General features: G+C 31.0%; 3 protein-coding genes across 4 annotated transcripts; 1 reads left to right on the top strand and 2 right to left on the bottom strand.

The window, feature by feature from the left end:
• The first annotated feature begins 1,186 nt into the window (after window positions 1-1,186).
• LOC114179033 (protein RMD5 homolog) lies at window positions 1,187-4,392 on the top strand. Of its 2 annotated transcripts, none has more exons than XM_028065222.1 (2): window positions 1,187-1,271; window positions 3,027-4,392. In XM_028065222.1, the coding sequence occupies exon 2, from the start codon at window positions 3,080-3,082 to the stop codon at window positions 4,238-4,240; it is 1,161 nt and encodes a 386-aa protein (XP_027921023.1). In that variant the 5' UTR covers window positions 1,187-1,271; window positions 3,027-3,079; the 3' UTR covers window positions 4,241-4,392. The 2 variants fall into 2 exon arrangements, with proteins under 2 accessions (XP_027921023.1, XP_027921026.1); XM_028065225.1 differs by having other exon boundaries at window positions 1,206-1,271; window positions 2,867-4,392.
• Window positions 4,393-19,730: 15,338 nt separating this feature from the next.
• On the bottom strand, window positions 19,731-22,066 carry LOC114174923 (E3 ubiquitin-protein ligase WAVH1-like). Its single transcript, XM_028059655.1, has 2 exons — window positions 21,581-22,066; window positions 19,731-21,495 (listed from the first exon to the last, which is right to left on the bottom strand). The coding sequence occupies exons 1-2, from the start codon at window positions 21,890-21,892 to the stop codon at window positions 19,852-19,854; spliced, it is 1,956 nt and encodes a 651-aa protein (XP_027915456.1). The 5' UTR covers window positions 21,893-22,066; the 3' UTR covers window positions 19,731-19,851.
• A 14,065-nt stretch (window positions 22,067-36,131) lies between these two features.
• Window positions 36,132-40,832, bottom strand: LOC114179370 (auxin-responsive protein IAA8-like). Its single transcript, XM_028065695.1, has 7 exons — window positions 40,653-40,832; window positions 38,712-39,135; window positions 38,452-38,624; window positions 38,101-38,327; window positions 37,804-37,945; window positions 36,840-36,901; window positions 36,132-36,475 (listed from the first exon to the last, which is right to left on the bottom strand). The coding sequence occupies exons 2-7, from the start codon at window positions 39,114-39,116 to the stop codon at window positions 36,438-36,440; spliced, it is 1,047 nt and encodes a 348-aa protein (XP_027921496.1). The 5' UTR covers window positions 39,117-39,135; window positions 40,653-40,832; the 3' UTR covers window positions 36,132-36,437.
• Between the last annotated feature and the right edge of the window lie 20,116 nt (window positions 40,833-60,948).

Here is a 60,948-nt window from a genome sequence, read left to right on the forward strand (position 1 = left end):
CTATAGCTCATAAGTTAGTTGCAACAATGGACACCCATCTCCACATGAATGACGATCCCATGGAATGAAGTTCAATGGGTAACAACAAAGTTGTTTGTGACTAAAGTACACCAAATAATTTGATTAAATTTTATATCTCATTCATATGACGAGGTGTACTATAAATTGTGGCAATAATAAGGTTGATGTATGTACATTGTTATGCTTATTTTTTAAAATACCTTTTAATAAATCCAATGTTGAGGTATGTGCATTATTATGATTATTTTATAAAATACCTCTTAATAAATCCAATGACAATTATTGTAGGGGTGTGAGTCACAAATCACCCTTTGAGGATTTACCTAGTTAGTGTGATGGTGGGACCGTCATTGTGAGACATGGGCAAGTCTCTAAGTGAAAGTCATGAAATAAGATACATGCGCAAGACCGTAACTTGCACCCACTTATTAGAACCTATAATGAACAACACGGTCACAAGGGATGTAACTCAAGACAATCAAGTCCCTGCATTCTTTCGGGTGAAAGTTTATAAGCACTAGGTGTAAAGCTCAAAACCAGAAGGTTCCTTACACTGAACTACAATATTTTATTTTATTTTATTTTTTAAATTATGTGGGAGATTGTTGAAAATATTTTAATATAATTTAAAAAATAAATAATAAAAATAAAAATTCTACTTTACTCCTTTTTATGTACCTTTTAATGTTATGGATTAATATTATTTTATGTACCTAGGTGCATGGAAAAAGACACAATAAATACTAGAATTTTTTCATAAGTGTTGATATTTTCTTCTCTGTACATGAGGTTTGAAAATGACTTCATGCACCATATAATTTTTCTTCCTGCACCCTTAAACTTCTGGAATTGATTTTCGTAATACAGAAACAGTTTCGGATTATTTTTTTCTGGATAGCAATCAGCACTCCCTATTACGGTCCGATAATTGTTTTGATGGGGTGGATGAAGAAATTTGTATAAGTGCAGGAAGCAACACCCAGATCGGAAAGGGCAAGAAAGGGTAAAAACGGAACTTTATTTATATAGAATGCAGGCGGAAATTTTTGGAGGTCCAGATAGAAACTACAATCTAAAATTGGGCTTTGTAGGTAAAGTGGGCTGCACAGTGACTCGGTGGATGAACCAACGACACGTAAGTAACCCCTTCCCTCTTACACTTTCCATCCTAATGCACAAAACTCATCTTTCTCTTTCTTCTCTACGCTTTGCCCTAACCAACCTCCACAGATCTGTTACCTACATTTTCAGTAAGCTTCTCTTTTTCCCCTGTTCCACCAATTACTGTGAAACTCTTCACCCTAATCTTCTCTCTCACCTTTTTTATTTTAATTTATTCATCATAAATGATAAATACTGTTTAACAATTTCGGCTTCGTATGATATGCCACACGGTTCACTCTTTTAATGATAAACGGTTTGCTAATCAAGCTGTCTTTTTTCTTTTCTGTTCACGATCTTTTCTTCTTCTTCGTTAAATCTCATAGTTTGGATTTTTATCTTTCTGGATTTTTCGTGGGTCTTGCTCGAGCTGAAGTGGCATGTTTGAATTCTGGACCTTAAATTGTAAGTAATGGTCACTGGTCGTTTTGTTGAGCTGAACGTAGATTTCAAATTAGGCAATTTCGATTGGACGTAGGGAGGTTGGTATCGTTCATCTTCTTCCCTTGGGGTGGTCCTGTGACGGCGAAGAATCGAATTCAACTCTATTTTGTCAGGGATTTGATACTCCTTGTGGTTGTTTCTTGATTCAGCTTCTTGTGAATCTTTAACATATTCTTTTCAATTTATAGTGGACCTGTATTCTGATATGTTGGATATTAGTGGAACTTACTTAATGGCCTATAGGTTCTGTTATTTTCCTGTTGTTGTTGTTTTCGTCCTAGACCGTTTGGTTGGCGTTGTGAATAAGACAGTAAAAGTTATTGTGAAACATATGATGCAGACTCTGGAATATCACTTTTCCAAGATAGGGGCATATGCTTGAAGAAAATGCTAAGATACAACCTCCTCCGGAATTCTAATTGTTTGTTTGACTAATATAATGGGTTTATAATAATTTAATCTTTGGGAACTTATTCTTTCTGAAGCCTTGTTAGAGTTCTGACCAAATCAAAATAATATGTAAGTGGATTGTTTAGTTTAGTTCTAATTTTATTCTATACGTAAGTTGTTGTTGTTGTCCATTACTTGTCTGCACCAAAATTTATGTTCTCCAATGTGGGTGGATTCTCTTTCATTGTGTTTTTTTGCTGATATATTATTCGTTTAGTGGAAAAGATAAGTCTCAATTAGTATGATTGTGTAAAGATTATTAATATGACTAGTTTTTATTTGCTGCTTGAAGTTGCTTCTCACTCTGTAGCTATGCAAACTGACCCAGAATGCATTAAAAGGCATTTAATATTGCCAAGATTGTCCTGGAAGAAGATAGTTGTTTGTCTTGAGGTTTGCGTCTAGTATCATATAATATAAGTTTTAGAAACCATTTATAAACTTCTCAACTGGTAGATGGCTGTGTTTTCCGGGTATTGTTTGTATGGATACTTTGGGGGATGTCCAGGCAGGGTTACCTATTCTGATTATGGATTCTTTGGCAACGATTTGGATTGACTTAACAATTTTCTAATAACATGCTTTTTAGTATTATTCATTCTTCTCATACCAGAAAGAAAAAAAAAAAAACAGATGCACATGTGGCTAACTTTCTCTAACCTTTTTCCATAGTTCGTATTCTGACAGCATTTCATTTTTAATTCCTATTGAGTTACCAAAAATGCGAGTACATTTCACTCTTGTCTTTTTCTAAAGTGTGTATTTTTCTTTTACTTTTCCTTTATTGCAGTGAAATTCTGTTTTGGGAGGATTCCAAGTTCTCTTGCATTTCATTCTCTGTCTCTCCCTATCCACAACGTTTTTTTTTTGGAATAAAAGCATAACAAATTGTGGTACAGTAGTTTCCGTGGTTGTTCCATGAAGTTTTTTCTAACACTGAACTTTTGCAGGTGCCTCGCATTTTTTAAGGCATTACAAGTTGTAGATACAGTTACTACGCAATATGGAGCTGAGTACTATAAAAGATGCTTTTGACCGTGTTACTAAGAAGCAAAAGTTATCTTGTTCCAAGACTCAAGAAGCGATTGATCAGATCAGACAGGAAATTGAGAGTGTTTTAGATACAATTCAGTCAGTGAATAACGCTGACCATGAACTTGATTATAAAACCGTCATGAATGAGCTCAAGGCCAGTTTACTTAAAGCTGCTCCACTTTCTCAAATGGAAGGTACACAAAAAGAACTAAATGTAGCACTCAACAAGTATGGAAAACTTCTTGAAAAATATTTCAATCCTGATATATCCAAGGCTTACAGAAATATCGACATTGATATTCATACATTAAACCAAATAATTGCCAACCATTTTTACCGGCAGGGCCTTTTTGAGATAGGGGACAATTTCATGAATGTGGTTGGAGAGCCTGAATCTGCTGCCATTATGAAATCCCCATTCCTGGAAATGTATCAAATACTTGAAGCCATGCAGAATCAGAACCTAGAGCCAGCCCTCAACTGGGCTGTCACTAATAGTGACAAGCTTGATCTAAGTGGATCTGATATTGTGTTGAAACTTCACACAATGCAATTTGTGAAAGTGGTTCAAAATGGAAGTAGAGAGGAAGCCCTTAGTTATGCTCGAACACACCTTTCCCCTTTTGCTTCTCGTTACATGACTGAGATTCAGAAGCTTATGGGTTGTCTTCTATGGACTGGAAAGCTTGATCGATCTCCTTACCATGCGCTACTATCGCCATCTAACTGGGATAAGTTGGCTGAGGAACTTAAAAGGCAGTTCTGCAATCTTCTGGGACAGTCCTACAATAGTCCGTTGAGTGTGACTGTAGCAGCAGGCATCCAGGTTTTGCCATCTCTCCTCAAATTTATGAACGTCATGGCAGGGAAGAAGCATGAATGGCAGTCCATGAACCAGTTACCAGTGCCAGTTGAATTGGACAGCGAGTTCCAGTTTCATTCTATTTTTGTTTGTCCCGTCTCAAAAGAACAAGCAACTGGGGATAACCCTCCGATGTTAATGGCCTGTGGCCATGTCCTCTGTAAGCAGTCTATCTTGAAGATATCAAAGAACTGCACAAAAGTGTTCAAGTGCCCATATTGCCCCTTTGATATTGATGCAGGACAATGCAGGCAGCTATATTTCTGATATCGATGGATTTGTATGAAACTCTTGTATAAACTGAATCATGTGTTAGCATAGGTGTAACCGTATATGTCGCATGCAAAAAGCCAATTCCTTGTTGTGATGTCTGTATTTTAAAAATTTGTTGTAAATAGAAATTCTTTTTAATTTGGATATGTGCAGCAAGTCCTTCTTCTATGATTAATAATCACCAGCAATCATTTGAATAAGCTCTGATACACTCTAGTTAGATTTTGTCTCCTAATTGTTTGAAGCAGTAAAGGAAAGTAATGTCGAACATCTCAACAAACAAAAGAAAATAGCAGAAGAAAATCTACAGATTCAAGAGATCGAACATGCTACCTCATAAACAATTTTTCTAATTACTCTGATTGTTTAATTTACCAGACAGCACTATACATTATAATTAGTTTATATCCTTTGAGTTGATTCTGTTTTAAAAAACTGGTATAGTTGACGAAATATGCAGAAACTTAATGAACAAACAATACTCGTGGTTCAGTAATCTTGCATATAAGATTATTGTTGTATTGAAGAGAGATAGAAAATACTAGCAACTAAGAGTAATGAGCAGGTTTTTTCGTGGTAGAAAAGATCCGACATAACTTACATTGTAAGGGAATTACTATAAAAAGATTGTATCTTTTCTATTATATGTAAAAACAATTGTCATTTTCCCTTCTTTCCTCTTTTAAGGTTCCGAATGAACTATTTTCGCTACCTTCTCTTAGATTAGTGATTCTGCTATTGTGTCTACTGGAATATTTCCGAATTAGTACTCCACGGATCAATTCTTCTTTTATATCATCTTTAACTAATTCAAGTTAGTTTAGCTATCGGTAGAGTAGCAATAAAACAATGGATATTTATTACCCTAGTTGAAATTTAGTTTACATAATGTAATCATATAATTAAGAGATTACGTGTGTTGTCATTCTAACAAAATTGTCTAGAAAAAAATCTTAGGACATCAATACTATTTTATTAAAATATTTTTAAAGAATTTACACAAGACCTGTACTTCTTTATAATTTGAACCTCTTAGATCATGTTAGTACCTTATATCACTTGCAAATATCTAAAATCTGTGAATAAAATTTCTTTTGAACTTATTATCTCCTTTAGACCAATGTGGAAACATTCATTTTTCATATCATGCTTTGAAAGTTATTTCAGAAAAATATTATTTTAATTCCCGAAAATGTAAAATACAATCACTTTTTTTTGGCTAAGGAAATTCAAAATAAGTTTCTAGAGTGGCAAATAAGTATATAAATAATTAATCATAGCCTCTTTAGCTATTAAATATATGTTAATATAAATTTTTGGTTAAAGTGATTGATATAATGGCTTTAAGAATTCTTTTACATTTTCTTCATTTAAAAAGAACTAAGAATTCATTTGGGGGTTATGATAAGATTTGGTATCTTGTTGGAATAGTAAGTTTTTAATACAAATATTATCTTACCATCCATTGAAAAAATAAACAATATAGAACTAAAAAGCAAATAGATTAAAGAAGAATAATTTATGATGATAACTGCTATTGGAGTAGTTTATTTGAAGTGATTTAAAGTTTCTTTCCAAATATGAATGTACACTTACAACAAGAAAATCATTAAATGAAAAAAATAATTAGTTACTATACAAACTAATTTAGATATAAATTTATAAATTAAAAATTGTTAGCATTAAATATTTGATAGAGAGATAACAGATCTCTTCTTCTGTTACTGTTACCATTTTCTGTTTTTCCATTCTCCTTGTATATATACATTGTACCTTCCGCTGCTGCAATACACTCTGTATTCTTCTCTATTCAATAATAATGAGAAGCTTTCTCTTGAGCATTATTACAAACACTGTCATGGTATCAAATTGATATCCTTTGTTTCTCTCATGGCCGCTACTTCTTCTCTCTCCGATCACCTTTCTAACCCTACCCATCCTTTATTTCTCCATCCTGGAGAAAATCCAGCCCTGATTCTTGTTACTCCCCCTCTTTCGGACACCAATTATCAGCAATGAAAGCATGACATGCTTGTGGCCCTTGAAACCAAGAACAAAGAAAGATTTGTTCTTGGTACACTCTCGTGCCCTCCTTCTGACGATGCTCTTCATGAACTTTGGAAGAGATGCAACAAAATGGTGATTTCATGGCTGACATGTTCTATGTTTCTACCCATCAAACAATCGGTCATGTGGATGGATTCTGCGTATGAAATTTGGCACGATCTTCTGCAACGTTTTTCTCACGGAGACAAGTTTCGTATTGCTGATCTTCAAGAAGATCTTCATTCTTGCAAGCAAGGTGAATCTTCCGTTTCTCAGTATTATACCCGTTTACAAATTGTCTGGAAAGAATTATCTCTGTATAGAACTGTTCTTCTCTGTACTTGTTCTTCTCCATGTAATTGTGGTTTACTGATCAAGATCCAACAAGAAAGGAATGATGATTGTGTTATCAAGTTCCTTCGAGGCTTAAGCAATGAATTCTCCCAAGTTCGTTCTCAGATCATGCTCATGGAGCCCATGCCCCCTCTTCCCAAAACTTTTTCTTTAGTCCTTCAACAAGAACGTGAATTCCATAGTTCTTCATCTCAAACTTCACAAGATTCGATGGCCAATCTTAATTTTCAAGAACATTCGAATAAGAATTTCAATTTTTCTCGTGGAGGCTCCTCTGCTGCTCGTGGACGAGGACGTGCTAACAAGTTTGGTGGCCGCTCTAAATACTGTGATCATTGTCAGAGAACGAACCACACTTCTGAAAACTGTTGGGTTAAATACGGCATTCCTCAAGGCTACAAATCAAGTACCAAACAAAGCTCTGCTCAATCCAACCTTTCTGCTAACATGACTAATCCTGCACCCACTACCTCCAATGACTTCTCTGCCACACAACCTGATAAACCACATGTTCAATGTAGTTTTTCTCAAGAACAATATGAGGCAATTCTTGGTTTGTTGAAGCAATCTCAAACTGCTACACCTCCTATAGCAAGCGTCAACCAATGTTCTCCACAAATTCCAGGTCCTTCTATTATCTCTAACTATTATTCTTGGATTATAGACAGTGGGGCTACTGATCATATATGTTCCTCCAAGTTTCTTTTTCATTCTTTAAAGCCCATTTCTCCCATTTCTATACGCTTGCCAAATCATAATTTTGTTACTGCCAAATTTTTAGGAACTATTAAATTAGGAAATCTAGTTTTGCATAACACTCTATTTGTTCCTGATTTCTTTATTCACTTAGTTTCTATTTCCAAACTTTTGTCTTCCAATAATTGTTTCGTCATTTTTCATCAAAACAATTGTCTCATTGTGCAGATGAATACTTACCAGACGATTGGAGTAGCTAAAAAGTACCAAGGGCTCTTTTATCTCCATAGCAGTAGTAATAACAATGCTTCAGATTCAGAATCAAATCATTTACCTTCTGTTTTTAATAACACTAGTGATTCTTGTAATTTGTGGCACATGAAACTTGGCCATCCTTCAAATAAAGTTTTTCAAACATTGGCCTCTCAATATCATGATATTTCTTTTCAATCTGTTGATGCTTGTGATGCTTGTGCCTTTGCTAAACCAAAACGTCTTCAATTTTCTGCTAGCAAAACTAAATCATCTTGTTTCTTTCATCTCATTCACGTTGATATTTGGGGCCCAATTTCTACTACTTCTATTGATGGATATAAATATTATTTAACCATTGTAGATGACTATAGCCGTTTCACATGGGTCCTTCTTTTGAAACACAAAACTGATGTCAAAACCTCACTTCAAAATTTTATCATTTTAACAGAAAATCAGTTTTCTTGTACACTTAAGATATTAAGGTCTGATAAAGGAAAATAGTTTTCTCTTAATGAATTTTACGCTACTAAAGGTATTTTTCATGAGACTACTTGTGTTGCTACTCCCCAACAAAATGGCATTGTTGAGAGGAAGCATCAACACATTCTTAATGTTTGTCGTTCTCTTCTCTTTCAATCAAAAGTTCTAAATGTTTTTTGGTCTTACTCCATAAAGCTTGTTGTTCATATTATTAATAGACTCCCAACCCCTTTTTTGCAAAATATATCTCCTTATGAAAAGATTCATTCCATAAAACCTGATTTTGCCAACCTAAAAGTTTTTGGATGCCTATCATACTCTAGTTCTCCTACTGCATGACGCACAAAGCTTGATTCCAGGGGTATTAAATGCATTTTTCTTGGGTACTGTAAGACCCAGGAAAAATTAAATAATTAATTAAGTAATTAAGTGGATAAGTGTGGGTAAGGGGAACCTTTAAAGTAATAAATGCGGAATGTATGATGTGGAAAAGTGCTAGCTCAAATGGTTGAGAGTACTTGGTTTGTGTGAGAGGACTTGGGTTCGAGTCCTATGTATGCTATTTTTTTGTGTGTTATTAAATTTGTATTATTTTGTGTATATTAGAACGTGTTGTGGGTTTTATGATTATTGAATTGTATTGGTTAGTATGAAAAATAAATTGGTTGCATTGGTTAGGCATTGAGTTGGCTTGTGCATGGATGTGGGTTCAAACCTTGGGAGACCCAAAGGAAACTTCATTTTTGTCATTTTTGGTCTGCATTTGAAGTTGAAAAGTTAAGGAAAAGCCTAGCAGAAGTATCAGTTAGGGGAAACTGGAAAGCAAGCCAATTAGTGAGCTTGAATGGTCATTTTTCCCCTCTTAATGTAGTTTTCGTTTAAGGTTTTAACTCACCATTAAAACACCACTAGAGAGCCTAATTGTGAGGGAAAAGAAAGTTTTCTGCAGAGGGTATTGTGAGGTAGACACAGAGTGCGAAATTCAATGAGGAACTAAGGGTGTGGGTGAATCAGTGGGGGCTGAAGTGAGAGAAGGCAAGGGAGATCAATTGGAGTTCAAGGAAAGAAGTAGAAGAATATCGGGGAAAGCTTTAATCCAGGTTAGGGGAGCTTTTACATGTGTTTTGACAATAATCGTATGTTTTCATGCTTTATTGGATGGTTGTAATGTGTATTCTGAGTTTGTGTCGAATTCTGTTGAATTTCTGGAAATTTCCAGAAACCGCCTGGCGGGGTTGAAGGACCGCCAGGCTGCTCATGCCACGAGCGCTTGTTTTTTTGAGTTTTGATATGCACCGCCTAGCGGCTAAGGGTAGCCCGCCAGGCGACACGAACTGGGTTGCCCAGTTTCCTCTGATTTTTGGGTATTTTCACGGTGTGAGAGGCTTGGGAGAGGTTCTTGTAATACGAATGTCATTGGTATGGTAGATTGTTATCAGAAAATTAGTAATTGGTGGATTACGCATGAAATTTAATTGAAGTGGGGATTTAGGGTTCATGAATGATTAGAATGGGAAAATGGGGATGATCGTTGTGATTAGTCATATTGATGGAAAAATGGGAGTGAAAAGGAATTAGGGTATGAAATCTGAGTACTGGGTGATGTGTAATCATGTTAGACTTAATGCAAACTGAATTGGGGGTGATTACGAATACTGTGAGTGCTGGAAAATGGGACAGATCACAAAACCTGGTATGAACCGCCTGGCGGCTCTTGGGTGCCGCCAGGCGACACATCAGAGGCGAGGGTACTCTGGTGGCGTGCTAAAAAAAATGCGTTGTGGAAGGTTTCGGGGGAAAATTCTGGGGGATTCGGGGTAATAGTCAGTAAATTTCTTTCTTTGGAATTGAGTGAATAAACCAACATGTGAGGGCTAAGGATTAAGTTGCGGAATGACTTGGGAGTAACTGAAATCTGAAGAGATCAATGTACGATATACCTTATATTGGGATAAGTGGTTGACATACAAATTTATACCAGAGGGCTTGTTCTTATATTGATTTATGCAATATATTGTAATGTGGTGATTAAGACTTGGGTTTAGACAATTGTGCATATTTCATTTTTGGTTTGATGCATGTATTGTAATGCTCTGAATGTATGTGTCCTGAAACATTGTGTAAATGGGAGTCTATTAAGACCTGTACAAAAAAAGGGACCAAAAACCAGTAACATTGCGATACTGGTATAGCGCCTGGCGGTGCGGGGTGTATCGCCTGGCGGTAGAGGGAAAACCAGTGGCAGTGGTCACTGTTAGCGCTAGGCGCCTGGCGACAAGGTGGTCTCCGCCAGGCGGTGACGGAGAATTACGGGTCCTGTCTGGGCCGTATCGCCTGGCGGTGGGGATGTGACCGCCGGGCGGTTTCCAATCAGTATCCGCCTAGCGGTGTCTAGGCGATACCAGGCGATTTGCATGGCTGTATAATTGTCTTCTTTTGCTTGATTAGTGGACTTGAAGGACTAAGTTCGCTTCTTTGTGCTTGGGCTTGATGGCTAAGTCCAATAGGGGTCTGGGATGTGCTTGAACGATTGAATGCATGATGGGCATGGAACTAGTTGAGTTCCCGTCGGCTACTATTGGGCGAGGAGTCCTTAGTATGGTGATTGCATGCGTTGGGCGCACGATGGGCAAGGAACTGTGATGTTCCCGTCGGCTACTATTGGGCGAGGAGTCCATAGTATGGTGATTGCGTGCGCGCCAGGGTCCAAGTTATGTAAGCTTGGATGTGTTACTACAGGCGAGGAGTCTGTAGGGTTGGACTATGAGCAGGATTGGCTCGTAGGGTTGGACCACGAAAGGGATAGTTTCGTGGAAGCACAATGAAAGTCCCAGGACCTATTTTCATGCATGGGACTCAGGAAGGAATCTGAGATCAGGGTGGATAACTTGTAATTAACATGTATCTGTAAATTTTTATTGGGATGGGTATCATATTTAAATTGTTTAATATGCATAGCTCACCCTATCTGTGTGTGCATGGCGATGATCGGATGATTCGTTATCCGGGAGCAGATGATTTGACAGGTGAGCCAGGAGATGCTTGAGACCAGAGAGCGGGATGATATGGGCTTTTTGAAGATTTAAAGTTTTTTGGATGTATTTATGTTTTGGAACATTAGCCGTTTTGGCTTTTATGAGTTGTAATGTTTTGATTGAGAACAGTTGCAATGTTTTGATATTACAACTTTAAATTTCCCGCGTTTTGGAAATCTGCATAAATAAATGAGGAAAATTTTTATATTATCGTATTTAGTCTCATTTATTTAATTATTTGTGATATTTTCAAAGTAATATTCCTTTGGGATGTTACAGGTACAAATCCGGAACCAAAGGTTATGTGCTGTATGATTTGCATTCACACTCTATTCTTGTATCACGTAATGTCATTTTTCATGAAAACATTTTTCCTTTTCATACTTCTTTGACCCCCCTTTCCCCTCCTACAAATGATGATTTTTCTGATGTTACCATTTTTGACTTTCCAAATATGGCACCTGTTTCCACTGCTACGAATTACACACCAGATAATGCTCCTAACATTGATTCTGATAGCACTATTGTTTCTACTGCTGGACAAAGAGTCTCTCTCAGGACTAAAAGTAGACCTCGATACTTAGACCAATTCTATTGTGGTGCTACTTCAAGCATTCCATCATCTTCCACCACTCCGTATCCCATACATTTGTTTCTTTCATATCAAAAATGCTCTCCTAACCATGTTTCTTTTTGTCACAATATCTCTGCACAAGTTGAACCTTCATCCTTTAAGGAGGCTAGCAAATTTGAGTGCTGACAACAAGCCATGAATGCCGAACTAGATGCTCTTGAAAGGAACAAAACTTGGACGATGGTTAATCTCCCTGTCGGCAAGAAGACCATTAGTTGTTGTTGGGTTTACAGGATTAAGCACAAAGCAGATGGTTCTATTGACAGATATAAAGCCCGTTTGGTGGCAAGAGGTTTTACTCAAACTGAAGGTCTTGATTACTATGAAACTTTTTCTCCAGTTGTTAAAATCACTATTGTGCGTCTCGTTCTTGCCATTGCTGCTGCCAATCAATGGTTTCTTCATCAGCTAGACGTCGATAATGCTTTCCTTCACGATGATTTAACTGAAGAAATCTACATGAAGCTTCCTCCTGGTCTGAGTCCGTCTAATCCCAATCTTGTTTAAAAGCTTCAAAAATCTCTTTACGGATTAAAACAGGCCAGCAGGAATTGGAACCATAAGCTAACATCTGAGTTACTATCTCTCGGGTATATACAAAGTTCAGCAGATCATTCGTTGTTTATCAAGCATTCTCTTTCTTCTATCACCATTATTTTGGTTCATGTTGATGATATCTTGTTATCTGGAAATAATTTCTCTGAAATCACCACTGTTAAGAACCATCTTCACAGTAAATTTCGCATTAAAAACCTTGGAGATCTCAAATATTTTCTGGGTTTTGAAATTGCTAGATCTAAAGTTGGGATCTGTATAAATCAGAGAAAATATTGTCTTGACTTAATTTCTGAAGCTGGTATGCTAGGGTGTAAACCAGCCACAACACCCTCTGACCCATCTGTAAAATTGCATGTTGATGAAGGAACTCTCCTCACAGATCCTTCTTCTTACCGTCGTTTGATTGGGAGGTTAATATACCTTACTAATACAAGGCCTGACATTGCTTTTTCTGTCCAACAACTTAGCCAATTTGTGTCTACTCCACGCCAACCCCATATGCAACAAGCCATGAGAATTGTTAGATACTTGAAGAATGCTCCTGGTTCTGGTCTGTTATATGTTGTTGATAATTCTTTTAGAGTTCATGCTTACTCTGACTCTGACTGGGCTACTTGTGCTACCACTAGAAGATTTGTATCTGGTTTCTGTATTTTCCTTGGATCTGCCCTCATATCTTGGAAATCAAAGAAACAAACTACCGTTTCTAAGTCCTCATCTGAAGCTGAATACAGGTCTTTAGCTTCTCTGACCTGTGAACTCCAGTGGTTGCACTACCTTTTCAAGGATTTACATATTCCTTGTTCTACTCCTTACTCAGTCTACTGTGACAATAATTCTGCCATCCATATTGCCAAGAATCCAACCTTTCACGAAAGAACCAAACATATAGACATAGATTGCCATGTTATCAGACAAAAAGATTCAAGATGGTCTCATTAAACTCCTTCATGTGTCGTCTGCCAATCAAGTTGCTGATGTTTTTACAAAGTCCATCTATCCTTCTTCTTTTAATTCTGGTGTATCCAAGCTCAACATGCATAATATTCATGTTCACCTTGAGGGAGGGTGATAGAGAGATAACAGATCTCTTCTTCTGTTACTGTTCAGTTAGGTTTGTTACCATTTTCTGTTTTTCCATTCTCCTTGTATATATACATTGTACCTTCCGCTGCTGCAATACACTCTGTATTCTTCTCTATTCAATAATAATGAGAAGCTTTCTATTGAGCATTATTACAAACACTGTCAATACTTTTTATTATGAATAAAAAATTATAATTAGTTTGTGAATTAAAGTCTAAATTAATCTCTAATATTAGCTACTAAAATTTAGCTATCAAGGAATTAATGTCTAAATTAATTCTAACTTTAATTTTATGGGTTGTCTGTGCAATCCCTTTTGTTTAAATACCCACACTTTAGTAAAGAGAAAATTAGTCTCCCTTTTCTCTCCCAAACCCTTCCTTCCATTGTCTCCCATTTTCCCTTTATGCCTTTCCCTAACTATCAGACCACTAATCTTCTAGTTCTCGTCTACAGCTTCCATCCTTTTTGTAATAGAGACTGGATTGGAGACCACTACGGAGTCCTCCTCTTTCTGACCGAACGTCTTTCCTCTCTGAAATTCTGAAATCCTTGGGTTGAGTTTTGGGTTTCTCATGCCCTCTTCAGTTTAGGGTTTTCCTTTCTCAGAGTTGGTAGTCGTTTAAAGGTAAGGGAAGTTAGAACTCCTTCTTTTTCTTTGAAATGGATTGTACTTATTATTGTTTTGGAATGTGCCGAGTATGTTTGATTGATGATTGCATTGAATGGGGATGAATTTCACATTTGGGTTTCTATAGGTTAGACAAATTTAGGGATTTTGTTGAATGCATGTGATTTAAGATAGATTTGATAGAAATTGAGACTGTAACGTGAAATTGAAAATGTTTTTGACTTACATGGGGCTTAAAATGAGTTTTAGGTTCATTTGACGCTGTCAAATTGCAGGATTTGCGTTTCTACATTATGTAGACTCGTTGAGGGAACCCAATATATAGCTGGGCGAGCCAAATATCTCGTTGGGCAAATTGAGTTTTCCAACTCTGACTTATTTCGCGAAATTTTGAATTCCCGCTTCGTTAACCGTCGTATTAAGCTAAAATGTTTACAATAGGTCCTAGACATATGATGCTTTGTTTTGACCGTTGTGATCTCTGTTTGGAAGTCTATAGTGAGAGCGGTTTTATTTTTGAAAGGTTCCCTTAGATTAGGTTGTTGGCAGCTTTGACCTTTGTCACTTGTTTAGTGCATAACTTTTTCTATAGGTACCCAATCAGCTTGATTCTTTTTCCATCGAGTTCTTGATTCAATCATCTTTAATTTGAATGTAAATACAAAATTTTTGGAGCTTTACACAAGCTGCGGTTTTTTTTCTAAATCCCAAATTGTTTGCATAATGTGTTGTTTAGTTGGATTGGATAAAAATGATAAGAATTAATTATTTTCCAAAAGAGACATATGTTGTATGGTTTCTAATATGTGTTTTCAAATTCTTGTGTGAGAATATAGGAGATTCCATGGAGGAAATCCTATTTGATTTAATTAGTAGTGTGTTCATTGATGTAAGGAGTCAATACTAGAGGTTTATTCTGATACTTTAATGGTCATTCAAGACTCATGTAGAGTAGAATGAGTCATGTAGTGAGAGGGGCATGAGGTCCTGTCTTTAAGAACAACCCCAAAATTTTTATGACGGTTAAAGTGACTAACCTTGTGTAGTAGGATGAAATTCATTGACAATGACTTTGCAGGTAGCAAAGGCCACTACAAGTGCAAAAACCATCAAGAATCATACATCAAATGTCTAGATCCGGATAATTGAGTCTAGAGTGTCATATGTGATGGGTTAGTTGATATTGCTTAGCTTGGTGTAATTGGTGCATTGTTCTACAAGTCTTTTTAGTGTTATATATATATATATATATATATATATATATATATATATATATATATATATATATATATATGTGTGTGTGTGTGTGTGTGTGTGTGTGTGTGTATGTATTTCTTTTTATTTTTGCAATGATCACCAGATTTTGGTGTGAGCAGATGTGGAAATTCTTAGAAATCGTTTCGATGGTGGAGATGTCGCTATTTAGATTAGGTGGTAGTTATTGCTCTTTGAAGAACTCTTTTGAAGAACAATTCTAATTGTAATTCTTTGCTCTGTTGAGCAATTCTTTTGCCAAACTATTTCATGTTTAAATTCTGTTTATGGCATTGTTCTGTGCCTATGGTACTCCTGCTTTGGTATATTTTGGATAAGTGTAGAAGGTTGATTGTCATATACTTTTGTCGTGTGCTCTACTTTATATTATAATATGAAATGTCTTATTTTAATAGTTTTATACTACTAAAATGAGATGTTACATTGTATAAGTACAAGAAAATTCACATTTGATTATGTATTTATTTTAGGTGGACTAGCAATATTTTGAAAAAAATGGAAGGCATTTGATTGTTGCATCTACATGGAAGTTGAATTTATAGCATAATGTCATTATTAAGGCTGATTGACCATGAAACTTTATTTGAAGTTTTGGAATTGTCAACAACGTTGTTTGACTATTAAAAATATACTATTAATTTTGCACCGTTGCTTTTCTCTAAAAATGACATGTATTCTAAAGATGTTAAGTATATGGAAGGGAAGTACTTCACAATAAAAGAGGAAGTTTGGACACAAAAAATATCAATAGAACATATTTGAACAAATATATGATAAATAATCCCTTAATAAAGAGATTTCTTTCCAAAATATTTATTGAACATGTTGAAAATATAAGATTTATTATTAAGAATGATCGTTTAGTATTATATTTATTTTGTATTATGTTATTGATATTTTTATCTCAATTATGATATGGTTTTTATTACCTAATCTTTATGATTGCATACACAATTGTATCATAGTAATGCAAACAAGTAGGGTCTTAAATAAAGTAAAATTTTGTTGGATGAATTATGTGTGTCTAATTATCTTCATATTAAAGAGAAACTAAATTTGTGTCACATGAAAGGACTATGTCAATTAAGTGACATATAATCACCATGACTTGAATTAGTTCATGTTCTTAATTATGAAATTATGATATACCTAGTGACATGTCTTAGATGATAATTTTAACTAAACATAATTTTAATGGTTAAGTCACCATAGTTAATTTCTCCGCGTATTATAAGGTAATGTGGATGAGCTCCTTTTCCTCTCACATGTGTATTGCACCACTCTCATTTTACATGTGAAGAGATGATATAAAACAATTTGACCCTCCTAAATCACTAATAAAATTGTCCTTGTCTTTATTCTCAAAAGAAAAAGTTGTCAAAAAGGATGATTTTGACAACAAGATTGGGGTCAAGATAATCCCCCACCCTTGTTAAAATATACCATTAGATGTACCAATGTAAAAATAATAATTTAATCACATTATATCCGTAGTATTTTTATTTATTCATTCATAAAGTATACAGTTTTACGTCAGTCAAATTAAATAATATCATATTTTTATGTCTTATATGAGTCACTCAACTTGTTAAAAGATTGATAAATAAATAATAAATGACTAAATGATAAATAAATCAAAAAATAATCTTTTATAATAAAAAATTTAAAATGGTTAATACTCACATACTTTAAACAAGATTATATATATATATATATATATATATATATATATATATATATATATATATATATATATATATATGCTCTTTCTAAATTTTATCTATAAAAATAAGAATGAAAAATAAAGAGTTAGTTCATCTTATTCAATTATTTAAAAACAGAGTTGCCAAAATGGGTTGTCCGACCCGGCCCAACCCGGCCCACTACAGATTGGTCATTTAGTGGACCAACCCAACCCGACTCACTTATTAGTGAGTCAAAAAAATTTGAATCCGACCCGACTCACCACGGGTTAATGGGTTAAATGGGTTGACTCATTAGTCCACTTAATTAAAAAAAATATATTTTATTTCTTAAGTCTAAAATTATATTTCGGATTAAAATTTAAATAAACTTGAATACAATCTCAATATAATCCAAAATGATGTTAAACTCCAATACAAACCAAAATAATAAATAAAAATACAAATTACTATCTAAGATCAAAACATTCTTGTGACTTACCCAATCTTTTATTGAATGCAATACTTTTTTCAGCAAACTAATTATATTTTTCTCAATAATTATACTTTTATTAGTTGAAGTTAGGTTTTCAATTGCCAACCCACCAATGTGTTTGATTAAAAAAAAGCCAAACATTGCAAAGTTCAACATAATGTGTGTCACCATGCGGGTTGGTGGGCCAACCCGATCCACCACGGGTTCAACTCGGATGAGCCGAGTTCTTGGTGGGTCGGGTCAAAAATTGACCCGTACTAAAATTTGTAAAAAAATTTCAATCCAACCTGACCTGAACATGTAGTGGACCAGGTTGGTCCACGGTTCTTACCTACTTTGACGACTCTATCATGAACTACCATGAGTATCATTATGTAAAGAAAATGTACAAATACCCTTCTTCTGACGTATGTGAGAATTACTAATTTTCAGGACCTGATTTTGATATTTAATTTTATTTATCAGAGAAGTATTATAATTTTACAGTTTCACCAAAAATATTTACTTGGTAAGCATTTATGCTTAGGAGTAAGGACGGAAATAAAGTAGCTTTATGGGAAATTTCATATTATATAATTAATAGGTCCTTTGAGATGCACAATCCAAAAGTAAGAAGTAAAGTTGTCGAATTGTGAAGGGCACTTTAGTTGAGTAAATTAAGGAAATCCTTAGTGTACTCCCAAAAGTGATGGGGGAAACGGCTCCAAAGGGACCAACCAAAACATAAACTTTAGTCTTAACCTTCATTCTCATTCCCTTTTCTCTCTTTCACATCACATATGGATCTACCCTTTCTCTCTCTTCTCCCATCTTTCTACACTCACTTCTCATCACAACAATTTCAGCAAATCCTTCACATTCACATTATGGCATCAATAAACTACACCGCAAGATTTTGGGTTGAGAGAAACAAACAGGCATATTGGTGCGGAAATGCAAAATTTGTACCTTGATCATACTTGAAGATAAAGCTTAAAAAGTAGCATATGCTGGAATATAATGATTGCTATTTCATATTAAGAATCCGAGGGACCAATTATGGAGCGCATTAAAGCAGCTTTTAGCCAAACCACATGGGGTTCAGCTCTGAGACTAAATCGTAAGGTGACTAGAATTGGAGTTGAAATTAAAGAAGATTTTTGACTAATCTGTTGGCGTTATTAATTTTGAGAATTGAGTGGGGTGTGTTGGATCTGGGTCGTAAGTTAGCTGGGATCCCAAAATTTACAGCATCGACATGATTTCGTTGGTGACAGAAAACAAAGCGAATGCGAAAATGGCATCGATGATTTGACGCACCATCTTAAGATTTGTTTGTATTACACACACCACACACTTTTTCTTCATAAAGAGCTGACACGTGACACTAGGGAACTCCATAACCAGATAAGCATTTCCAATAAAAGTTAGGGTACAATTACATGAATCTGATTATACAAGTACGCAACTTTGAAACAAGACTTTATCATAAAAAAATGTGCATAATGAAAAGAAGGCAAGAGAACATGCACGCACCTCATTCCCCAATTGCCTTGTCCTTTTAATTTCCTTCTCGTTGGTGTCATACTCTCTCTCATCATAATTTTAGTTGCTTGCCATAACTTGGCATTTTTGAAGTTATTGTTTGGCACCATGGAAGCAAAACCCCACTGCGTAGTAGTGCGCCACGCATGAGTGACACCAAGCAAAATATACAACAAGATAAGATCTTCAAGATGAGGTGTCACAAAAATCTCACTTCCACTGCTTTCAGATAGCTCCAATTCTTACATTCTTAAAAGAATTTGAAAGTTCAGAGGGCAATGTGCATGTAATGCCAAAAAATTCCAAAGTACTTCACATCGTCCTTTGTCTAAGTCTGAAATGAGACCCACAAAGCTAATAACAGCACATGCAAACATACAAAACAAAAGCCATTGGTGGTGTCACCAGTTTTGCACATTTTTTCTTGATTAGACCCAATAATGACACCTTCAATTAAGAATCGGGTACATTTGAAAACAAAAAGGAGAAAAAGCTACAAACAAACCCAATAAAATTCATTTCTTATTTCCAATTTCAATCTCATTTGATTTGCCTTTCACAATCCCTTCCTTTTCTGTGAAGGAAAGGCCCTGACCGTCAAGTACCGCTTGTCCCTATTAGGCCACTCTAGTACAATTTCCCATCTATAATAATGGCAGCGTAAAAATTTAGAATAGTATGAAAATTTATAAATAATTAATTATGAGTAAAAATAAGAGGTGGAAAGATGAATGCTTTATAACTTTCTTAACCATACATAATAAACAGGAAAACGGTATTTTTATTATTAACACTTTATTTATATTTTGCCTCTACAAACTACAAAAAAAATAGATACATTAAAAAAATAGACTTAAAATCTGGCATCCTCGAAGCCATGTAAGTCACTAACTCTGTTCATGGACTTTCTCATAATAGCCACTTTAGCCAGTTTCTCGGCTACTCTCCAAGCCGACATCGGCGTGAGCGGCTCTCCTTTTTCCTCGAGCAAACTGCTATCGATTCTTAACTTTTGGCTCCTCAAATCGGCTTGTTCGGCTTCAAGCCAGCTCAAACACTCATCGTCTTGTTTGCGGCTCAGAGAGGCTCGAGCTGATGATATCAAATGAAGCGCGCCTGACACATCATTGCGAGCCAACAACCGTCTCGACTCGGCTACTGCACGAGCGCTGAGGTGGCAACGCCTCAACCGCTCGATCCTGGGATCGCACGATCGAACAGTGTGGGGTCGCGGAACGATTAGCTCACGCTCCTTGGAATTAACAAGCTCTTGAGTGAAGGGGTCAAGGTGGGAGCACCGTACGGATATAAAACGGTGGTGGGACCCACGAGAAGCTGTGCCAGCTGGCACTTTTAACTCCACCAGCAGTTCTCTCTCTTCCGCCGCGTATAGATCGCCGAGGGCGACTGAATCCGGCGAGAAAGCATCGGTGCAACCCTTGGCCACAGAGTATACGGCAGCGATCTCCGCCGGGGCCGAGCGAGGAGCTAGTTTTAATTCAAGTTTGAAGTCCTCTGCCACCACGCTCAACAAATTCCCCACGCGTGTAGCGAAATCGGAGTCATGCTGCGAGTCGTCACACGCGCCATCGTGAGAGTATTTGAGGGAACGCACCGCGAAGCGCGTGGTGGATAACCGCTGATCCTCGTGGCCGTTTGTGAGGAGAATAATTTTGGCAACGGTGTTCTTCTGGCGTCGATCTTCCAGAACCTTCGCCGCTTTCTTCAGCGCGTCGTTTCTAGCCGGTGTTCCGTCGCGCTGGAGCTCGACGGCTGCAAGCGCATCGACGACTCGCCGCGCCGCCGTCTGACCGCGGCCTGTCATCCTCCGCAGCGGAAACAGCCTTTTCGAGGCACCAGAGAATGCGACGATGGAGAGACGGTCGGCAGAGCCAAGCGAGGAGATCACAACTTCCATCGAACGTTTCAGCATCCGAAGCTCTTTACCGGAGACAGTGTTTCCGACGTCGAGCACAGTGACAAGGTCCACAGGCGGTCGACTAGCCGCCGCTTTGCGCGGCGTGGCCATCACCTTGAACAGCGCAACATATGTCTCGGAGCTCCGATTGGATGCCACAATCGCAGCCTCTGGAGCGAAGCTGGCGTCGATGTTTCTGGTTTTGAGCGATGAGGAGACATGAAAGCTTTCTGGTTCATGGTTTTGTTCTTCCTCCTCCTCCTCTTCTTCTTCTTCTTCGTTCTCGTTGGATTCAGGTATGGGCTTGAAACGCGAGAGCGAAGTTGGCGACATGAGTGGCTCGTCGTCGCTGTAGTTGTTTATCTTAAACGACTTAGTCGTTTTGGTGTGGTGTGGTTTGTTTTCATCTGCGGTTTGAAGTTGGTTCCAGTTAGCGTTGCAGACGGGGCAGGTGTGGATTCGGTGTTTTTTGACGTGAGCTGCTATGCATGGGAAGTGAAAGACGTGAGAGCACTCTGCAGTGAAAATTGCCTTTCCTTGGCCGGTTTTCACGGTCTGCGTGCAGATTCCGCATGAGCTCTGCACAGAGAAATTAGAAGAAAGGGTTAGAAGAAAATTGAGAATGAATAAAGAGCGTAGAGTAAAGTGTGGGTTGATTAATTACTTTGGATAAGCGTAAGGGTCTCGGGGAAGAGGGAGTGAAGAGGTGAAACGGCGTGGGAGAGGGTGTTGTAGCGTTGTTGTTGTTGTTGTTGTTGCATTGGTGCTTGGAGAGTGGTGAATTGGTTCGGCAACGGAGGGTGGGGCGAGACTCTGAGTGTGGAATTGACGAGGGAGTGGAGAAGAGTGAGAAAGTGGAAGTGATTTTGGGAGTTGGATGGGCGTTCTCGTAATCACAACTGTTTTCTGGTAATGGGTTGGTGTTTTCGGGCATTTTGTTGGATGTGCAAAACGTCCTTCTCCATCCAGAAACCATGACTCTCTGGATTTTGATGCTTTTGTTTTATGGAAGGGTTGAAACGGAGAATGGCTTTAGCACTCCAAAGTGGCTGATAGAAAGGTAAGAGAAAAGGAAATGGCAATGGACTAGACACAGGAGGATACCACTCTTTAACCTTCCTCTTGTCTTCCTTTCTTCCCCACCAATCTATTTATAAATAAATATTTCTCTTTTTCTTTACCCTTTTCATGTCAATTTCCACTTTCAAAAATATCATCCATTTCTTTTTAGTTTTCTTTTTTTGCTTATCTATATACCACAATACCTCAATTTATTTAATCATTTCTTTCTGTTGAAAATGTATAATAGAATCTATTTTTTTCTTTTCTTGATCTATTTTTAATTGGGGTTGTTGATGGCAGGTTTTCACATGGATTAATAAATCTGAAAAATACATAAATAAAAAATAGTCTATATTTCAACTCTAAATTTAAATCAGAAGTGGTAGTGATTGAAAAAGAGAACAAACACTAACACTTAATAGTATTTTTGCTAGTTACTTAAGCTTGGTTTGCATTGGCGAGTGGTATTAAGAGAATCATGATTTTTACTAACACAAATTATATAATTCTTGTGCATAAAATTTTAATTGTGAAATCTTAGGTTATAATAATATAAGGACAGAAAACACTTTACTATGTGTATGTTGAAGTGAGTTAGATTCTACTCACACAATCTCATAGTAAGTGCCTTCTAGTTATAATAATAACTATACTTTGAAAGCATGATTTTCTTTCAAGTCCATAAAAATATTTTGCAAAGAGAATTTAAAAACAATAAAATCGCCACCAAAGTATACTAATTATCCACTAAAGTAAGAGGGTTGCTTCAGATTTAACTAATGTGGTAACCAAAAAAGTGAAGTTGGATATATATATATATATATATATATATATATATATATATATATATATATATATATATATATATATATATATATGTTGATTGAAGTCAACACCCCCATCTTGCAATTGTGCATTTTATCCAATTCCATGTTGTGGACACACTGACCCTTATAAAGAACAGTGCATGAGATGAAGAAGGATTCAACAGGTGGCACAAACCTATCTTCTCTGTTTTCTCTGAGAATGCACATGGGTTGCTCTCATTCATCACTTTTCCCTTAATCTCTCTCACTTTTTTTCCCTTTTCAACAAAGCTATAATCCCTCTCACCAATTTCTTTTATTCTTTTTAATTTTCAAACTTTATAAATAATTTGCACCCAAGTTTCAATGGCCTTTATTGTGGTGCAATATTGATTGACGAATCGAGTATCCAACTTTGACATCTGGTATATATGTTCTTAATTTATGCAGTGATCATTCAATTAATGCTTAAAGTTTAGTTATGGTTGCAAAATTTTCAAGCTGAATATATACATTAAAAGTGAATTTAAGGTATAAGATCTCTTTCATACTTTATAACCCTTCTTCCTCAGTGAATTTGGAGCTGAACTCTTCTGAATAATATAGGCTCTTTAACTGGTCAAACTATGTTAGTATTATAAACAGAGATATCTTATACATTTTTGTTTTAATTTTGTCTGCTGTGTTTCTAAGTGGATAGATGAAAATAGTTTTACCAACCAGTGTCTTTAGAAAAAAATAAATATAAATTTTTCTTAAAAAGTTCAGTTAAAGAGCTATTAAAGTTGTCATAAAGTATAATAGTTTTTCTTTTTTGTCTAAACAGTATCCATATATAAAGCACTACGTAAAAGAATGAATGTTCATGAACAAAGTGAAAAAATCTTTTTAAAACTTTAAATTTATGTTAGCTAATTTTTACTTTTGTGATAATTTTTCATCAAAGCGAAAGAAAGAAAAGACAAAAATGAGAAGCCATGAAAAGAGATTGATGCACTTCTGCATCTATTTTTTCTCTCTTCAATGTCTTTTTGTAAAATTAATTCGAATAGTGAAATTGAATTTATAGATCCCCTTACAACTCGATCGCTGGATGGGAGACAACCAACCAGTTTCATCAGACGGTGAGTACCGATCGGTGACATTATAAGAACCGATTAAACTCCTAATTAGCTTAAACAATTCACTAGACGAGTTTAAAGAAAATAATTATAAATATAGGTTAAATATATTATTATTTGTACATTTAATATATATATATATATATATATATATATATATATATATATATATATATATATATATATTTAATATTATTTTGACCAATGTCAGATCTTTACCAAAAATTTTGGAGGGACTAGAATAATATAATTTTTTTATCATTTGATTGGACCATTAGTATAACACTTTAAAAATAATTTTTCTATAAAACAATTGGATCGTTAGATTGGATTATTAGTATAATGCTTTAAATACTTTAAAAGATATGAAGAAATATAATTTAACTTGTTTTCATCTTCACGTGTAGCTTCCCTCTTACTACTCCTACAAAATAAATTCATTATTTTATTCTTCATCGATATGCTTTTTTTTAAATATACTAAAAAATATTTTATCATAATCTAATAAAATATTGAGAGAAATAAGTATTAGAAGAAAAATATGTTATAATCAAGTCACAATTAAAAATCGGTTATAAAAAAACATATAATACATGATTTTTTTTCTTCTATAATCATAAAAAGTAAGTATACAAAAGGCTCATGAGATAAAAAATAATTTAATAACTATTAAAGTAATATTTCATCATCAAGTAAGACAAGAGAAAGTTACATTTTTTTTCTTCGAGAAATGAAGGAAACAGATGAGAAATGAGAGCAAACATAATGAGTATGTGTCTAACTTCATTTTTTCTTAAAAAAAAACATATGATAGAGAGATGAGTACAATTTTGTCAAAATTTTAAAAGCCAGTGACGGAAGAAAATAAAAAATATTTTAATAAATGTTTGATTTAATTACTCTTTTGGTTATTGTTTCCAAAAATATAAGTTGATCTTCCACTTCTTTTACTTTCAATTTAGTGGCAATTTGATATTTTTATACGAAAACAGATATTAGAAGACTAATTAAACCTAAATATTTTTTTATTATTTATTATTTATTAACATTAAATATTGTATTTTATAAAATAAATAAAGAGACACAATTTAATTATCATCAATTTTTAAAATATACTATATATAATTTTAAAATTTTCAAAATTTTTAAAAATTAAAAAAAATGGATATATAATTTTGGAAAAAATCAAAAATATTTGGGGGGGCCTAGGTCCCTCCCTGCTCTTATGAGGCTCCACCTCTGATTTTAACAGATCGAATTTAAACTAACTTAAATATCAAAATATCTTTAAATAGTACGGTTGATCGGTAACGATCAAGTTACTTACATGACTCGAGTGAAAGTAAAAAATGTTTAAGTGAATATTTAAACATGATCTTGAAATAGAAATAATTAATCACCTAAATGTTTTGTGAAATTTTAAATTCACAGAAGAGAATCTTGGATGATTCCCATTCAAGAATTATGAAAAAGAATGTTTAAATTATGTTTTTGTAGGCTATGTTTGGATACAAGTTTGGACACTTCAACATACAAAATTTAGTTTATTATTATGTAAAATTTTACATCTGCATTTAATACTAAACTGAAGTTTTAATTGGAAGCAATATATGAGTTGTTTTCGAAAGCTCATCTTTTTTAGTGTTTATTATTAAACAACAACATCAAGTAGAAGTACTTTTCTTTATTTATTAATATTAAACAAAATTTCATATCAAACTATTTCTGAATAAAATATATTGGAACATGTTTTTGAAGGAAACAAATTTATCCAAACATAATCACATCGTAATACACTAATTTTTATGTTTAATTCAAACTTATTCTGTAAATTTTTAATCCAAATGAGCATCAATACATTTTTGTCACACATAAAAAAAATTGGAATAATTTCGTTCAACTGAATTGTATATTGTATTCGATATTTTATAATATCTATTCTTTATTAATTCAAAAAATTATTTTAAATAAATATTAGTTTAAAGTTTATCTAAAAGATATTCGAACTATGATATCTTGACACTTAATAAAACTATACAATCAATTACTATTCATTATTTTGTCCTTTTTTTTTTAAGTTTTACAATTGCAAACGTTTGCTTTTTTATGATTCTCTTACCCCTAAAAATATATTGTCAAGCGATTGTTTAGATGTTAAAAGATAACTTTCAAATTGACTACCTATTTTTAAGAGGATTATAATCATTTAGAAAAGCTTTTATAATTATAAAAAGAAAGATAAAATAGTAAATATCAATTAATTATATAATTTTGTTGAGGTCTAAGATGTCATGACTCAATCAAGGCAATGCTAACTTAAATAAATAAATTATTAAAAATAATAACCCTAATATTTGCTAAGGTGACACTAACTTTATTTATTTTTAATATTTATAAAAAATATTATCATTAACATTCACTTAGTTGACACTAATTTAAATAAATATAGAGTTAAATATGTTTTTGATCTCTTAATGTTAAGTAAAAATTGGAATTAGTCCCTTTTCAAAACATTGACTCAATTTAGTCCTCCAACTTAATGCATGAATTTAGTATTTTTTGTGACATCCTATTTTAGTAGTAATATAAAACTAATAAAATAAGACCTTTCATAATAATATTCAAAAATAGATAATTCAGTGTACAAAATATATTAATATAGTCTTACAAAAGGTCGGGTTAAGAAAGTATTATTTATTCACTTAAATTAAATCAACAATCTCTATACATAAACTAACTATTACTAAAGCTCCTTAAGACTTTTACCTACTCTAACTGATAGCTCCTCATCCTCCAAAGGTGTCTCTAAACATGCATCTTCCTCTGCTTTCACGTGGCTAGATTAATTTTTAAACAAAATAATATTGCTAAACAAAATCAAATTTTCAAGCAGGAACCAATTCTAATTTTGCATTGTGTATGTGGGTGTGCGCGTGTGTCTGTGTACACGCGTACGCGTATGTGTGTGTACGCACGTACGTGTGTGTGTTTGTGCGTGCATGTGTGTGTGTGTGTGTGTGTGTGTCTATGTGTGTGTATGTGTATCTATGTGTCTATGTATTAGGTTACTAGATAACTTATGGATACTTAGTTAATTTAAACGGGGAGGAAGATGAGGCGGGTATGGGATGCGGGTATGGGATGCGACAGATATGTATATACCCATCCTCATTTCCATAACCAATACTGAATCAATATAAGAATTCCCTTCAAAATGGAGATGAGTTCGAATAATACTCACGGAAACATATTTATTTGTCATCCTTAAATAATTGTGCAATTATGGAAAAATCTACCTTATCTCTATCTTATCTCTATGAATCATATAAAATATTCAAGTTAATTGGTGTAATTTTTTCTCCAGTAATAATTTGTTTAAATTTTTTTTTTCTTTCTTTTTAGCAATTTTAATTTTCCTGTTGTAGGAAATTCAAAAAAAATTAATTCTCAATGATGAAGCATTTATTTATTTTTTATTTTGAGAATTAGAATAAAATTACAATCTCTTAAAAATGGTGAGACTAAAATCGCAAAAAAATAACTAAAATAAAATGACGAAGAAGAAATTAAAGAAAAACCAGAACTTAACATGAAAAATATCTTTTTCCCTTGGACATTTATTTTGTTTCCATTTTATGTAGCCTATAGATGGACGTATGGTTAGAACTTAAGATATTCCTAGAAACTGCCAACAAATATATACACATAACTTACTTACATAGATCAAATTGCAAGCAGGAATAATGAATTCCACAAATCTGGTGTAGTTAGGACCAACCATTTTATTCTATATTCTGCAGAATGAAAGGGTTTTTTTTCAAGGTTGGTGAGGATCTGCAATAATTGGGACACATGTCATGCCTCATAAATGCTACCATTACTACCAACCAAATATGAATCAGTCTCACATAGTACACTATAATAAAACATCTCAGTCTATTAGACTTTAATAAAACATCATGCATTATAGGTAAAAAAACTATGTGTCTCTCACATAGCAGGTCCTAAGGAGTAGTTTTTAGTCTTCATCAGCATATTACAACATTTATAAGGCAATCATTTTCAAAACGACTGTCAAGTGGTGTCGTATTCATTTTGGTAGAAGGAGTTTATGCCAGAAGTAGGTGTAAGCATGGGACAGTTTTGGCCATCAGAGTGTACCACATCGGGTTCAGTATCAATAAATTGTGGCACAGCAAAACGATATATGCACACAGAATGTTCTCGTCACATGCTTTTCAAAAAGCAAGACAATTAAGGATATCAGGGACCTTTAATTTCCGACAGTGACACCCAGTACCACAATGTTTCAGCAGTGACATTGACTACCAAAACATGACGTTCCGTAATGGCGTGGTTTCAGAAGAAACGCGTGGACTCTTTGCATCACAACACGAAGGATAGTTCAGAGAGAAACATTGGTAACCTTAGCTTAATCCACGGTTCGTGTTTATGGTTTTCCAATGGGCAATGTGGCAACTTACGACACATGAATCAGGGAACCCCCCCATCGTGTGTGTGGTTTCAATTTTGATTGTCTGATATAAATGTTTTTGATGAAAATCTTAGGAACAAAATTTGGAGGATTTTTTGTCCTTTTGATTAGCGTTGTCAAATTGTCGTCCAAAAAATGTTCTGAGCACCGTGTCAGAGCAAATCCTTATCAACAAACGAGGGAAAATCTAAAAAATTTCAGCTTCCAGTGCTGATCTGTGTTTGTTCTTTCTTCGCTTGTACTTCACTTGTGACAAAAATTAGAAGACTCTAGAGTATATGGGTTGAAAGAGATTGATGATGCTACCAACCAGGTTTAATTCTTGGATATCTTTTGGAATGTTGCTCTTCTGTTAAGTAAATGGACTTACTATATTCTTTATGACATGCAATGAGACTGAACATGCTAAACATTTAATGATGGTTTGTGTCATACTCATACACATTAATATTTAATTGCTGGAATGATGAGACACATCAGATATTTATCTAATTCTATTAAATCTTAGCTACTCAATTTCTGAAGACCAGAATGTCTCCATAATAGAAAGGTTGGAATCATTTTTGAGTATAGTGGAAAAAATTATGTGTAAACTCCAATTACTTTGAAAGTGACTTCTGAACCAGCAACAGCTGTTTCAAAGAAGAGGGTCATTTCTAATTTTCCAGAGGTAGAAATCTTCACACCAATTATTTAATCCATTAGTGGCTGTGGTGAAAATGAAAAGTTATGGATAATGTGGTTGGACTCAAACTGAAATATGAAAAAGAAAAATTTGTTTCTGGTAATGGACTCAAAGAGTGTCCAGTGTCCACTAAGTTCTCAGTGTTCAATCCTCTTCTCATTTCCGATCAATCCATCAGGCTCTACTTTTTCCTGTGAATGAAAGGGATGTTTGTGAGGAAAGGGGGAAGTTTCAACTTCCTACAATTTTGAGTTTTATCACTCGGCATTTGCATTAAGTTGGCCAATAGTAATAATGTACTTGCATGCAGAATTTTGTTGTTAAAAGCATGTCACTTCCAATCACTGTTGTTAGACTGTGGTGCTTTTTGAATAAATGAAAGGACCAATCAACTCTTCTTTCTGTTAGAAAGTCCACCCAGTTATCTATTTCAAAAGAAGAACGTAATATTGATTCCCACCAAGTCATCCACTTTTTATGGTTCTCATATGCTCCTAAGACCACTTTCAGGAATTCCTATTTTGTAACTGTGATGCTATTTTTCCCACATGACCACCACCAAAATTCTATTGCCATTTTTTGTGTATAATGGAAAAAGCAAAAGGATTATTTCCTTCAATTTACATTCCCCTTTATTGTAAGAATATCCAGAAGTTATTGAGTTCATCCTATAAGATTAACGTCCATTTATATACTGTAAATCTGATTAGGATCGATTTCAAGTGATTCTGATAAACTTAATTTAATCTTAAAAAAGTAATGTATACGGTGAGATATGTATATTCTCCCTTGCTTTAGATTTATCTTAATTCTAGTCGATATAAAATTTACAATACTAAAATTTTATCAGAAAAACTAAATCTGAGTACAACACCTTTGTAAGAAGAAAAAATAGATCATATTTCTAATACATTTATGCATAACTACCAAATCTTCTAATCTATTGCTCCTAGATACATTTATCAAAGTCTCTTTAACCACTATCATAACACAAACTTCTTCTTCCTGTATAATATATACCATTTTGCAACCGATTCTATATTTTAATATTTAAAAGATGCACGCACTAGCATCAAAAGCTATGTTTTTGAAAACGTTGTGTTTCCTCCAGACACAACATCATCATATGTTCTTTTCTTTGGCTCTCCTTAATTAAATTCAAATAAGCATTATTGAATCTAGCTAGAAGAAACAGCAAACCACCATCAATGTATCTTTATCATTATTATTCTATGCTTTTGGTTAACAATCAATCCTGCACTAGTCCAGGAATAATTCGAATGCACGAATCCACCCTGCATCACTAACAATGCTTAACCAAATAATAATCATCGAAACTTCTGATAGCACATAGACAACCATAAAGTTCGATATTTATAATGAGAATTCTAAAGTAGCACACTTTGCTCAACTTAATTATGAACAAATACAATACAATGCATCGAAATATTCTCAATGAAACCTATGATGAGGTAGCGGTGTATAAAAACACCAGTTGCTCAAAGGTGTTCTGTATGCTAGGAGCATATTTATAACAGCAGGTGAACAAACACCAGTAAATGCATCATATTCAATTTTTTAGATACATTAATATTCTGTATGCTAGGAGAATATGTAATGTTCTATTTAATTTTTATAGATATACTTGTTTACAATGTGTAATTAGTAGCATTAAACAAGTTATATTATTATGTATAAAGAAAATCAAATTATTTCAATAATAGTTCTTCATATTTATCTTTCATCTGATATGATACTTAAAATCACTCATTAGAACAAATAGATTTTGACAATTAGCTTATAATGGGAAAAAAATCATGGTTTAGAAATTATGAATTTTCGAAATTAGAACCTTTGGAATGACTAGAATTATGTAATTGATTACACGAACTTATGAGAAATTTGTATGTCTTATGATATTAATATAACATGGTATTTTTTTATTAAAAACATGAAGGCTTCATTACTATTTTGGTCACCTTATTATTTTTTGGTTCAATTTGGTCATCTAATTCTTTAAAAATGTTCAATTTGGTCTTTGTCGTTAAGTTGACGTTAATATTGTCTTCGTATATGCCACGTGTCATTTTGTGGAATTTTTAATATTTTTTTAAAATTAAACTATCACGTGTCATGTCATAGTTGTGTCACGTGTCAACTTGAGAATTTTTTTATTTTTATTTTTTTAATTAAAAAAAAGTGTCACGTGATGATTGTGCCACGTGATAGATTAACCATGACTGTTTTCAATTTAATCCTTCTATTTACAATTTTGTCAATTTAGTCTCCAAATTTTTTAAAATGATTCAATTTTGTCATTTCTACTTTGAGACCAAATTAGTAAATTAAACTAAAATACAACTTATATATACGTATTAAAATAATTTTTAATATTTTTATAGATCAAATTACTCCATCTAACTATTAAAAAAAAATTTTTACATGTGTACAAAATTTCAAATGTAAAAATGTATCAGTGAAAAAATGTAAGAAATAAAATAGCATGAGTATTTAGGGAGTGATTTGATGTTTAAATGATAAAAAAATATTTTAACAATGAATATATAAGTTGTAATTAAGCTTAAGATTTGGTCTCAGATTGGAGATGACAAAATTGAATTATTTTAAAAAATTGGGAGACTAAATTGAATCAAAATTTCAAATAGATGACTAAATTGAGAAAAACTAATATTAGCTTGACACGTGACAGTATTTTTTTAAAAATAATAAATAAATAAATAAATAAATAATTCTCAAATTGACACATGTCACAATCATAAAGTGACACATGTAGTTTATTTATTTATTTTAAATTTTAAAAAATTTAAAAAAATTTAAAATTCTACAAAATAACACGTGATATGTACGGACATGGTGTTAACATCAACTTAAAGACAGAGACCAAATTAAACTTTCTAAAGAATTAGAGGACCAAATTGAACCTAAAAAATAATAAAGAAACCAAAATAAATCAAACCAACAAATTAGGGGACTAAAACATTAAGCCAAACTTTATTATCTACCTGGTAAATGACATAAGAATAAAATGATACTTAAGCTTTAAAGTAATTTTCTTTTAAGTTGAGAAACTTATATTCTTACCTTGCCATGAGAGAAATTTTGTGAACAGCATTCTACCAAGGCAGTTTATTTCTGCACCTTCATAAAATTTTCCCTGCACCCACTGTATAAGCAAAATTCCATTTTGACCTTTCTAGATTTTACAATTTGGATTTTAGAAGTAAAAAATAACTTCCAAATCATTTTCAGACTGTACAATCTGAAAGCTTTTTTTTTTCTTTAAAAAGTTTTTAAATTACACAATTTGATATCAAAAGTAACTTTTGTGTAATCCAAAAGATAAAAGGCTTATGGACAAAAATATTTTGACTTACAAATTATACAATCAAAAAAAAAAAAAATCTTCTGTGTGAAGGTGAAGGAGAAATTTATGGAGTTGCGGGAAGAAGATGCCTTCTCCCCGTGAAGAAACTTGTGAAAGTGGAAGATGTTTATTTGTAGTGATTACATTAGAGATCTAAAAGTCAGAATAGGATGGAGGAAGAACTATCTTTTTTTTTTCCCTCAGGCCTTTTTAGGGTGTCAGAGTAAGCTTGGAAAAGAAATCTTCCAAGCATTAACAAATGATGGTATATTATATACAGGAAGGAGTTTCTTCATAAGTTTTTTGTAGAGAAATAAATAAATTTAACTTTTCTATAAGTTATATTTTGTTATATAAACTAATTCATGCATAAGTTAATTTTAATTAAAAAAGGGTTCATTTCAATTTTCTTTTTTATTTTTCTCCCTCAAAAAGAGCTTATAGAAAAAATGTGTTTAAATCAATCCTAAGTTAGTTAAAAATAATGTTTAAAAAAAAATCAAACATTTGGATAAAACTAATAAGTAGTTGTTAAAAAAATAATTCACGAACAACCTAAATACATATATATATATATATATATATATATATATATATATATATATATATATATAAAACAGAACATGTGTAAAGATTCTAAAAATTTTAAATAATTAATTAGGCTTAAATAGTAGTTTGGTCCTAATTTTCGTTCGGTTTTTCTAATGTGGTCATATTTTTGTTTTTTTTTTTTAATTTGGTCCTAATATTGGTAAATTTTTTTCAATTTGGTCATTTTCGCTAATACCGTTAAAATAGTTAACGGATGTGAACAGTAGATTTTTTTTTTTAATTTTTTTTAATTTTTTTTAAATTTTTTAAATTTTTTTAAATTTTTTTAAATTTTTTAAATTTTTTAAATTTTTTAAATTTTTTTAAATTTTTTAAATTTTTTAAATTTTTAAATTTTTTAAATTTTTTAAATTTTTTAAATTTTTTAAATTTTTTAAATTTTTTAAATTTTTTAAATTTTTTAAATTTTTAAAATTTTTTTTAATTTTTAAAATTTTTTATCTAAAAAAAATGTACATGTGTCAAGCTCATATTATGTCACGTGTCATTTTTGTGATTTTTTATTTTTTATTTATTTTTAAATTTTTTAATTTAAAAAAAAATTCATGTGTCAAGCTAATATCATGTCACGTGTCAGAGTCAGTTTTTTATATTCAATTTGGTCCCAATATTCGTTAATTGTTTTCAATTTGGTCCTTATTCTTTTTTTTAAATTTAACATTTTTGTTCCTTTCCAAATTGAGACAAAATTTAATTTGTATATATTAAAATGCATATTTTTGTTAAATATTTTTAATTTAGAATTAGAGTTAATTTAAAATTAAAACGAAAAAAAAAAGCAATAACACTATTAATTTAAAATTTTAAGAGGTTAAAAATATTTAATTTTAAACCAACTCTAATTTTAAATTAAAAATATTTAATAAAAATATGTATTTTAATAAGAATATCCATATAACATTTATATACAAATTATATTTTGTCTTTGGAGGGGAATAAAAATATTAAATTAAAAAAAAAACTAGGACCAAATTGAAAACAAATAACGAATATTAGGACCAAATTGAATATAAAAATATGATTTTGACAGGTGACATGATATTAGCTTGACACGTGAATTTTTTTTTAATTAAAAAAATTAAATTTTAAAAAGATTTAAAAAAATTAAAAAAATTAAAAAAATCACAAAAATGACACGTGACGGTTACTGTTTACATCCGTTAACTATTTTAACGGTGTTAGCAAAAAGGACCAAATTGAAAAAAATTTACCAATATTAAGATCAAATTGAAAAAAAAATCAAAAGTAGAACCACATTTAACAAACCGAACGAAATCTATGATCAAACTACTATTTAAGCCAATTAATTAATATCTAATTGAAAAGGTTAAAAAAATGATTATTATTTTTATATATTAAGTTACTCAATTATAATTTAATTTTTAAGTTTTTTTAATATTTGAATTATAACATTAAAAATTTAATCTTTCAAATTAATTTTATTTTAATTTTTAATTAAACAAAATATAAATGATCCAGTAGATTATCTCGTTTTCGTTTTTTTTTTTCGGTAAAGAATTTTAATTAAACGAAGCATGAATGCTTCGACCTACATATAATATATGATCTATGTAATAAGATCTCATACCAAACCTTTGTATTTTGCATTACATCACCATAAACTTTGCAGAATAACTTAAGGATACATGAATATAATTTTAATCCTACTTCCTTTGAAAGTGCTAGCTTGTCTTAAGCCCAACGAGAGATGTCAAAAAAATCTGTATCCGTAGGTATTTACGGATAAAACTCGTAATGTGTAGAAAATGAATATTGAAAATAGATACTCACGAGTAACAGATACGAGTATTTTTTATACTTGCATGTTAACGGTACATATACGGATATTATAGTATCTATACTCGTGGATATCCGTACCCGCTATACTCTAACTTAAATTAAAAAAATTTAAAAAATGATTAAAATATTAACACATTGATTATGAATGGGTTATTTTTCATCAATTGGTACTAAAAAATCTCCCTTTATTTATAGAAGGTCATTCAACATTATTTAAATGTATTATTTGCACTTTGTTTAAAATTTATAAATGTTATGCACTGCATTTTTATTTGAATTTATTGTTAAAATTTGTTTTTATATATTAATTTTTTTTTTATAAATACCTACAAGTACTCATGAATATTAAAAAAATATACAAATACACACATAACGGATACCGCACGAATATAGATACAAATATGGGATAAATATTTATACAGCTGGTAGAGTAAGGGATGTCTGTTGACATCCTAAGCCCAACCAATAGATTATTTCGTATTACCTATCTCTCCCATGGAGTAGACAAGTCAAGCCATAACTACTAATACAACTTGCTAAATTCTCTTTTCTATTGCATAAAGTCTAATTTTAATCACAAAATTCGAACGAGATAAACTAATATAAAACTAATATGAATGTCCCCTTTAATGGAAAATAAATGAGATAAAAGCAATATAGAATAAGTCTATTTGCGATAAAAACAATATTGAATAAATATATCTCATTGTTGTGATAAAAATATAGGAATATCACCGAGATATTTATATAAAGGCGAGGAAACTCACTCTTACAAGAAAAATTGTTAAAAATATAAGTATGAATCTAAGTTGAATTGAAAATAAAATCTCATTTGTTATTGAATTTCTCCCATAAATCCCCCTTAAAAGACCTTGTCAAGTCGAAACACATTAACAAGCTAAAGAGATAACTAAACCTTTTAAGAAAACTCCTACCAAAAAGTTGTACACAAAAAAAAAAAAGAATCTTTTGAAAGACAAATGTCACTTAAAGCAAAAATAGAAACGACAAAAAATAGTTTTCTATAAATTCGTCTTTCCACTAAGTCTAGCTCAATTCTTGTATACATGTGAAGTGTTCCTATAGACCAATAAGTAAAAGTCACAAAATAAAATTAATTCAATTTCATAAATTATCTTTAACCAGATTACTCTGAAGCGAAACTGGTCCCCAAGGAATCATTTGATTGAATACGAGGTAGGCGTGAAAATATGCCTTTCAAGAGAAAGAAAAACTAAGGAATAGTAAATCATAGAAAACAACTTATAACATACTTTCGGCTTATCCAAACAAACGGTTCCTATAAAGATTACAGAGTCCACAATTACTAATATTCAAGGTAGCTTCACAAGGTATTATATTGAAACAAATGTAACACAAACAAAAGAACAAGACACTATTCTGGGATTTTTAATAATAGAAAACATCTTTAATAGCAGTTAAACATCAAAACCCGGCATTCGCTCGTTTATACCATAGTTTTCTTTCCACACCTTTCTCATATCCAGCAACTTCAGTAAACTAGACAAAACGCAGTCAACACTTCCAACAACGACTAGCTCCTGCTCCTGGACTTTTCCATGGCCCTTGGAGCTGCAAAGAAAAGGAAAAGCCATTTAAGCATCCTTGAACAGAAGCTGGTTTTTTCATTAAGTTACAATTTACAAGGAAATAACAAACTGTAGGCAACCATAGTCGTCAATTGCATACATAAATAATGTATTTCAATCATGGATTCCTTGTGTTATACATGTTTCATGCAAACTCAATCCAGCTTATACTTGAATTAAACCCTTTTTCATTTAGTGGATAAACATAAATTAGCACTGTCTGAAAATAACAAAATCCAGTATTATTATCATTATCTACGACCGGCTATTAACCCTGCATAGCTACCCTTCGATTTAAAACAGAAGCCCCGAGTCTATCAAAACGAATTATCACCCAGAATACATACCTAAGCCAATGGCATCAGAACCCTTCATGATTTTTAGCCTTTTGCATGTCTCAATGAACATACTGCAAACAAAAGAAAAATTGCAGTTAGCCATAGGATGCAAGCTAGAGTGAAGTGAAAAAACAACAATTCACTTATTCGATTCCATCATTCTTCCAATTTACAAATTCTCGGTACAAATAGAACTAATTTGCTAGACTTGATACCAGTACGAATGAGAATATTAGCAAATTCCAATAGGAAGCATAACTGAGTGGCAATACACGAAAATCACCATGACCAAGGTCTTAGTGTGCAACCATGAAACAAACTTATACATTAAAATTCAAAGCTCTGTGTTCTGCACTGAATATGATAACCCCTGCCCCAAATTTTCACAAATCGAGGAACATTAAAAAATGGAACCTGAGTCTCATAATAGAAAGAAAACAGTCATTTTAGAATGAAGTCAAACTTTTATTGGAAGAGCTTAAATTTGATCCACTTTCAATGAAAATATTATTACAGTTATTGTCAATCAACTATAAATCACTCTAGATAATTAAGTTTGATGAAAACCCCACAAAAAGTCAACAACTGTAATTAAAGAAAAAAATGAGAAAAAAAATGAACATATGAGATGTGTTACAGTATCTGACTAGGAAGCAGAAATCTATAAAACTAAAATTTTCAGGTGGAAAATTCCTTAACAATTGGAGTTGTTGGCAACAAATTGCACATATCACTGATTCAAGAATATTTTATCACTTCATAAACTTGCCAAAGCACCTTGCCCGATTATTATAGAAACAGGTATAGCTTTCTAGAAGAATAAATCGAGGAGTTGAAAACACAAAGATTGTTATAGCTCAAACAAGGTTCAGAATCTTACTCCCAGGGCATATCTCCCATAATTATAAAAACAATACAACGAAAAGTAGAAAATGCAGAGATTGTTAGAGCCACAAAAGGTTCAGAAACTTACTCCCATGGTACATCTCCCACAAGCATCCAGTCACCATCTTTATCTTCATAAGTCAGTACATATTCCGAACCATGCAGGAGATCCTTCAGCTTGCTCTCACTCAAGATTTCTCTTCCTGGCACTCCATGGGAACCACATTGACCTGGTATTATACACATGTCATAAATGATAAACTCATACAAAAGATACCTTTTAGAATGGAAAAAAAAAAAAAGTGACCAATAAATATCACAAGAATAATAAGAAGTAAATAATTCGCTTAAGCAAATCATGGCCGTAACGTCTCTAACATATCACCTAGAGTGAAACAGCTGAACATCTTCTCAAGGGCAGAAGACAGTTCCTGGTATGTTGTATAATTTCTTAGATCTACTTTCCTCAGATAGGGAGCACCATCCATGCTGACCTTCACAAAGAGTGCGACTGGACTTGGTTTTCCATCTACTTCATCATTGTTCTTTGAAGTGGTGGCCAATGAGTTTTTCCTAAATGATCTTATAGGAGGCCAACCAACAACTTGTGCCCTATCACAGATATGAACTAATTAGCATAATTAGAAATATATGGAATACACCTTTTGAAGTATTTTCTCCAACTTCAAGATCCTCCCGAAGAGTATAGATCATTGATCTAGCAAGTTTCCCTTACTTGGAAGCAGGTGCACTGCCACTGATAGAAGTTCCTGAATGGTTAAGACCAGTTCCATTTGCTGCAGAAGAACGTTCCTGTAATACCTTGCTTGGTACTTCTTTCACTATGGATGGCTGAATCCCAGAAGCTTTAGGTGATAGCATCATGTTTAACCCTGCATTTCCAGGAAACTTCCCCAAACAACAGAGTGTAAAGAATCAGACTCAGAAGTAGTATGAAACATTTATTTAACCTTAGTTAAAAGGAACACTTATCACCTCAGTGTCCATTGTGTCAGCAAAACCTCTTTTGTTGCCGGAGACCACAGTTTTCTGGGACAATGTGAAGATTCCATCCTTTGTAGGAAGCAAAGGGAACAGTGGCTTCTCGTCAAGTTTTGCTGAGGTCAATGGGAAAAGATCTGGATCCCTTTCAGGTGACTGGGATCCAGGAAGGCCCAGCCTCAACTCAGTAGCCTTCAAATTCAGGTTCTTGTTCTCACCAGACAAGCTCGGGACAGCAGAACTCTCCACCGAAGAGCAATCTGCCAATCCCAGGTAATTGCGTTCTTTCAATCTAGCCTCATGTGGGGTGAAACACTCCATCGATGGTGAAGATGCAGACGCTACCATTGAGACAGTGGTCTGCCCTTCATCTTCAGTAACCAAAAGAGGCTGAGACATCAGACTCCAAATTTACGAACTGTATTGAACAAAAACATTACAAACCACAGTTCAGTTGACAGACTGCCAGAAAGATATGCCATACAAAAAATTACAATGAAAAACTGACGAAGAAAATTTGGTTTCAGCACTCGATCTAGTAAAAGCATTGCTATCATTGTCACCTAATCAAATGGTATACAATCTTAATGCTCTCGTTATCATTTTGTAAACATTCACTTATACTGTAGAAGGCATATCAAAATAAAATTGATGAAACTCCAACAGACGCAAGTTAATAAATGAAATAAATTTCCAAAAACATGTTGTTGAAGGTGTCCTTATATTAATTATATAGACAAACACACACCGAATATAGAATTACACCTGATGTTAAACATAGTAAAATGCCACTTCCAGTAACTTTTACCTCACTAAATTTTATCAATTCAACCAGTAAACCATGCGAAACTATTGTGATCATCATGTACATAAAATTTTCTATGAATCAGACATTTGCAGATGCATAATCAAAATTGTATAATTTTACAGATATTTTAAATAGCATATTACACAATAAAATAAAGTAAAATGATTAAGTATCCATTAAATTTTGAATTTATATAATTTTGTAAACTCGATCCAATTGATAAGAACTTTAAATCCAACATTAACAAAAGCTACTTTGAATAAAAAAAAAGTTATTGAAAGCATCCTTTCATTAAAAAAAAATCTGTACAATGAAAAAAAAAACTTTGAATGGGTTTTCTATAGGCAGCATTTAGAAAATGAAATACAAAGGCAAAAAAAAATGTTATTTCATTAACAAAAGGAAACAACGGGAAATAGGTACAACAGTCAACTAATGAAATATATAGACCCCCTTCTCACTCAGAAAAATAAAAACCCAACCTCTCACCCCCCATCATAACCTCTCCATTACAGAAATAGCATCACAAGGGAAAAAGAAAAAGACAAGAAAATTTGCATATCTCAAAAAAAAAAAAAACCACGAAAAAAATCGAACAAAGCATATTGATAATCTGAGTAGCATTTAGTAGCGACGAACTATTCAATAAATGAAAAGGAAAAAAAAATGAAAAATTGTACACTAAGACCGTAGTCAACCAATCATTTTCCACCTTTTCTTATTTTATTTTTGCTGAGACTTTTATTCATACACGCTGCAGTGCTCAAACTTTTATCAGAGTCAAAAACACACAAAAGGAGGAAAATGAATAGCAGAGAAATTGAAAATAAAAATATACAAATAAAAAAAAATAAAGAGTTTATCAGTTAAATCAGATCCACAGCCTCACCGAACCTTCCAAAACAATTTCATTTTCCCAAAAAAAAAAAACAAGCAATCAAACCCAGAGTCAGCCATGGATTGCTGTGAACGAACATTTGAGAAATTGAAAATAAATAAAAATATAGAGAAAGAAAACCAGAAAAGACACACATTCTATCCGAAATAGGAAAGAAAGGCATTAAGAATGAAAATTAAAAGAGAGAAAAGACAAATAGAATAGAAAAGTGAAGCAGGGGCGCACGCACCTGTGAAAATGGAGATTGGGAGAGTGAAGAAGAGAGATTGTTGAGGAGGAAGAGGGAGAGTGTATTGAGAGTGAAACCTAAAGAAAGGAGAGACAGAGAAAGAGAAAAGCTCAAGGCCCTTCCATTAAGCACAAAGCAACAAAAGCTTTGGAGTGTGCATACTGCACACAACACACAAATTAAATGAACCCATCTTTTATCATAAATATTAATTAATAACTAAATAAATAAATAAAAAGTGGACAGCGGCGATAAAGCCAAACACCTGTTGTCGCTAACCCATTATTTAATTAACATAATTATTTAATTAACATAATAATCTTATTTATTCTTAATCCAAAACTCCCCCCTCACCACTCACCGGTACCACAATTTTATCTTTTTTATTAAATATAATTATTTTAAAAATTTATTTTTCAGAAAATAAAGTTAGATTTTTAATCTTGTTAATCCCACATCATCCTTAACACATAGCATTCGCATAGCTGTATCTGAATCAAACATTTTTCTAATGTTTTCTACATTTGGTTACTCCTAAATTAGAAGTTTGACCTCAAAGCTTTTGACTTTAACCTCTCTCCCCTACGAGGCTAGTGTATACATTATTAGACCTTACTAAATATTTTTTGTATCATAAATTAACATATTTTTACTTTCATCATTCATTAATTTACATTTTTAGATACGATCCCTAAACATAACAGGTGAGAATTATCACAAGTCAATGACATGACATTCTACCCGAAACATCATCACTTATTGTAAATCAAGTATTACAAGGACAAAACTCAAGTATTTTTATAATAGCAGGACCACAATAAAAAAAATTAAGAATAATAAAATCAAAACAAAGGTCAATATATTCTAAAACGCCTGAAAAATAATTTTATTTATTTTTTTAAATATTCGATACATGGCATTATTGTATTGCTTTTCAATTGTATTACTTAATCCTATCTCCTTATTTCACAATATATAGACAGAGAGATAAATAGATCATAATGAATAAACTATTTTGTGAGAAATTTGATTTTAATTTTTTTCCTGAAGAAGAATTTATTTTTCCAAAAATAAGAAAATAAAATTTTTCAAATTTATTTATTTACAAAAAAAATCAATATTTCAATTTATAATTAAATTTAAATACAAAAAAGGCAAAAAAATAAATAAATATTGAAGCATTAAATGTATCATTGATTCTTAAAAAATATAAATTTTAGTTTTACTCCTAATTTTTAAAACATGGTTTTAATTTATATTTCTTGGAAAATATAGAAATTTTGTTTTTTATATGCATGTTGTTCTACTTTTTATAAAACTAAACAAGACAAAAATAAAATCTTTTTTTAACCATTTTACCAACTTTAAAAAAATAATAATCATATACCACTTCTTAATTTGTACTAATTTCCCTCATTTCATTTTTTTTTCCGCTTATTTAAACATTTAATATCAAATATATTATTAATCCTTAGTTTGGAAGAAAAAAACGTTAGCCTATAAGAGCTAAAATTAGAGGATTTAAAATAAAAAGACAAATAATATTAGTTTTGAAAGTTAATAAACAAAGAACAAAATAGGAAAATTTTAAACTAAAATCAACGTCAATTAAATATTAAAAAGAATAAACTATACAAAGGATCTTTTATAATTTTCATTTTAATCAATTTGGTCCTGTTAAAAAGATTAATTTAATCTTTTACATTTTTAAAGGAGCTTAAAATATCTTTTAATTTCGACGATATTTTAAACTAAATTCATTAACCTTTTTTCTTCAGCCATTTTTTTTTCTTTTCTTTCTTACGACTTCAAAGTTTTTTTATTAATTTTAAATATTAACAAAGTTAAATTGAATATAATAAAAAATTATTACGAATCACCTTAAAAATATAAATAATAAAATTAATTTTCTATAAAATAAGGGACTAAATTAAATAAAATGTAAAAAGACAAAAGAACTAAAAACTATAATTAAGAGGTGGTGAAACACGTAGGAGTGCAGTTATGATTGATTAAGAGGGAGAAACCAAAAGCATTGAGTGTAGAACTGTGGATGCAGACAAAAGAAACAGAAGTAAATTACTATCTTGTCGCCGTTTCAGGAGCTATCAATAATCACACCCTCACCCCTATCTTCTTTAATTAACCATTGATTAATCAATTAAGAGTTAAATAGAAACCGTTGATTAATTAATGAAGAGTTAAATATAAACCACCGATTAATTAATTAAGAGTTAAATATAAATTTCAACACCAAATTAAAATTTATCTTGTTTTAAACTTTAATATATTTTTATTTTCAAACTTCAAAAAATAAATAAATATAATCTTTTATTAACATCATTAAGCATTATTTATTTTATATATTAAAGAACATTTAAATTGATATTAAAAATAAAAATATCAAATATCTTAAAATTATCACACATTCAAAATATTATAAAATTATATCCGTTTAATTTCTAAATTTGAAAATTAAATTATATCAAAATTTGAGACATAAATAAATTTTAATTTTATATCAATATTTTAAAAACTAAAAAAATTAATTTATTAATTAATATTTGCTTAGTCACACTCTTACTTAGACGGTCTCTAGATTAGATTTAGAATTTGCAATGTCATTTTTGTCCATTTGTGCCAACTTTCAATTGACAAGAGAAAAAAAAAAGTTTTATTTTTTATCCAAGTTTAGTAATTTGGTTGGAATGGTGTGAAAATGAAGACATGCAAAAGAAAAAAAAAATTGAAAAGAGGAACAGTGAAATGAATTTGAGTAGTCCCCATCAACATCAGATCACACATTTAATTTAGCATCTAAAATATGGGTTGAAAATATTTGAGTAGTGAAGTTACAGAGCAATCTTTGGGGGGTAATGCCGAAGGCCCTTATTGGTAGAAGCATGATCACTCATCATCATTAACAGTTCTGTACGTAGATGAGCCCTTGTATATATTACATGACAAGAAATATGATGATGATGTACGTGTCGTTGGGTCACTGAGAAACAATCATGAAAATATTACCTATTATTCAAAAACTGTAACAGTGGTAAATGTTCGAGACAGGGAATTGGAAGGGTTAAGTGATGTTTTTTTATTACGGAGGGTGGTGCAATAAGCAAAAGAAGAGGTGAATTTGGAGGGAAACAGTGTTGAAGGATGGAGCATGCAGAAGCAGGGGAAGACATGAGAGAGTGATTTACTGACATGAAATGATTACTGCAGTGTGTGGAGGAAGCAAAGCACAATCTTGGTCCTGCCTGCACCCATAAACATAACCTTCAACAGAGTCAACCATGCCAATTGGACAGTGAAAAAAAAGTGTATAATTGAATTCAGTAACACTCAAGTGACTATAATTATTCTCCCAACCCAAACACTTCAAAAATCACAGACAACAAATATTTCCAAAGGATTCTTGATTCTTCCTTCGCTACTTCACCCCTCGAACGACCAACATACTTACACAGACACGACAAAAAACACAGTAATGACTCATGAGTGCCTCTGCTTAGCAACAAATCATACCTGCCCGTGACTCCTCTAATTAATTCAACCACTATCCATACAAAATTTACTATGTCTTCTAACCACTTTACACATACATACACTATCATCACCATAATATTATACTTTAAGTATTCAAGATCTTCTTTTTTATGTTATTGCAATCGTTTTAATTTTGAAGATGTGTTCTATTAGTCTAGAGGATAAGTTTTATAGTGTTGTATATATGTGTAGCATTATCCTTCTGTGTCTTGTTATAAGCATTTAAGTAATACATGAACCAGATAGAATGAGTATATATAAAATGTAAAAGTGAGAAAAATTTTAAAATTGTTGGATAGAGATGAATATATATATGTGTAAAAATGACTTAAATACTTTTAATTTCAAGTGATATGTTAGAAATAGAGAAACATGTATACGAAAAATAAAGAAAACATATAAAATAAATAGTGAAAAATTATAATCGTGTCTTGTAAAATCATGCTAAATGATACTCCCTAACACTTTAGTTTTGAAATATATATTTATTCTTATTGATCACATTTTTAATAAGTAAAACTCTTATTGTTTATATTGTAATAATAATATACATTCTTATGTTTTTACAAAGTGATACTTCCTTGTTTTCTTTCTAAATATCATATTAACTGAAAACTAAATAAAAAATTATAAATTATAAATATAAAAATTAAGATTTATTTTAGACAAAAAAAATTGACGAGTCGATTATTATATATTAAAAATATTATAAAAGTTACAAATACCAAATTATAAATGATCTTATAAGAAGTCATGTTTGTGAAAAAGAAAATCATTTTAATATAAGAATAAATAAATATAATGTACACACGAGTGCATGACCAGCTTGGTTATTCTTTTGTAGTAATTTGCTTTTATTGGACAAAGACTAAGTAAGGTAGCACCAAGTGCATAGTTTAGATCTTAGTAAATACGAGAACAATTTGACCATGATTAAATAATTGAATATTTTTATAAAAAATATTTTAGTGTTTACTTTTAATTGTGACAATTTTTTATTTAATCTTGAATGAGTGTTTTTAAAATAAAATGGAGGAAGTAAGTGTTATTGTATGAAGAGATTATTAAATGGAGGGGGTAGGAGGGAAAAGGTGATAAAAAGGTTTGGGATTGGGTCAAAGGAGAGAAAAAAAAAGAGAAAAAACAGTGAAGTGGATGTTTGTTGGGGGACAACAAAGTAGGAATAGAAGTGCCTTTGCCGGGTGGTAACCCCACAAGGGACCTCCTTCCGCCTTCTTACTATATTCTTTCCCTATCATTACTTTATTTTATTTTATTTTTCACTTATTAAAATTATAATATTTTTATAGTACACATTGATGTGCGATCGACACTGTTTTTTTATAAATTTATTACAATAAAAAAATTAGTTATAACATGCATATGTGAAATAAATTGACTAAAGATGAGGAATTGATATACCTTAGTCATTGATTACCTAGAGCAGGGAATCTTCTTCATGAATAATGTTTTAAGGGGAATACATATAATATAATTTAGAATATTTGTTAATATAAACCACCAAAATTAAACATAATATTGCATGTTTGATTTTCTCATTCTTCTGTCAGAAAAAGGGGAGACTAGTTTGGGGAGGATTTGACAAAAGACATTCGAGTTGGATTTCATCAGATTTGATAAAACTTGTGAAGAATTTGTCTATATTTATTTAGAATTATAATTTATTCGTGTAGTATATATACTAATTATGAAAAATAAATGACATATTATATTTTCAACGGTGTCCAAATTTAATATAAATTAATTTTTAAAATATTTTTTTCTTGTTGTCGGGTGAATAAAATAAATCTATTTACTTTTACTTTAATAATTAATTCCTCCTCAGACTATTTTTTTCATCAAAGTCAATTATTTTCTTTCTATTCTATTTATTACAATTTTTTTTCTCTTCTCCTATGTATTGAACCAAACAAATTTTAAAATTGTATATCTACTAATGTCATTTTAAAAGTGATAGTGATTTAAAAATAATGAAACTCGATTATTTTAAATGTTTTAGTATAAATAGTTTTGTTATAAACAAGTTTCATTATTTTAAAACACACAATATCTCTAAAAATCATTTTTCTAGAGTTTTCTAACTTCTTTCTACGAGTTTTCATCATCATTTGTGTGATTGAAGATCAGAGACCGTAAGAGTGATCCTCGCGTCAAGCTCTTCAATTTAAACCGATGAGTTCCTTCGTTCGTGTAAGTTGACTTTCAACTCTTTTTCTTGGTCTTTTGTTGTTTTATGTTGCATGTGAGTCTTCTTTCACTTGAATGCGTCTTTTTAGTCATCAATATGAGTATATGTTGATAAGTGATTATAACAGTAAGTTCTAATCGTTCTTGTGATGTTTCTATGTGTAGATAGAACATCCTGCAAGTTGAGAGGAGTTTCGCTGGTTAGATTCTAGTGAGCTGCTTAGTCAGGTAAGTGAAGTTAGTTTTGATATATGTACGTGAGTTTATCAATTTGAGGTTTTGCATGTTATTGCATTATTGCCTATTAGGAATGAGATTTAGTTGTTTTTGATGAATTTTATTTGTGGTGAGTATGGTTGTTTTGGCTTGCATGGTTTGAATGTTTTGTTCATGTTTCTTTTGCTTGTTTGTGATTGGTTTCGTGTGATTGAAATAGTCTAGAATTTGAGAAATTGAACAAATTGGTACGAGTTTTCAAGTTTAAAACGGTTTTGAACCAACACACTAAGAAAGGGTTTACCAATTTCATCAATTGAACAAGTCTAAGTTTCCTCAAAAACACAAATTACAATTGTTGGTATCTGATACAACCCTGAGCGGTGGCAAACTACTATTGAGCACCAACCTCGTTGTGCAGGTTTAAGAGCATTTTAGTTATAGGTCGTTGAGCGCTGATTTGCATCGTTGAGCATCGTGGTTTGTGAATGCTTTGAAATTGAGCGATAGTAGGGCACCGTTAAGTGTCATCTTTGCATTGCAGGTCTGAAGCATTTTAGCTCCAGGACGCTGAGCGCCAAAAAAAGGTCTGGAGCATACGTATGTGTTTGTGTTTGTGTGTATGTGTGTGAGAGAGATCCTAGAAATTTTAATAATTCGAAAACTATACAAATATGGTTAAATATTTTAAGTAAAAGATGAAACTATTTGTTAGTTATAATTTAAAGGATTTGTTTTATTTTAAAAGATTTATTAAGAAATAAGATTTGATGAATAATAATTAAATATTATGCTTGTTTGGAAATGTAAATGTATGCTTGTGGATGGTGACTCGGTGAAAGGTGGTGAAGGGCAACTTTGCGTAGCTGTACCTAAGGTGAACTTCGTCATGACTCTTGAGGAGAGTAATAGGAAGTGACACTTGTGTACTTCGTCAGAGAAGCTCTCGAGGAGAGTAATGGGAAGTGACATTTGTATCGGTAAGTTGCGTGCTAGAATTACAACTTGGTTTCCTGACGCTGAGTTCACTAGTAGTTGTATTATTTGCGGTGATGACATGTTTTGTGTGTTTAAGTGAAATAATCAGTGTAATTGTATGGCATTGTGAGACACCGTAACTATGTAAGATTTGGGTGAGTGGTTATATTATGATGAATGTGAATTCTGATTATGATGTTTTGAAGTTTGTATGTTAGATCCCCATTATTTTATTTATATTTTTATACGGGAGCGGATGATAAAGCACATGCAGGTGGAGGTGCACAACGGTTAGGAGACGTGTTGGACTTTTAAAGAAGAAAGTATTATTTTGAGTAGTTTTCTTTCATAATAAATTATTAGGGAGATTTGAATTCTATTTATATTTGGTTTTGGATTACATTTTGGATTTTGGGTTTGATTTTGAGATTGAATAAAGATTTTGAAATCTTCGTTCATATGTCAATGACTAGGGATGTCAACGGGGCGGGTAGAGTATGGGTAGTAGCTCCTTCGTACCCTACCGATTGGATAAATTTGTCCTGTACCTATACCCATATCCGTCGGATATCCATTATGCGGATTTCCGCATAATTTTTTAATATCCACAAATATCTACGGGTACCCGCAGTTATTTAAAAAAATAAAAATAAATATTTAACAACATATTTTAATCATAAATTTAAATAAAATACAATACATAATATTCATAAATTTTAAACAAAGACCAAATAACTCATTTAAATAGTGTTAAATGCTAGTTTACAAAGAAATGAAATTTTTTTAAAACTAATTGATAACTCATTGAAAATCAATATGTTAATATTTTAATCATATTTTTTTTAATTTAAATTATAGTATAGTGGGTACGGGTATCCATGGGTACGTATACTATGATACCCATACCCGCCCCGTTAACATGCGGGTGTAAAAAATACCCGTACTTGTTATCTGTGGGTATCCATTTGTTATCCGTTGTGAATTTTATCCACGGATACCCGTGGGTATGGATTTTTTTGACATCTCTATCAGTGACATCCTAAATGAGGTGCTACAATGTGTGTATGTGTGTGTGCGCGCACATGTGGAGGGGGTTATGTGTCTGTGTTTATGTGACTGCGACTAGCATAAATATAAATACATGGCGTCAAAATATAGATTAAATAATGATCTAACACAAGTTCAATAATAGTAATATAATATTCCTAGAAATCTATATTAGAGTAGACTCTTTAAGGACATTCATACTATTTTAGTGAGTGAGTTTATACCTAACTTAATCTTACAAACTTGCTACTAAAATAAAGATTACATATTGATTATAGGGTTAAGTATGTTTTTAATCCTTAAACTTTATACGAAATTGGAATTCGTATATTTTTCAAACTTTGATACATTTTGGTCTCCAAACTTTAAAAATCAATGAACAAGGTCCTTTTAACCTAACGATGTTAGTTTTTTTGAGCTTGTTAAATAGTGTTTCAGGTTGACATTTGAGTTGGAGCGTGTCAAAATGATGTAAACAACTCAAACGACATCCTAAAATATATTTGACATGTCAAAAAAATTTATTGTAGTTGGGTTAGGACAATTGTATCCATTCATTTTTTTAAGTTTTAGGACAAAAGTTTATTAAAATTTAAGACATACAAATTCCAATTTCACGTCCAAATTTAAGGACTAAAAACATATTTAACTCTACATTATAATATGATATTATTCTTAATCAATGTCTCCAATATATATTATTAAAAGTATAATTAATTGGAAAAGTTTCTCAATTGAAGTACTTTTATCAATAATATATTGAATCCATACCACGCACACGAGTGTTGTTGAACTTTGTTTGGAATGATTGTTTCAAAATGTTTTGAATTGGATTTTCTTATGGAGAAGTTTATATAATCACTACATGTTGAGGAACAAGGTTAATTTCTATAACTTTTCTTATGTCATTTTATGAGTTTGGTGTGAATATAAATATTTATATTATGAATTTGAATGACTAAGGTTGAATTGACTAAGGTTGGTGTGAACAAAACATGGTTTCAATTGATCATTTAAATTTTTTTAAAAGTTGTATTATTAAAGTTCTTTTAAAAATATAAATTGATTAATTTTGGTGTTGAGGTTGATTTTTTTTTTTTTGTTCAAGTGGAGGGTTTTTGCTCAAGCGAAAATAAAATAGAGATACAAACCTTACTCTTGGTCTTATTTTCGCTCAAGTGAAAATAGAATTAAAAATGATCTTGCTTTTTGTCATATTTTCACTTAAGCTATTTTTTCTGTTTCTTTTTCTTTACTTGTTTCTTTAACGAATTATATTGTGAGGTTTATTATTATTGGTTTATGTTTCTTTTTCTTTACTTGTTTCCATATCTTATTTTTATATAGTTTATAAATATGAATTTCCTTTAATCATTTTCATAATTGATTCAACATTAACAAAATTAATTGTTTTAAAAGTACAATTTTGACACACATTATAAGAGTATGATTTCACTCATAAAGGTGTGAGAGATGTGCTAGTAAGGAAATTACACAAGATGAATACTTAACAAAGATGTATTTACGTTCAAGATGATATGGAAAATGCGTTTATATATAAATTTCACCACATCCAAAGATAGATTCGAGGGAGTGAATGTAAGTGGATTGGAGAGTAAAGAGAGGTAAAAAAGGGTTTATTTGGATTAAAAAAAAGATTGTAAGAAATGAAAGGATTCGAGAGGAAAATTTATAAAAGTTGTGATGAGTTTGATAGATTAAAAAATGTTTTAATTATAAAAATTAGAAAATTGTCATTTTACCCTTGGTCATAAAAGTAAGTTAAAATAAAGTATAATATGTGCAAATTATGTTAACATGAAATGTGAGTTATTATTTTAAATTGAAAATTTTCAAAATGATAAAATTATATTGAAATAAAATGGGTTTGGTAGGAATTATGTTCAAATAAATTATAGGTGATTGACTAGTTTAAATAAAAATAAAATTATCATTGTCTTGAAATGTAAGTTATTATTTAAAATAAGAAAATTAAAATTGAAAAAATTATAATAAGCATGGAGATTCAAATGCATGGTTTGGACAATGAAAAAGCAAAAAGACAAAGGGTTATTATTGTAATTAAGCATAGGACGACATGGTTTTCTCCTCTAATCTCTTTACTTATCAGAGGATCCAAGAAAATTCATTCCCTTAAATTTATAGGTCCAAATCTCTCCAATTCAGTTCATCCAAACAAGTTTTGCACCTTCTTTTCTTTCCTTTGCTACTTTGCTACCGTACATTCAGTGGCGGATCTTGATAAAAAAGTTTGGAGGGGCCAAAATAATATACTTAAATCTTATATATTTAATTATTATTATTACTAATATAACAAAAATATATATAATTTAGTATTGAAATCCTTGTATATTTTTTATTAAAAAAATTATAATTTTAAAATTGTATTTGATATGAAACTCATTTTAAATAAGTTTTTCTAATTTCATTTCTTTCCCTAAATATTCTCATATTTGTTAACGTTTTTTATAATAAGTTCCAAAGAATTAATATAAAACATTCTGCCTATAATTTAAAAGAATTAATATGAAATTTTCCACTTACAATTCTTTGAAAATGGTCCTTTAATTCAACAATTGAATTCCAAGTATCATGTTTGAAAATAGGTGAAGAAGTAAATTTGTATTATTTTCATCTTTAAGGGTATATTCCTTTTTATCACATAAAACAAATGAATCTATTATTTTATTTTTCATCAATAATAACTATTTAAAAAAAATTAAGACTAAAAAATAATTTATCAAAATCCAATATAAAATTGAGAGATGTAATTACTAAAAAAATATGATAATCAAGTCACCTTTAATAAATTGTTATGAAAAAACATATAGTACCTAACTTTTCTTCTTATATTTATAAAAAAATAAATATACAAAAAATTCATAAGATGAATAAAAAAACTAAATATCAAACTAATATTTTCTTATTATGAAAAAATTACCTTTTGTTTAATCTTATAAAAGAATGGAGGAGAACTGAGAGCGTGAGAGAATGAATTTATGTTTAACTTTCTATTTTTTTAAACAAAAAATCAAAGAAGAGATGTAAGAGTAATAAATGAATACAATACCTGAAAAACTACAAGTAAGAGAGAACAAAAAAAATATCTCAATAACTTTTATTATTCTTTATTATGTTTAATTTTTTATTTTATTATTTATTAATATTAAATATTATATTTTATAAAAAAAATCAATTTAAAAACTTAAAAAAAAATAAAAAAATTTAAAAAAAATTAAAAAATCTTGAGGGGGCCATGGCCCTCCGCGGACCTTAGAAGGTCCACCACTACCTACATCACCCTACCTAGAGAACAGTGAAATACAAGGCACATTAATGCACAATAACTCTAAAGTTAAGTAATTGAACCGTTATGTATCCTAATTAAGAAGTGCATACAATAACCGTTATGTATCCTATTTAAGAAGTATAGACAAGAAATGAAATTTTTTTCAATGCTGGCACGATTAAGGAAGGCAACAGGGCGGGACGGGGATTTCGCTATCTCATACCCATCCTCATAGAAAAAATTCATCTTCATCCCTATACCAAAATCCAACTCAAACTTTTGTCTCATCCCCATCCCCACCGGATAACGGGCATAATCTCGTACCCGTACCCATATTCTTACTACTTCAATATTAATTTTAATTAATTTTTATAAAATAATAGAAAATTACGGTAAAGGAAACATAATATTATCAAATATTCAATATTAGGAGGATGGTTGTTTCTTCGATATCAAATACTTTGAAATAAATTATAATTGTTTACATTTTAGATTAAAATATCAAATAAAATTTTATGAGAACCAAAACATTTATTAAATTTGCAAACATTAATGAAACCTAGTTGATAAAATTTAAAAATATTTTTAAGAAAATATAAAAGGAAAACAAATATTCAAATTAAAATATATTTTAAATGTTTGTTTACTTCAATTTTTTAAATTCTAATGAATCTCTTTTTTATATACAAATAAAAGTTATAATACATTACTTGATCAAAATGATGCAAAAAACAAATAATAAACATAATTATAAAATATTAACATAGATCTTGTATCTTTTGAACTTCAATATATGTTAGATTGTGATTAAAAATATTCATGGAATTATATTAAATTTTTATATTGTAGTAAATAAAAGTTATTTATACAATTATAATGAAAAAAAATTACAATATGATTGATAATGAGTTAAAAAATAAAAAATAATTACATAAAATATATTGAAATAGTATTTTACATAATGAAAATAAACAACAAATAAGAATATTAAAAAATTAACAAATGTTTAGAAATAATTTGAGAGACCATTGAAAGAAATCACACAAAGGAAAACAAATGTATAATTAAGGGTATAATAAGATGAAAAATACCTCAAATATCTAAAAAAACTTTTCAAATATCAACATATACATTCAATGGGTGAGAAATGACAAAAATTGTTTTAGGAAAACAAAAGAGTTCTTCAAATGAAACAAATATTAATAATAATAAGTAAAAAATATATATTATCTAATAAATGAAAGGTTTGTGCTATTAAATACTTAAATTGAGAGTATTTAAATATTTTCATGTGAAAGAAAAATAAACAATAAATAAAAAATATTTAAAAATAATAGAAATATTAAAATGTGAGACATAAATAAATTTTAATTGACATACATCATTTTAACATAATTATATAAATATTATTATAAAATGAAAAATACAATGGAGATACGAATTAGTGTCATGACAAACCAAATAATTAGAAAAAATAAAAAATAGAAAGTATATATATATATATATATATATATACATATATATATATATATATATATATATATATATATGTGTGTGTGTGTGTGTGTGTGTGGTTACTTAATTAATTGATATTTTAATAATTTAAACGGGAATGAGTATTATGGCATTATGGCAGGGATATGTATATTCCAATACCCAATTGAAAAAGTCAGGAATTCTCCATCCCAATATCCAATTGAACAAGTCGGGGATTCTCCATATCCATACTCATATTCGGTCAATGCAAATATTTTTTGTCAAAATAAGAACGAGTTTTGAATAATACCACGGAAACAGATTTATTTGCTATCTCTAGACTCGATTCCCTTCATTATTTGTCAGGATAAAATTATATATACTGTAATTACATAGTATGATTTTTAAAATAGCTTAGAATTCATTTTTCGGAATCGAATTCTAACATTTGTTTTTGTTATTTCACACCAAAGTACAAGTCAGAATTTGGTTTCTGGGGAAACCGAATTTTGAATTGATTCTTTATTTTTCTATGTTGTTGCTTTTTTTAAATAGAAAAATAAATTAAGATGGAGGAAGTTGTTGCAGTAATTGTAACTTTTTGAAAAATTAAATTTGAAAAAAATATCTTTATTTACTTAAAGTTAATTACTTAATAATGATTTTGGTGTAGAAAGGTAAAAAAGTAAAAGTAAATAATAACATTATTATAGTTGAAATTTGATGAAATTATTTTTGAACTTATGGATTATTTAAATTAAAGTTAATAATTAAGAAAAGAATCATTAGCTATAAATTAATATTATTTTATTTACTAATATTAATTTATCTAAAATTAAGTTAATTATACAATTTACATAACTATTATATTGGATAGATAATAATTGAACTATTTTACTCATTATCCAAATGAACATTACATACACTAAATTAAAAGAAAATTACAAGTTTATTATAAAGCACTTTTAAATCACCAATCACCTTCATCAAATTCACATACAAATAAAAAGTCGACGCCATTTTTATAATGTTCTTTTTAAATAGTTAAATTATTATCAATCTAAAATAATAATATTATGTAAATTGTAGAACTTACTTAATTTAGATAAACTAATATTAGGAAATAAAAATAATTCTCAAATAACTTAATACTTTTCAAATCAATTTGCTTAAATCATCTTATTATTCTTTCTCATTTTACTAAACATCTATTACTAAATAAATTTATAACTAAATATTTTTTTTCCTAATTATTAACTTTAGTTCAAATCACCCATAACTTCAATTTTTTCCATCAAATTTAAACTACAATCATATAATTATTATTTTTTTTAACTTTCTACACCAAAATTATTATCAAGTAATTTATTTTAAGTAAATAAAGATGTATTTCTCAAATTTATTTTTCAAAAAATTTCAACACTAACAAATATTACTACAATAATTTTCCTCATCTTAATTTATTTATTTAGTTTAGTTTTTTCTTCCTCTGTTTTTTTTTTAAAAAAAAACTGATAAAAAAATGTGAGATAGCAAAAGCAAAAACCGAATTCTAACTTATGTAACTAAAATATACAATATGCTGGAAAATAAAAAAGAGAACCGTGTGATGAAGTATGATGTTGGTAGAAATCCTTCTTGTGATGTCGTTTTCCTTTGGCATGTAAAATTTTACTGAAATCCAAAAATCTATGTGTCAGTAGTTAGAGAGGGGTATATTACTGCACAAACAAACATGGGAAGTTACAACATGTTTCTTTGTAAAGAAAAAAAACAATGAAAAATTACTTATTTTTTATTTTGCTACAGTTTTTTTAAAGTCACTGAATCACAAATATGCTCACATAAGATTTACCCATTCAACGAATTTTTGTATATAGTGAAAATTATGTTGGTGGAAGTGAAATTGTAAAAAGGTCGTTTAAAATGAAGGCACACTTGGCCCAAAATAAATAATGGTAGATTGAATTGAATCTCTTGTCATTTTTGTGTATTTAATAATAATATATAACCCTTAATTAATCGTGTTAATTACTTATCACTATTGTTATATAACTCCAAGTTTGGTTTAATGGTTGTTGCGGGTATCATACATGAGAATCTTTTCATATTTCATAGGAAAGACTATGATGATTGATGTGTGAAAATGAATGTTATTCTTAGATTTTAAGAAGTTCACGAGGTTGTGAAAATAAGATTTTAAGAACCTATCCCAACAGGAATGCCTCCTAAGAACAAAAGCATGTGCATAAAGAGAGTAAGAGGTTGAAGTTTAAGTTTTGTTCCATTATTAGTATGTTTTTGCAAAAAGCACTTTACAATTTTAGCTTCTCACTTTGATCATATCATTGTTGTTATATAAGAGGGTTAATTTACCAAAATGGGTTAATTTCTTTTTTATATTAATAATTTAGGTTCATTTTTAAAAAAATTACGGATATGGATTAAATCGACAATATCATTAGAGACTTCTTCATATTAAAGTTGTCAATACTAAATACGACTTCAATGTTTTTAAGATTGAAGTCTCCAATGACATTAACGACTTCAATACAAAGAAATCTTCAATGACATTGGCGACTTAATCCATATCTATAATTTGTTTAAAAGTAGATCCAGATCGATAATATCAAAAAGAAATTAATCAATTTTAATAAATTAACCTACACATGAGTCAAAAGATATTGAGACCATAACTTTTAAACAGTTGAGAAATTCTTTAAAGACAAATAAACAAAGAGTGATCAAGAGAAAAAGTACTATATTATGTAAAACTATTAAATTGTAAATAATATATTTTTCAATTATATAAAAATTTCAATGATTACCAATAACTTTTTCTTCTTCTTAACTCAATTAAGTTCAAGATAAAAAATTATAAAATTCAAATTTATTTGACTTATCTTTTGTAAATAATTATATTTATGTATATTTTTAGCATGTTTAGGTTGTATTTTGAAATATTCTATATTTTGTATACGTCCTGATTGGGTCATTGTATATGTTGTATTATATATTTTTGAGAGTGTTACATAAGAACTTATTCATTTTGGAAAAAAAATAACTTTTTCTTTAATTTTTTGTTTCCATATTGAGTAAATTCATTACAAGTTTCAAAATTTAAGAGTTTTTACCTTGTTATATATTGATTAAGAGTATCAGTATATTTTATTGATCTTATCATTTTAATTTTCTATTTACTTATCTATAATTACTTATGTGATTTTAAATTTATATTTTAGGACATTACTTCAAATATCTTATTTGTAATAGTTTATAAATATTAATTTTCTTTAACCATTTCCATAATTATTCAATATCAACAAAATTAGAATTTACTTTAAAAGTGCAATTTTAACACACATATCAGTTCACTCACAAAGGTGTGAGAGAAGTGATTGTAAGAAAATTACAGAAGATGAATATATAATAAAGATGTATCTACGTTAAAAAAATATGGAAAGCACGCTTATGTAGACATTTCACATGTTATTTGATGTGAATTTGGCTACACTTATAAAGACAAATTTGAGTGAGTGTGAATACTAAGAGTAAAGAGGGGTAGGGTGGAAGCACAACCAATAATTTTGGGGAAGTCGAAATAAAACATTCAAAATTTATATATTTAATTATTGTCACTAATACAATAAAAATTATACATAATTTAATATAACTATATCTACAAAAGAAATAATTGTAACTACAAAAGAAATCACATATTAGATATTGCTATATCTAAAGACGTTTTTCCAGATCACGTTCCAAAAAATAAATACGAAACTCCTCGTCTGTAATTATTCTTTAAACCTTACAAAATGGTTCCTATAATTGAATAGTTAGATTATTAGTATCATGTTTTCTAATTCTTTTATTTTTCATAAATATATCTATTTTTTTTAAGATTAAAAAATAATTTATCATAAAAAAATATAAAAGTTCAGAAGTGCAATTACTAAAAGAAAAATTTATGATAAGTAAGTCACAATTAAAAACCCAATTATGAAAAAACATATTATTTTTTATTTTATATTCATAGAGAATGAATATATAAAGGCTCATACGATTAAAAAGATGAACTATTAAACTAATATTTTATTGTCAAGTGAAATAAAAGAGAGTTACTTTTTATCTTTAAGAATTCAAGAATGGAAGAAAAGATAAATATTTTTATTCCTTATTATATTTTATTTTATGTTTTATTATTTATTAACTTTACATGTTATGTAATAAAAAAAATATCTAATTTAATTTCCATCGGTTACCAATATATATCCTACATATAATTTAAAAATTTTTAAAAACATTAAAAGTTTGGGTTAAATATGTTTTTGGTCCCTCAAGTTTCAGTGAAATTTGAAATTAGCCCATCTTCAAAACTTTTGACCAATCTAGTCCTTCATCTTTAAAAATGGCGTGAATTTAATCCTTTTAACCAAGTTTTGTTAAGTTTATTTGACGTTTCAAGCGCATTTCATGATAGTATTTAAATTGTTTACACTGTTTGACACATTTTCACTTCAATGCTAACTCAAATATTATCATAAAATGCGTTTAAAATGTTAAATAAACTTACAAAATTTGGTAAGAAGGATTAAATTCACGCATTTCTAAAAATGAAGGATTAAATTGGTACAAAATTTTGAAGAGGAACTAATTCCAGAATTTACTGAAACTTGAGCTATCAAAAACATATTTAACCCTAAAAGTTTCAAATATAAATATATGAATTTAAAACATTGGGAGGAAGTAAGGTTTTTTGGATTAAGGGAAAAATGGTAAGAAAGGAGGGAATTTAAAAAAAAAAAGTTTATAAAAGCTGTGATGGGTATTAAAAAATGTTTCAATTATTAAAATTAGAAGATTATCATTTTATCCTTGGTCATAAAAACAAGTTAAAATAAAATATAATAATTACAAATTATGCTAACATAAAAAGTGAGTTATTATTTAAAATAAAAATAAATAAAAAATGATAAAATTATACTAAAAAGAAATGGAACTGGTAAAAATCAAGTTCAAGTGGGTGAGTGACTAGTTTAATTTAAATAAAAATATTATTATCATTATTATGAGATGTAAGTTATTATTTAAAATAATAAAATTAAAATTGACAAAATTATATTAAGCATGAGCTACAAATGCATGGCTTGGACAATAAAAAAGTAAAAAAGGCAAAGGGGTATTCTTGTAATTAAGCATAGGGTAATGTGACTTTCTCCTCTAATATCTTCGTTCATGGGAGGATCCAAGAAATCTCACCTGTCAAATTTGTCTGTACAAATCCTTCCAAATCAATTCATCTAAACAAGTTTTGAAATTTGGTCCCTATTTTGGTTCAATTGTGTCAATTCTCTCCTAATATTTGATTTTGTTCAATTTGGTCATTTTTTGCTAATGTCGTTTAAATAATTAATGGTAATGAATAGTAAATGTCACTTCATGTTTTTTTAATTATTTTTTAATTTGCGAAAAAATGTCTATGTGTCAACTCAATCGTGTCACGTGTCAGAGCAATATTTTATATTCAATTTAATCCATATATTCTTTATTTTTGTTCAGATCATAAATTTATATAAATATTATAATAATGTTTCTATTAAAACTCACATTTTTATTAAATATTTTTTGTTTAGGATTACAATTATTTTAAAATTAGAACGAAAATTGTAAGGATGATAATTAACACGGTTGATCTAAAAGTTTAAGAAGTTAAAAATTACATAATCACATAAAGTAATAGTGTTACTAGTACCGCCCACTATTTAACCTCTTAAAATTTTAGATCAATGATATTAATTGTAACCTTGAACCAAAATTTTTTAACAAAAACATCATTGTACCATTTATACAAAATTTCAATTTGGTCTCAAGTTGGAGAGAGACAAAATTGCTTTCATTTTAAAAAAAATTGTGACTAAATTGACTCTGACGACAGTGGCACATTGTTGGTTTAACACGTGGACATTTTGTAAGACCCACTTTTTTTGCCTTAAAAGTTTAAAGTCGCCATCTATTTGGGCCTAAGGGACAGCCCATAGAGTGCTCCCAAAGACTCATTTTCAGCCTCTTGGTTTCTTATTCTGCAATCTCTTGCAAAACAACTCATTTCCTCTTTCTCTTCTCTCTAACAGAAAGCTCTGTTAGGGTTTGATCAAGGCTCTCCTTCGAGGTAGCTAAGCTCCATTTATTCCATGTAAGTTAATCCCCAACGAGTACTTTCACTCCCCTAGCTTAGTTGTCGTGGTTTCGACTAGGGTTATCTTAGTAACCTCGTTTTTGGTTCTAGTGTCAGTATTTCCAGCTCGCAAATCAATTCTTGGAGCTGTAGTAATCCTCTATTGTGTGCATGTACCTTTTACTAGCATCTGTCCAAGTAATGGAAGCTAGGCTTTTCATGCTTTTATAAATACAATGCTCAGTTTGTTTCTGTTTGGTGCTCCAAATGATTTTTAATGTGCTTTTGGTGGTGTGAGAATGATATGTATGTCGTTCTGGATGGTTTTTTGGCTTGGCACGCGTGAGAACAGGGGAGGTTCTGCTGTACTCGCCCAAGCGAGTTGTTGGTTGCTCAAAACGAAAAGCTCTCGCTTAAGCGATGAGCTCTCGTCTGAGCGAGAACAACTGCAACCCACCCTTCTCTCTAATTCGAAGGCTCGCCTAAGCGAATGCCACTCGTTTGAGCGAGAGTAGTCTCGCCTGAGCGAGATAGGCTAGCTTGAGCGAGACCTTGACGTGCCCTTTGAATGCAGTCTCGCCCAGGCGAGAGCTGGTAGCTAGAGCGAGGGATCCCTCTCGCCTGAGCGAGATTGACAGGGTTGGTTGGATACATGTATGTTTCACATGATTGAATGATTGGTTGCTTTAAATAGTTCAAGTATGATGCCTTGTATGTTCTATATGATATATTGGGATCTGGAATTGATGAGCTTGACATGATATGTGTATGAAACATGGTTGGATGGTTGGTGTATATTGACATGAAATTGGTATGCATGATAATTCTATGTTAGGTTGATGATGCATGATTATGGTATGGTTAGGACGTAATTCTATGAATCTCTTGGTGGTGCCTCGTGGTTAGGACGTAATTCTATGACTCTTTTGGTGGGAGCTCATGGTGGTGCCTCATGGTTAGGACGTAATTCCATGACCCTTTTGGTGGGAGCTCATAGTGGTGTCTCATGCTTTGGACGTAATTCCATGACCCTTTTGGTGGGAGCTCATGGTGGTGTCTCATGGTTAGGACGCAATTCCACGAACCTATTAATAAGGTTTCGTGGTGGTGCCTCAATATATAATTAAGTAAGGATTCAAGTAAGGATTACATCTTGCAACTCTAAAGAGTCAGTTAGTCTCGTGTAGAGCGTACTGACTCGAGTGGTGAGAGTAGCAGGAGGCCCTAGTCTTTGGCGGGATAATGACCTTAGATGTTTGAAGGCTAACCTTGTGCGTGGTAGAGTGAAACTCATTGGCAATGGCTCTGCAGAGCAGTAGAGGCCACCACAAGTG

The sequence above is a fragment of the Vigna unguiculata genome, chromosome 3 (assembly GCF_004118075.2).
Source record: "Vigna unguiculata cultivar IT97K-499-35 chromosome 3, ASM411807v1, whole genome shotgun sequence".
Taxonomy (NCBI): domain Eukaryota; kingdom Viridiplantae; phylum Streptophyta; class Magnoliopsida; order Fabales; family Fabaceae; genus Vigna; species Vigna unguiculata.

Bases quoted from the DNA above. Each gene is read 5' to 3' on its own strand.
- LOC114179033 (XM_028065222.1), top strand. From the start codon at position 3,080: ATGGAGCTGAGTACTATAAAAGATGCTTTTGACCGTGTTACTAAGAAG.
- LOC114174923 (XM_028059655.1), bottom strand. From the start codon at position 21,892: ATGGTTTCTGGATGGAGAAGGACGTTTTGCACATCCAACAAAATGCCC. The intron at 21,496-21,580 runs GTAATTAATCAA...TTCTCTGTGCAG, and splicing joins GACCCTTACGCTTATCCAAA to AGCTCATGCGGAATCTGCAC.
- LOC114179370 (XM_028065695.1), bottom strand. From the start codon at position 39,116: ATGTCTCAGCCTCTTTTGGTTACTGAAGATGAAGGGCAGACCACTGTC. The intron at 38,625-38,711 runs GTGATAAGTGTT...TGTTTGGGGAAG, and splicing joins CTGACACAATGGACACTGAG to TTTCCTGGAAATGCAGGGTT. The intron at 36,902-37,803 runs GTAAGTTTCTGA...TTTTGTTTGCAG, and splicing joins GTGGGAGATGTACCATGGGA to TATGTTCATTGAGACATGCA.